At 38.5% G+C, this 72,089-nt stretch overlaps 3 protein-coding genes across 5 annotated transcripts in view; 1 reads left to right on the top strand and 2 right to left on the bottom strand.

The window, feature by feature from the left end:
- Positions 1 to 11,373, bottom strand: part of LOC309484170 (uncharacterized protein) — a 16,725-nt gene extending 5,352 nt beyond the window's left edge. The window contains exons 1-9 of one of the 3 annotated variants that reach the window (XM_082150436.1): positions 11,221 to 11,373; positions 8,595 to 8,646; positions 7,874 to 8,281; positions 7,757 to 7,791; positions 6,680 to 6,775; positions 6,406 to 6,559; positions 6,258 to 6,328; positions 6,031 to 6,164; positions 4,960 to 5,148 (exon numbers count right to left, since the gene is read on the bottom strand). In XM_082150436.1, coding sequence (XP_082006562.1) covers positions 5,145 to 5,148; positions 6,031 to 6,164; positions 6,258 to 6,328; positions 6,406 to 6,559; positions 6,680 to 6,775; positions 7,757 to 7,791; positions 7,874 to 8,281; positions 8,595 to 8,646; positions 11,221 to 11,226 — 960 coding nt within the window. In that variant the 5' untranslated portion in view covers positions 11,227 to 11,373 and the 3' untranslated portion in view covers positions 4,960 to 5,144. Of the gene's footprint in view, positions 1 to 4,959; positions 5,149 to 6,030; positions 6,165 to 6,257; positions 6,329 to 6,405; positions 6,560 to 6,679; positions 6,776 to 7,756; positions 7,792 to 7,873; positions 8,282 to 8,594; positions 8,647 to 11,220 lie in introns of those variants that run through there. The other 2 variants (XM_082150435.1, XM_082150434.1) reach the window with 2 other exon arrangements.
- A 20,815-nt stretch (positions 11,374 to 32,188) lies between these two features.
- LOC309484194 (uncharacterized protein) lies at positions 32,189 to 46,019 on the top strand. Its single transcript, XM_082150470.1, has 8 exons — positions 32,189 to 32,310; positions 32,493 to 32,587; positions 34,346 to 34,421; positions 34,911 to 35,131; positions 39,078 to 39,210; positions 40,611 to 40,725; positions 41,461 to 41,700; positions 44,744 to 46,019. The coding sequence occupies exons 2-8, from the start codon at positions 32,516 to 32,518 to the stop codon at positions 44,799 to 44,801; spliced, it is 915 nt and encodes a 304-aa protein (XP_082006596.1). The 5' UTR covers positions 32,189 to 32,310; positions 32,493 to 32,515; the 3' UTR covers positions 44,802 to 46,019.
- A 3,068-nt stretch (positions 46,020 to 49,087) lies between these two features.
- Positions 49,088 to 61,842, bottom strand: zc3h12aa (zinc finger CCCH-type containing 12Aa). Its single transcript, XM_082150342.1, has 6 exons — positions 61,693 to 61,842; positions 59,692 to 60,125; positions 57,742 to 57,881; positions 55,128 to 55,362; positions 54,925 to 55,031; positions 49,088 to 52,408 (listed from the first exon to the last, which is right to left on the bottom strand). The coding sequence occupies exons 2-6, from the start codon at positions 60,033 to 60,035 to the stop codon at positions 51,522 to 51,524; spliced, it is 1,713 nt and encodes a 570-aa protein (XP_082006468.1). The 5' UTR covers positions 60,036 to 60,125; positions 61,693 to 61,842; the 3' UTR covers positions 49,088 to 51,521.
- Between the last annotated feature and the right edge of the window lie 10,247 nt (positions 61,843 to 72,089).

The following is a 72,089-nucleotide window of genomic DNA, read 5'->3' as shown; positions in this document are numbered from 1 at the left end:
TCACCCTCTGTATTCCAGGGATTTATGAATGAGGTGTTCCGGGAGTACCTCCATCGACTCGTGAAGATCTACATCAATGACATCCTGATCAACTCTCGGAATGAGACTGACCATCATCTCCACGTTACGCAGGTCCTCCAAAAGCTTCGGAAAAACATACTTCAAACTTGAGAAGTGTGAATTTGATCGACCCTCTTTTCAGTTCCTCGGATACGTCATCAATGCAGTCAGAGTGCAGATGGACCAGGAGAGGTTAGAAACTGGTCTATTCCCTGCACAGTAAAAGAACTACAACGCTTCATCGGATTCGCCAACTTCTACAGAAGCTTCATCTCCAACTTCAGCAAAATTGTGTCTCCATTAACCTCCCAAGCCTCTGTTCTGGACAGCAGCAGCTACAACCACCTTCCAATGGCTGAAGGAAGCATTCATCACCACACTTACACTCGTCCACCCTGACACAGAGCATTTGATTGTGGTTGGATGAGTTATAAACATATACCATTGCGACACCCATCGTCTGCTTCTAAAGTTTGACTTTTTGGTGGTTTTGAATTTGATTGTGCGAGTAAAAAAGGGTTTGGATGGGTGGACAAAATTTGGGCTGGTTTGGGGTCAGTTTGGCGGTTTTCAAACATCTACATTTTAAAGTCTAATTGATTAAAAAACTAAACTAAAGTATGCATGTAGTCCATAAAATCAGTCATCATGACATTACTAAACACACCGGTGAGGTCAGCTGGTGTTGGTGTTGATGTCACCGACGAGCACACACTTTAAGCCAATCAGCAATCAGCAGGCAGACGCGATTTAGTGCGATAAGTTGTAGCTGTATGTTCAAGTGATCGCTAATGCGAAAAGGACATACTATACAGTAAGTTGTATCTACAGTAAAGAGTGAGATAGTGAGCAACTCTAAAAACGTACACGTGGTGGGAGATGACTCGATGGTGAATATAACTCTGAGAGGAGAGCACAGTTGAATGACTTGAATTGAAATAGAATATGGACGACTCCTGTCCATGGTCATGTGCACACTGGCCTAACCTTCCCAGACATCTGCAACTTTTACACCGTCCAGAGTGCATGCACTCTACTTGTCCCTGACAGCTGCTGAAAAAGGTTTGAATCAACAATGAATCAGTTTTGACTGCTAAATTCTGTGTTATGTTCTGCAATGTGTACTTCCGAGGGTTAAAGTCATCGGTTCTTTTCTTGATTGCCGTTTTGACATTGTCCAACTGGACATTTTAATCATATTTGTTCATTCTCCTTAATTATTGCCCTGTTTTGATCTGTTTTCCTGGAAAATTCATTCATTTTTTATTTAATTTTATCATCGTTATTTCGTTTTAAGGAGATAAAAATGGTGCTTCTCAACCTTGAATGACATGGTAATAAAATTATATCTCATTATTTTGGCAGTAAAATTTTGGGCGGTTTTTTCTTGGAGTTGGCGGGTCTTTGGTGAGCTTTTGGGCTGGAAATCACCGTCCCAATCTGGCAACACTATGCACCATTACAATACTTATAGGCAACTAGTCATCATATTTTCCGCTCTATGAAACGCGTTAATGCTCAGTAGTACACATATATGGTTCTTTAATGTTTTTGCATTGTACTAAAATGGGTTCATTTTCAATGGACAAATATGCGGCTGAAACAGGTAGCCTAGTGCATCCCAAATTTTTCAACATTAACATTTTAAAATAACATTATAGTCATTATAGCCTTTAGAAAAATGTTTTTTTGAGGAGGTGGGGTAGTGCACTATAGGCCCCTGCGGCGCAACCTAAGCTTTTGTCCTTAATGGCATTTTTTTTACTTACATTACTTTTAATTTTATACTTTAAGTAGTTTTGAAACCAGTACTTTTACACTTTTACTTGAGTAAAAAGCTTGAGTTGATACTTCAACTTCTACAGAAGTCTTTTTAAACCCTAGTATCTATACTTCTACCTGAGTAATGAATGTGAATACTTTTGACACCTCTGATTACCGCAACCTGGAGTACCTACTTGAAGAGCAACTTCTGAATCCTCGTCAGGTTTGGCCATTATTCTTTACAAGATTGAACTATACAGTATTCTACCGACCTGGATCAAAGATTGTGCAGGCAGATGCTCTCTCTCGTTTGCATTCTCCAGACTCTCCGACGGTCCCTCCTGAGAACATCCTTCCTCCACCCATAATCATCATCAGCCCTATCCAATGTTCCCTTGAGGAACAAATCTTCAAGGCCACTCAGTCTGAACTTGCTCCGCTGTAAGTTCCTGAGGGAAAGCTCTATGTGTCATCCTCTCTCTGCCTTTCCGTCATGGATTTAGGTCACTCCTCCTCGGCCTTTGGTCACTCAGGCATTCAACAAACCTTTTCACTCCTCCGCAATCACTTCTGGTGGCCAATTATGTCTCAGGAAGTTCATCAGATGGTACAAGGATGTCCAATTTGTGCCATCTCTATATCTCCCAGATACTTCCTGGAGGGAAAGCTTCTAAACCTGGGAGTAGATTTCATCACTATCAGTCCGGGTCCTTCACATGCATTCTAATGGTAGTAGATCTATTCTCTAAGGCCTGCAACCTTCGAGGTACTTTTCCACCAAGTCTTAAGAAACTACGGCCTACCTGAAGATGTAATTTCCGAACGAGGTCCCCAGTTTATCTCAAGATTGTGGAAGTCATTCTTCAAACTTCTAGGTGTGTCAGTGAGTTTAAGATGATCACCTGGTCAGGTGAGCCATTGGAGGTTCCAGCTGTTGTCTAGTGGTTTAAGGAGAGGGAGAGGGTCTGGGACTCAGCTCACGGTCATCGGCAATGGGCAGTCCGACAGTATAAGAACCAGGCCGACACAAGAAGATCCAAGACACCTGCATATCAACCTTAGCAAAAGGTCTGGCTTTCCACCAGGGACATCCGCCTTTGGCTGCCTTGTAATGTTCCTGTTTGCTCTTTCCTGTGGCGATCTTCAATAGTTGAAGACTAAAATTTCATCTTTTAATATTATTTCATTATTTAATATTATGTATCTGTATTATTATTCTTTATTAATTTTCATAATCAGTTGTATTATCTTATGGAGTTTTAAATGCATGTGTTTGAATGCATACTATAGATAGGATCACATGTCAGACAGGGAGGGGAGCTGGGAGAATGTAACATGTTCCACTGATAATGATACATCAAATGTGTACAGTTGGCATATTCTTTACAAGGAAAGGAATGTTTATCAACTGATGCAATGTACCACAAATGTATACACTGAAGGGAAGTTTCTTAATATGGAAAGTGGATTGTGCCATGTGTAAGCATGACATATATGATAAATATATGATATTTACAAATATGATAAATGACATATACGTTCCATTTTTAAAGCTCAAGCAACATGTTTTTCTTCCGTACAAGGAAGTTTTCAAGTCCCACTGTGGTGTATATACAGTAAAACTTCAAATAATAGCCGAGTCCCAAATAGACGCCTGTCTCTTTTACACACCTGGTGTGGCTACAGGTTTGGATAAATAAAGGCCGGTCTCAAATAGGCCCGGTCGTTTTTTTAGGGTTGTATTTAATCTTCTAAAACCCGTCAGAACATCTGTTTAAGCCAGTTCTATGGAGCAGATTGCGCACGAAAGAGAGCCCTGCGCATCTGGGCGGGAGCTGTTAGTGCAAGCAAGGCAGGCAGAATTAGCGGAGGCCGGAGAGGGAGAAGTGGAGGAGAGCGAAGAAGAGGAGGAATTCGCCAATGAACTTGTAACTAAGTTGAGGATCGCGGGGATGATGATAGTGATGTATAGGGTCCTTTTGTATCACATGCATATTGTGAATATTGCAGTTGTTTTACAGGGTAGCCTTCATTCTTTCTTGTTAATGTGTTTCTGGCAACTAGTTCATAGGCTCGATGGATATTACCGGTAACTTGTATTGTTCAGCCCATGGCTGTCTCATCGTTTCATTTTTTTATGCTGCCAATAATCTAAAGGGGGTCGCACCGTACGAGAAAGCGCAGTGCCGCGTCGTGTCTACGACAACTCGAGGTATCGCATACCGGACTCGCACTTTGTCAGTTTATGGCCAGCAATATAGTTATGTTTAAGGATATTATGGAATTAAGATCATGTCTGTACTATGTTATGATTGTACTGTACAATTAAATACAATCGTTGCTTAGTCTGCAGTCTGAATTCACTTTACCTCAGAGTGTCCGTTAACTGAATGAATTGAGAATATCACCTGAAAATCCGATAACAACAGCAATTTTCATTCAAGCAGCTGATTTCTGTAAATTAATGTAAAACTGAATGTATATTGCAGCACAGGGTGAAGTCAGTATATGCATTAACGACGATTTGAGACAATGTACACTCATAGAGAATAATGTGTTCGAATTTTAAAGGTGTGCGACCCCCTTTAGACATACGGAAATATAGTAGGCTAATTCTTACATTAACTGATCTGTTAAACACAAACACAGATTTGGTAACCTCCTACTGTCATGGTCATCTCAGCACTAAATTAAAGGCCTGTCTCATATAGACGCCTGTCTCAAATACAAGCCGGTGCAGTTCAGCGATTTGGGAAAATAAAAGCCCGGGCTATTATTTGAAGTTTTACGGTAAGCTCAAACTTGCTGTACAATGGCAGAGAAACACGGAAACGCATAGACCTGGCATGAATACAACATCTTCTCAAGTTTCTCTCCTGACATATATGAATAAAGATTTGTCTTGACAAGATAACTGGTGTCCGGTCCCGTGCATCAGATAATAAAGGGGAAAAGGCTTAATTCCAAGTCTACAAATGTGTTGTGCTCGTGATGTGTTGAACTCATCCTCCGTGTCTGTCCCTTTTCCCGTGTAACAGACGTGGCAATAAGTTGAGGTTGAAGCAATAAAATTATTAATTAGAAATAAAGAAAAACTGAAGAAAAAAATGACACTTAAATAGCAAAAAATAAATAAAAATGAAATTACAAAAAATGTCTAAAATTTCAATAAAAACTATTTCAAAATATTAATAAAACAAAAAAAAAGTTTATACCTTAAACTTTAAATCAGTATTAATAAAACATATTATTTTCCCCAAGGACAAAAACATTATTATTACAAGAAAAAAGATTATTATTGATGAAGACCATATAGGGCCCTATCTTGCACCCAGCGCTATTGACTTTGTACACCGACGCATGTATCATTCCTATTTTGCACCCGCGCAAAGCGGACTTTTCCCTCCTCAGACGCACGTCGGTTAACTAAGAAATACACTTGCGCTCCCGGGGGCGGTTCAGCGCAAAGAGGAGGCGTGTTCCGGCGCAAACGTTCCTTCATGCTATTTTGCAGGTTTAGAAAACAATTGCGCCACTAACCAGGAAATTTTTTTTTAAAGTCAGTGGCGCATGTTATTCATATGCTATTTTAAGGACGCATGCTTGGCCATAATCAATGTAGCGTGTGCACAACGCGCACTTTGATTCTCTCATCTACACAGAAGCAGCAGTTTTCATTTTTGCAAATCATACATTATTACGATAGATAGATAGATAGATAGATAGATAGATAGATAGATAGATAGATAGATAGATAGACAGACAATTTATTATAAAAGCATACATCTAACTTACACATTTACCCAAATTATCATACGCCTGTTTAACCGAAGTTAATTTGGGTGGGTTTCTCCATCCCCAATGTCCCTGACGAGAACATCGGTCTCCTTGGCTGTGAAGCGCTCCTGGCGTGCGCCTGGCAAATCCGCCGTTATAATAGGAATCCGCTTTAGAACGAGCGCGCCTGCTCTTAAAGGGAATGTGAGATGTCGCTCTGATTGGTTTATTTCACGTTACGCCCAAACCACACCTATGAATAATGAAGCTACTTCAGACCAACCCCTTTTAGATTTGCGCCGGGCGCAAGAGGCATTTATCCCGCCGGGAAAATAGCAACAGCGCCGGAGATCCGCCCACAAAGTAACTTGCGCTTTGCACTTGACACTTGCGTTTCAGATCGTTAAAATAGGGCCCATAATATTAAACATTAAATTATGAAATAAATATGAAGATAGGTTTTTTACCATGCAGTAATCCAGTCCAACGGGACACAGCATGCTGGTAGTGATGGTTTTGTAACACGCTGACCCTTCACACTTGATATTATGACACTTCTTGCCCTTTTGGAAATAAAGAAATCAAGCAAAAGTCAGAAACTGGCACAAAATGTTTATTTGTGCCCTACAGTGACAAATGGCTATGTGTGTTCTTACATTGTTTGCTTGGGTGGATGAACCCGTGGCCTTTGTGGTTGCTGTAGTGGTAGTGGATGTTGTTGCAGCTACTGAAGGCATGTAATAAAACAGTCAATATTCAAAAGCGACCATATATATGAGATAATAAGACAGAGTTTGAGGTTACCTGTTGTACTGAGGGAACTGGTCAAGGCAAGCAGAGCGTCGTTGAGGCAACTGGTTGTGTTGCAACATTTCCAAGAGCAATTAGTCGAGTTCCCGCAGGACACACCACATGAGGCACTGCACTTGACAGAGTAACTTGTGTTCTGTGTCATTATCTGAAGCACAACAGAGCAAGGTGTAACACTTTAAATCATTACAAGTTCATGAGCACATGATTCGCATTATTTAATTTCCACTGGAGGTTTCCATCTGAAATTACCGCACGGTGGACTGACCTCACAGAAATTAAAGCTGGATGGGCAGGGTTTCATCGTGGCATTCATGAACTGGACGTAACAATCTGTAGTGCAATCAAATACTGGACAGGACATCTTTTAGGGAGGAAAAAAGTTTCAATTCAAGATTTACATTTTAAGCATTTAAGCTGCTATTGAGGTGGGATACGGGACTGGTTAGGTGCTATATGGGTAGGTTTAAGGGTGGGTAAAGGGGAAAGGGATGGTCAATAGTGTAATTGTAGATGTAATTACAGGCAGGTATTTTAAAAAAATAAGTACAATATTAAAACTTGTTTCACAATAATTGCACTGTATCAAATGATGACTTCAAATGTTAATAGTTAAAAAAACTTAAAGTGCCCCTATTATGTTTTTTGGGATATTCCCTTTCAAGTAGTGTGTAATAGAGCAGCTGTTTGTGAATGTAAAAGGTCTGCAAAGTTTCATAGATGGAGTTTTTGTCTCCCAAAAGAAAGAAGTTATTCTGAACTAAAACGAGTCTTCAGTAATCTCACTTCTGCTGAACCCATACTGGTTTGTAACTAATTTGCATAATTCCAGTATATAGTCTTGATTGGCTGAACAGCGTCTCTTAGCCCCGCCCTCAAACACTGTAGTGTATCTGAGACTGGAAGAGTTTGGTTCGTGTTGTTCAGGTCGAGAAGACGCTGTTTTCTGCTGCCAAAGCAAGTCCACTTTGATGAGATTGATACTGTAAATCCCACGCCATCGTTACTGTTCGTATCACTGAGTATCAAGAGCTGAGATTCAGATATGATAATGAGCATTTGGTTTCTGACCAATCACAGCAGACTGACCGGTCTGACCAATCAGAGCAGAACAGCTCTCAGAGAGGTAGGGTTTAGAGAGACTGAATTTTTATCTGACCTTTTCAGACACTGTGAGAAAAAAGAGCTGATGCTTCAGCGGATTTTATGAGAATATTAAAGTAAATGTTTTTTGACCTTGGATGCATGTAATACTGTTGCAGTAGACTCAAAAACAAAAGCCTTTAAAATAGCATAATATGGGCACTTTAATATAAAGTATAACTTAAGCATGTCCAGCACTCACCTCAGAGTAATTTCCTGTTACTGATGACGAATTATCTGAAAATATTGACAAATAAACAAGTTAAACATTGTAACCAAACACGAAAGACAATGTGAGTATGACAGAAAGAAAGAATACCTGTGTTCATATTAGTGCTGCCCATTGTGGAAACAGTATGATCGACAGAAGAAGTGCTCTGTGTGTTGTGTGTAGAGCCTGGTGTGGCCGTAGTTGACATCTGGTCTGTTGAAGTGGAGGAGCTCGAGCTCTCGGGATGCTCTGAATGAGTTACAGATTTTGAAGTTCCACCTGCTGTCGGTACGGTTGTGAAAGACTCTGAAGTTCCACCGGCTGTCGGTACAGTTGTGAAAGACTCTTGTACGGTTGTGAAAGACTCTTGTACGGTTGTGAAAGACTCTTGTACGGTTGTGAAAGACTCTTGTACGGTTGTGACAGACTCTTGTACGGTTGTGACAGACCCGGTTGTAGTTTCTGGCCACACTTTAGAGAGCAGACTCATTTGCAATAATAGAAAAAACAGGAAGCCTGTTGGACAAACAGATGAAGGACAGAAAATATCTGTGACAACTAGCATTTACTGGATTTGCATGTGGTTAAATGTAACTTGTCCAGCCGAGAAATGCATGGGTAAACATGCACACTAGAAGCACGAGCAGAACGAATTTCTAATAAAATTATTAAAGCATTTTTTTTTTTGCAGTTATTGTTTTTTTTTTGTACGATTTAAACAGTTCCACTGGCATGTTAAATAAAACCATTTATTAACCTCAAATCAAATCAAATCACATAACATATCTATTTACATACAATAACATGATGAAATGGTATAACAACAAACCTGTTTTTGAAGACCTCACATTCTTGCTTTTCTCGATGTCTCCCAATGCCATCTGAAGGCATGAAAAGATGTTTGTCATTTAGTTATTATGATGCAAAACAGCAAGAACATTGTTATGTTTATGGTGTTGGTGTTTTTTGAAGATTAAATCAAATTCATTTGACATGTTTAATGACTCCAGCAACCAACGAAAAGCATGGCGAGTATCACTATTAGAAAATTCCCTTTGCCTATAAATAAATCACTGACGGTGATTTGCATCCATGACGTTGGAGATAGATTTCACCGAGAGCTATGCAAACGTGGCCTGTGATGATTGTCGGTGCGGAACATGTTTAACCTCCCATGGCCTCGGCACATAATGTTCTGCTTTGATCTGCAATGGACCATGTCAATCTCTTCTTATACAGTCAAACCAAAAATTATTCAGACACCAGATATCATTTTTGATATTTTTTACTAGAGGGTGCAGGACACTATAGTTAATTTATGTAAGAGAGGAGAGCAAAATACAGTTAACTGTGACATATTCATACCCAAAAATTCTTCATACATTGACTATCAGTAAAATGTATAAAAATTTTGGACCTAAAATGATTCAGACACTTTGACCTGAGCATGTTTTGCTGAAATGTTTTTTCTTTAATTGCTAATGTAATCTTTTTACACCACAGACTGAACAAAATGAAGCATTGCATGGTAATTTTTGCATGGGGATATTTTGGGGATATTTAATTTAATTTGATCAATCAATAAATTCCTCTTGAAACAAACTTTGTTGTATTATTTTAATTTAATACTGTGAAGCTGCTTTGATACAATCTGTATTGTGAAAAGCGCTATACAAATAAACTTGACTTGACTTGACTTGACTAATTTGTTGAGCTAAACTGGTATTATCTATTTGTGTAGTAAAATTTAACAGCTGACAGATATTCAACATAATTCATTTGTGAGACAGTCTAACAAAAGGACGAACAAAACCAGTGAAATATCAACTGATCTGATAACTCTGAGTTCTTGTCATATTTTATTACCATTTTCTAAACTATAGAGAATAAACTGTGATAATGTGAGAAATGTTGAAGGTGTCTGAATACATTTTGGTTTGACTGTAGATGTCATTTGATTAGCCAAAACAGAGGCGCACTGATTCAGTTTCCACAGGCGCACATACAGTATTTGAATTTGAAACAGATAGCATCTCGTGTGTGGTATCTTTTCAATGTTACATCACAGGAATCGCAATCCAGGGTTCAGTGTCTCTGCCAAACACGCGGGTTCACAGTTACAGATGTTCCCTTGCATCAAGGCCGCTTGCCCTCACACAATTAACAACTTGTTTGTTCTGGGCGAATCCCCCGGGTGTAAGTGCAAAGCACGGCTTGTTACTCCGTTCCCCGTGAGACAGTGAACAACCCCTTCAGGAAACTACCCTGGAAACCATGTCTTGTGTGAAAACATTGGTTCCACCAAATTATGACTTTCTCTTTCTATCCCACAGTAGCATGTTTTGGATGACTTTGAACATCTGTCTGCATTTCTCCTCTTCTTTCTCCTCATCTAGTTGTCTATAAACCTGGCATTGTATATTTCCAATATTGTGGGCTCTTTGATGAATTGCTTTTGTTGCTGTTTGTAAGTTGCTTTGGATAAAAGTGTCAGTAACACTTTATTTTAAAGTGACGTAGTTACACGTTACTACATGTACTGACTACAGTAATAACAGGAACTGATGCATAATTACAAGCAACAAACCCTAGACTAAATCTTAACCTTAACTCTATAGTAAGTACATGTAGTTAATTAATATTACTTAGTACTTATGTAAGTATAATGTAACTACGTCACCTTACAATAAAGTGTAACCAGTGTCAGCGAAATGCATAATAAAAAATTCAGATGCACTGAAAACAAATTGCTGTAGGATTCGGCAAGTAACGCACTGAATTAAAGTTGAGATTATGAAGTAAAACGTACTCCAATAATCTTTTATTTACAACTTTGAAAAATATATATATATATATATTTTTTTTACAGTGTGGTTTAACTATATACATACATACATACATACATATATATATATATATATATATATATATATATATTATCCTGTACTTCCCAATGATTTGATATACTTGTAAAGGCAAGGCAAGTTTATTTATATTGTACACTTCATAAACAATGGTAATTCAAAGTGCTTTACATAGAATACATTTAAATAATCAAAATAAATAAAAACAAAAAAGGCAAGAAATCTCAGCCTACATTCACAGCAGCACTTTATTTACCCTCTTCTCCATGTACATACTACATACTTATTATAGTAATTACAATAACTGGGTAATAACTAGGCACTAACCCTGAACAAAAAGTAAACTTAAAATAAAGTGCATCCTATTTCTCAACTTAATCCACACATGTAATATTAATCATCCGTCATATGCAGCATGTTGAGTCTTGATGAATTCTAGACTCATGAAAACACCTGTTTGATAACATGGCAACCTTCAATACGCAACAGCATCTCCAGCCAGAGCAGATCCAACTAAACCTACAGCTGCATCCAAAACTATATTTACACTACAGCAAAATCTGAATATGTATAATAGGAAATAATGCTTACCTTCATGGTACAGTGGGAAAGCACGAATTAGACTGGAGTTGTTAACAGCTGTGGATAAAGTTAAGTGTGCCAATATGATCCTCAACCCCTTCCTCTCTCTCTCTCTCCCGCTCTGTTGCTATGTGCTCCTCCAGCCAGATGACATCAGAGGGAAGGTTTCCTAATTAGTGGAAACTGATGGGATTGGTCTGATGACCGTGTGCTTATACTAGGATGATGGGGTGTGTCATTACTGAAATGATGCATTCAACTTTATATAAAATTATTCGTTATGCACAGCTTTGAATTCAACATCTCGACTGGCAGTTTAACTGTAAATGCACTGTGTCAGATTAATAGTATAGCCTTTTGATAATATTAACGATATTAATTTAACCTATCTAAATAGTAGTGAATATAATACATAACCAGTCAAAATTTGTATTTGTTTCTCAGGATCTTAAAAACACGGTGTAGACAGATATAAAATATGCCTACATAAGAACTCCTTTACAAAACTGACATTTGATTTTAAAGTGTTAAAAAATCGAAATGCAAAAACAGTTCAAATGAAATTTGATTTGAACAGTCAAACACAAAAAAATTAAATCAGCTTTTAACACAACTCAGGTTCACTGAAGTTAATAAGAATAAATTGCATCACTTAAAAAAAAAACCTGTATATAGTAGTTCTTAGTTATCTGGGAGATATGAAAAAAATAGAAGTTACTGATTAGCTAATAGTGAACTACCTCATTCAACTGAGCGCTATTACTAATTTGTTAATCAGAGTTTCTTGTTAGTTAATAGTTACTAGAGTGTTAATAGTGCATTACTCATTTATTCCTGTGTAGTTATTCATTAATGATGGAACGGTATTCCACTAGTTTGACATCATCAATTCGTGACGACAGATTTTGGCCTAGGTTTAGATTTTTTTTGTAGGATGCTCAACATTTGTCTCAGACGGCCAAAATCGTACAGCGTGAACCCGTCTTTAGTTCTAGTTCGTTCATTAGTTGTCTTGGTTTCTAATTAGTCCTCACCTGTTTCCTGTTCGGTTGATTACCTTCCTCATGTATTTAAGCCTTCAGTCTTCCTCAGCTCTGGGTCTTTTGTTGAAGTTGTTTCAAACAAATATGTGGTCCACTCAAGCAAGGAAAACCAATGAAAGTATGGAATACATGTATATTTTAAAGTGTAATAAGTTAATCAAACGGATTGTAACCATCATCCGCAAATCTGAAGAACGACAAAATATACAAACTTTTCACAATACTACTAAAAATTCAATAGCAGTAACTTCCAGCTTCAGCCATGCTACTCACAAATTACCATTCACGGGTCATTTGAATCAATGAAACTGAAATACCCCCCCACCTCATCTGTTGTGTACAATTGCAGTTTACAGCTCTTTGTTCAGTAGTAACATTAACTCACTGCATATTTGAGTCTGGAGATCTGTATTTGGGTCAGGTTGAGAGGAGTGGAAACTGTGGCATGTCACAAAGATGTAAGACGGACTTTGAAGTTGATTTCAGCAGGTGAAATCAAGACTTTCCCAGGACAATTACCCCTTTGTAGTGGCGTGTATCACAAAAATGCAGAGCACTAGCTTGAGACACAGAAGGATTGTGGGTGCTCAGATGACAAACATGGATTTCTAGGATTTTCTAGAACTTAAACATCTTTCAGTACAGTTTAGACACAATCATTTCTCTAATCCATGCTGTACTGTGTTTTTATGGAGGTTGGGAACCGAAATGCAAGTTTTGTTTAGTATCCATGATCAAAAGTGTCTCTGAAAGCACAACTGATGGCAAACGGAAAGGGAGTCAAGTTTTAGCGATAAATGCTGTATGATTTTAGGCCTAGGAAAGCAAGATATCCAAGTTACTAAAACCACTGGTAGTCAAATTCTCTATGCAAAGCTGATGTTCAACTATTAAGTTACAACAACAAGAAACTGAAAGTGTGTCAAGACAAATCTGAATGTTAGTACCATCAAAATGGTTTGAAGATTAGTTTGAATTCTGATGATTAATTAAACCTTAAACATTAAACATCATTAAAACGATTCAAGCAACAGTAAGTGGTGTAATTATGAATGTTTCCTGCAAAAAACTTTTACATTTTTGAACAGTTGAAAAGAATTTTGCTCTCATTCTATTACATTCTGAAAAATAAAAAAATAAAAAAATAAAAAAATAAAAAATTCACCACTGATTCTGAAACCTTGCTCTTGGCCAAACATTAGAAGATATGCAGACTTCTCAGTCTCTTGATGAGGATTGGCATGGTAACAAAAGATAATTTACCAATTCCCTTTTCCTGAAGATACAAGATAACTAGATACCAAGCTTTTGCACCTGCTGTTGCCAGCCAGATGGCTGGGTTAGTGTGAGACTTCATTCTAGAGCTGAAAAGATGTTGAATTAAGGATCTAGACATTTATGTCCTTAAACTCTAGATAGTACAGGCTCATAAGTCCTTACCTCAATCTGCTTGCAATTACATCATTCTCTGTAGAGCACATCTGATTGGTTGCTGTGTATTGGTAGCTAATGGGCTCTCTGCTCAACATTACAATTCGTATTGTTTGATGTAGCAGTTTGCAGCGGGCTTTCATAAACCCTCCACCTTCCCCCGCCTATGCTTGTACAGCACTAGCAGCAGCATGTCTTGCTTGCTTATAGCAGCAATAACAGCAGTAGCAGCAATAACAGAAGCAATAGCAGCAGCAGCAGCAGTAGCAGCAATAGCAGTAGCAGCAGTAGCAGCAATAACAGCAGCAATAACAGCAGTAATAGCAGCAGCAGCAATAACCAACAGCAGCAATAGCAGCAGCAGCAATAACAGCAGAAGCAATAGCAGCAGCAGCAGTAGCAGCAATAGCAGTAGCAGCAGTAGCAGCAGCAGCAGCAGTAGCAGCAATAACAGCCAAATCAATAACAGCAGCAGCAATAGCAGCAGCAATAACAACAGCAGCAGCAGCAAAAACATTAGCAGCAGCAATTACAGTAGTAGCAATAACAGTAGCAGCAGCAGCAGCAGCAATAACAGTAGCATCAATAACAGCAGCAGCAGCAGCAGCAGCAATAACAGCACCAGCAATAACAGTAGCAGCAATAACAGCAGCAGCAATAACAGTAGCAGCAATAACAGCAGCAGTAGCAGCAATAACAGCAGCAGCAACGGTAGCAGCAATAACAGCAGTAATAACAGCCAAATCAATAACAGCAGCAGCAGCAAAAACAAAAACAGTAACAGCAGCAATAACAGTAGCAGCAATAACAGTAGTAGTAGCAGCAGCAGCAGCAGCAGCAGCAATAACAGTAACATCAATAACAGCAGCAGCAGCAATAGCAGCAGCAGCAGCAATAACAGTAGCAGCAATAACAGCAGCAGCAATAACAGCAGAAACAGGAGCAGTAACAGTAGAAGCAGCAATAACAGTAGCAGCAGCAGCAATAACAGCAGAAACAGGAGCAGTAACAGTAGAAGCAGCAATAACAGTAGTAGCAGCAGCAATAACAGCAGAAACAGGAGCAGTAACAGTAGAAGCAGCAATAGCAGCAGCAGCAATAACAGCAGAAACAGGAGCAGTAACAGTAGAAGCAGCAATAGCAGCAGCAATAACAGCATAAACAGGAGCAGTAACAGTAGAAGCAGCAATAACAGTAGCAGCAGCAGCAGCAATAACAGCAGAAACAGGAGCAGTAACAGTAGAAGCAGCAATAGCAGCAGCAATAACAGCAGAAACAGGAGCAATAACAGTAGAAGCAGCAATAACAGTAGCAGCAGCAGCAATAACAGCAGAAACAGGAGCAGTAACAGTAGAAGCAGCAATAGCAGCAGCAATAACAACAGAAACAGGAGCAGTAACAGTAGAAGCAGCAGCAGCAGCAGCAGCAGCAATAACAGCAGAAACAGGAGCAATAACAGTAGTAGCAGCAGCAGCAGCAGCAGCAGCAATAACAGCAGAAACAGGAGCAGTAACAGTAGAAGCAGCAATAACAGTAGCAGCAGCAGCAGCAGCAGCAGCAGCAATAACAGCAGAAACAGGAGCAGTAACAGTAGCAGCAACAATAACAGTAGCAGCAGCAGCAGCAGAAATAACAGCAGAAACAGGAGCAGTAACAGTATAAGCAGCAATAGCAGCAGCAATAACAGCAGAAACAGGAGCAGTAACAGTAGAAGCAGCAATAACAGTAGCAGCAGCAGCAGCAGCAGCAATAACAGCAGAAACAGGAGCAGTAACAGTAGCAGCAACAATAACAGTAGTAGCAGCAGCAGCAATAACAGCAGAAACAGGAGCAGTAACAGTAGAAGCAGCAATAACAGTAGCAGCAGCAATAACAGCAGAAGCAGCAGCAATAACAGTAGCAGCAGCAATAACAGCAGAAGCAGCAGCAATAACAGTAGCAGCAGCAATAACAGCAGAAACAGGAGCAGTAACAGTAGAAGCAGCAATAACAGTAGCAGCAATAACAGCAGCAGATCTATTCCGCCAAGACCAAACACATTGACATTGTCATTCTCATCACCATGCCAAAATCTCCAAGAGTTGTCATAACAGAAGTGTACTTCTACCAAGAGTTTATCATGTTTCCCGTTATGGCGATCCAAATTTGTTTCACTACATTAAAATATTCTTATTATTTAACCCTTTCCTGGCTGGTTTATGACATCTTTAAGAAAATGAATGTGAAATAATGCAAATTATGACTTTTGGAATGGGACTATACAATATATTGTATTTTTATGTCATTACAGATTTCTTCAAGGCATTACAGAATTTTTATATATTTAGGCTGAAAAACTAATACATAGTGCCAGTCACAAAAATAAATTAAGCATAGCGTCAGTTCTGGCAGGTCACGTCAGTCGATCTCGCATCAGCTGACACTCGGCTGATCCACGTCAACATATAGGATAACGACGCCTCTCACCGTATACATATATATATAAGCTACTTCAGTATTATCAGCAGCTATCACGTTACTCTGGAGCTAATTACCCTCCTCCATCCCCAGCTCCACCTCTTGTCAGTCAGGATTTGGCATTCTGTTTCCCCTTGAATCAGAATAAATTCTCGAATTATGTTGTACTTTAAAATCTTGAATTAATGATATCTGCAATACATTCATGTTGGTTCTGTTCTGTTTACCCTAACACCGTGTCAAAGGTATCTTTTTCATGTTAATCAGAGTTTTTGTCCTAACCAGGCTCGACGGCGACACGTGGCGATTCTATTTTAGAAACAGTTTCTATTGTTCTGCAATGTCGCGCTGGAACAACAAACACAAAGTGTGGCAATGATAATCTCAGGTACTGTTTATGTGCTTTATTTAATCAAAGAGTATAGAAGCCCAAGAGGCGAAACTCTGTTGTGTTATGGGTAACAGTCTGTAGATGGCGCTGCGGAGGCGCGTCCGCCATTATGGACTGAAAGCTGCTGAAATCGTTAGCGCCAGTCAATGGCAAAATCAATGCCTCTTCTCTCACAAAAAGAAAAAAATACAAAAAAACGTCTCATACACAAATGCACACACAATAGATGGTGGTGTCTGATTAATTACTGAGATCTTGGCACCACTTCCATTTTAGTACTGTTTATAGTTCATGTGTGCACTTGCTAGTTTGCACATCTTTTTTGTAGCCTACCTTTCCGCCTGTAATAGGACATTCATAGATTGTTTTTATTCTTGCCATTGAAACGTTCACTGTGTGCACTTTCACTGAAGATGTTGAAAAAACAAGTTGTTAATATTTTTGTGATATTCTATGTAAAAGATTAACTGTCTTTAGAAATGTTCATTTATAATTTTATTTATTTATTTATTTATTTATTTTTCCAAATCATATGGTGATGTTCACTAATTTCAAAATCAACATTTGAATAAATATCTTATTACTGTGTGTCTGCATATATATTATTTCATGAATTTCTGTTATTCATATAACAAGGAAAATGCATAATAGAACATAAATATTCAGTCCCTCCAGAAAAACGCGATTATGCGATCGCATGATTCCATGCATAATCAGCCAAAGTCCGCATATTTATGCGGGGGGCGCATTTTTTTAAATACGCCGCACTTTTGCCGCATAAATTGCAGATTTCCGCGTGCAAAATATGCGGGCTTGCATGATTTCATAATCCCCGCATTTTCGTTGCAAAAAGTCACATATATATCTTAGCAGAAAGTTGACAAATGTTGGGTTTACTTCACACAAGCGCAGCCATTTCCCCTGTTGCCATGGGAACGTTGTGAAGTGACGTAATTACGCGACATCATTGAAAAGCGTAAAGGAGTAAGTTAAGCAGATGTTGAAAATGGAGTGTTGATGCTGGTTCGGGAGTGATGCCCTGACAAAACATGTTTATATTGCACTTGATTGTTATCTGATTTGCACGTCATGCACTTTTATTTATTATTATCAAATGTTGGCAAATTAAAATTGTTTGTAGAAGTTGTTTTCTGTAACTTTCTTAAAAATGAGTGAACATGGAGCAGTTTTTCCGTGAGCGGGACTGGAAAACCCGGAGTGGATCATGAGCGGAGTGATAAAAGAACGCTTAGAGTGGAGAGAGGAACATGCTTTTGCTCCACTCCAGGCTTTGATCGCATCCCCCTAAGCAGGGTGAATAGCCTACACCTCGTCTTTCCCATTCAAACTAAAATGAAGAATTTATTACACTATTAATGTAATTGGTGTTGGGCAATCACTTTTTTTTCTCTTTTTCATCAAACTGCAGTTTTTGCAAGTTCCCGCAATTTTTGCAAGTTCCCGCAATTTTTGCAAGTTCCCGCAATTTCATCGCATAAAATTGCATAAATATCCCGCATATTCCATCGCATTTTTTAAGAAATCTTGCCGCATAATCAAGGATTTTTGCCCGCAACAATCACAAAAAAACTCCGCGTTTTTCTGGAGGGACTGAATATTGATAGATTAAAGGTTTGCAGTAATTTTATAATTGTATCTTTGCAAACCGTAAGTGGTAGGCTAATGAAGCCGAGTCGGTGGGGGACATACCTTTACGAAAAAGTACTATAGGAATCTTATAGTATTTTGGGACAAAATATTATAGTAATCTTATAGGAATACGAGCCGCTATAGTATTTCTATAGTAGTCTTATGGTCCTTCTATAGTAATATTTTGTCCCAAAATACTATTTTCCTAAGGGTAATTAGGCCATGCATAACCAACACATAAACGTAACATTTTCTGTCATTTAACGTCGGTCATCCTCATTAATGTATTTTAAATTGTTTTCATATTTAGATATGACGGCCAGAAAAAAACAAGTTATGTTAAGTTTTTGTTATGTTAAGTTGGTTCAGTGCCATTGACTCCCATTATTTTTCGGCGTTTTCCTTCAGTTTTCAGTCCATAATGGCGGCCGCGCCGTCACGTCATGGGGGCAACTGTTGCTATGGAGCGTTCTATTGAGTTTCGCCTCTTGGGCTTCTATACTCTTTGATTTAATGTTAAAAGCATGTAACGTGTCTTTGAATATCATTTAGTGCTCCAGCTTTGTAGCTGTAAAAGCAAGATAATTCACCTCAGATCTTGAAATTAAACAAATGGAAACAAGAACGTTCAAACTGTGAACAAACAAGTGTATTCTTTAACAAAGATTGTTTTAGTAACTCAGTAACCTAGTTTATGTATTTGAATAATGTTTAAATGGTGTAATATTTGTGAATTTGATTATGTAGCTACTTATCAATTTTCTTGCGATTGCCGTCAAGATTACTCTACTCTCTGGTGCTGTGCACTCGCCGCGAGACTCCGCCCACAGGCTGTTCTGATTGGCTGTGGGTTTTGATTGATTTTGACACATCTCGCAGTCGCGTCGTGTCTAGTGTGGACAGACAAATTATTTGTCGCTGGAATCTTATCGCATCGCGTCTGGTTAGGACACGGTGTAAGGGGGGTTATTGCTGCTCTTATCCATGCCAATTGTATTTGACGATAGTGGTCCTGACAGAAGTATTCTTCTATAAAATCTCTGGTTAAACTTTTTTTCGATGGTCCACTTTAGACATTCTACTAACTACAAGTAACTTAACAATAGAGTATTAGAGTATTAGTAGACTGATAGGCAGTGACGTGTGGTGATGTCTTAAAGAGGCTAGGCACTGAGTTATGAAAGCCAGATTACCTGATTTATTGTTTAGGCTAATATTATGTAATAACAGTAAACGTTACGCACAAGCACGGCATATCAAGAAATGTACAAATCAGGTACTCTCACAATTCAATATTAAGCCTAAAATAGTTTTTGACTCACCAATCGGTAGATTATTTGTACATAAAATCCATCCGCCGCTCTTTCCTCGTGAAGACGTCGATCACAGCTTTGTAAAACTCGTCTTTACGGGCCTTCAGTTTGCAAAGTCTCTGATTTTGAATTAAAATCGAGCTTGGATTTTTTTTTTTTTATCTGTGATCACGGCCGGTGCTGTCATTTTGACTTTGAGTTTGGCGGGGATTATGTAGGCTAGCTGTGGTGTAACGTTAATGACGTTAGCTGCGCAAATGTCCAGTAATATCTCGATTTTAACTGGTCCACGTCTGATATGTAACGGAGATGTTTACGGGCATAGCACATTTACGCCCAAAGGCACAGCAGATTTGTGCTTTTTGCCGTATGTTGAAGAATACAGGATCGAAGTGCGCATGCGCAACATGGGTTTTTCGCTTGTCTGCAATGAATGGACAGTAAAAGCACTGCTTATTCTACCATTTGTTTTTTTTTATTTGATTATGCGTAACCACTACATTTGTCATCATAACGTCTAAACAATTGGAAACACACATTTAACAAGAATAAACAGTAAAAATACAAATACAAGTTTATTATTTAATAAACGTTTTTATTTTAGAATTTTGGCAGGGTAGGCAGTGCCTAGTTTGTCTACCCAGACCGCACGTCACTGCTGATAGGTTAGGGTTTAGGTTAGTAGAATAACTTGACAAGTAGTCGCAAAGTTACTTATTGTTAGTAGAATGTCTAAAGTGGACCATTGAAATGAAGGGTTTCCAGATCTTTTTTGTAAAGACTTTCTGGGAGAATGTAGACATTACTTTGTCGTAGATTAGTTGATCGTAGGCATCCTAAATCAAATGAAGTGTATTAATTTATTACTTTCTCCTTGACCATGACAACATAAGTAAATTATGGCACAGCTACCCAACTCTCTATGTCATTTAGACTTAGAACTTGACCCAATTGTTCAAAAAATAGCAAAGACTATTAAACATCAACATTTTAAAAGCCATTCTAATAGGATTCCTCAGAAATAACTGTATTAAAACTTTAAAGATCAACATAAAAATAAAATAAAAATATATATATTTGAAATGACCTGAAATAATCCCTTCATTTGTCGTGAGCAAATAAAGTATGTTTCTGTCATTTGTAAAATTTTGCTCTCAAATATGTGGCTTTGCATTTCCATTCAGCAGGCAAGGGGATACGTTTGCATCGCAACTCTCATTTTCATAATTACTGCACTGCACTTCAAGACAAATGCTTGTCGTTAAACTGAAGTCAAATTACATGGTCATATCTAAGACACAGGCAAATAACTTTCCATTCAACTTCATTCGTTACAATGCTCATTAAATAAATAAATAAATAATATAAATGTATAATCACAATTAACAATAGTTAAATTTTCATACACTTTTATCCAAAGCGACTTACATTGGATTCAAGGTTCATAAGTTTATCTGTCCGAGCTGCAGGAATATAATTACTAATAAATGTAATAATAATAAATATATTATTAACTTAAGGATATAACATCCAGTATGAACTAAAAAATACCCAAAGGTTTCCTGTTAAATATTTTTAGATGAGGTAAAAATAGACCCTCAAGGTACCAGTATTTCTGAATACATTAATATAATTTTATTTATAATATAAATAATCTTTTAAGTACCTTGTAGTAGTGTCCAAAAGTGATGATGTCTGGAGCGGATGTTAGTTTTTAATGACCCTACAAGTTTGATTAAACCATCGAAATATGAGGAAACTATTATATATATTTTTTTTTATATTTTAAATATGAGGCAAAAACGAAACACTAAACTTGTTTAAGGTTTTTATCTGACAAAATGAATGGGCAAACTACAGCTACAGGTTTTATTTTACTATGCAAAAACAAAACAAACAAACAAACAAAAAAATGCATAGAAAAACAAAAAGCTGACAGGAAAAAGCAAACATTGACAACAACACAGTCAGTTATTCATTTAGTTGGTTCTCTCTTGCTTTTGCGTGTGTTAATAATTTCTTTGTTTGACAGCAAAAATGATGTCGCACAATTTGTCATGTTTCATTGCGTTATTATCAGAAATAAAATAATTGACTCCAAGCAGAACTATGCAATATGACTTCAAAATTGTTAACACATTTATAATAATATTTAAATAAAGAGGGAAGATATCAATTTTACTAGGCCACTTTGGGCCACCACAGAACATGTAAATGGTAATTATCCAGATTAATGTGACATATTTGCCATGACAGGATGACAGCAAACTCTTTAAAGTGCTTTAAATGAAATGAATGAAAGTGCTCAGTCATATATAACAATGCAGGTAATTCATAACTGAAGTGAATGAGAGGACATGACCTGAAAAATGCCTCATTAAGACGCCTGCGTCTGAATTTAAAAGCCTGTATGGCTCTTGTGTCTCTGTGGACAGGTGTTCGGAGAGTGAACTAATGAAACCCCTGAGAGTCACTTCACAGCCAACAGCACATGAATATGTGACACGTCATGAATGAACATCCATCCATTCACCAGACCAACTGAAAAGGTGCATTTCTGAAGAACAGCCTAAATGGAAACTGTGCCTGTGAAGCTGCAAAATTACAAAAAAAGCACCATAAAAATAATACAAATTACAAGTGCACAAGTCTCATGTACTATACTGTTCTGACAGACTAAAAATGTAAGTGATATGTGTTTTTTATAATCTTAGACACAGTCCACTTTCATTTTCATTTTATGGAAAAGAGTGGCCAAGATATTCTTCAAAATTGTCATTGGTGATTTCAGATATGAAATGTAATAACAGTATTGGAGAATTTGATGCTTGCCCATTCAAAGAGAGATAAGAGCTGTACTTATACTTAAGCAGTCGGGTGAAATGACTTGCCTTAAAGGGACTTTGTTGAGTAAATGATGCACGAATGTTCGTTTACACTTTATTCCGATAGTTCAGACATTCTACTAACTACGAAACTAAGTAACTTTGCAACTTCATGTCAACTAACTCTCCTCAGAGTATTAGTAGACTGTTAGTTTAGGGATAGGTGTTAGTTGTATAAGTTAGCATGCAGTTTATAGTCAGTAGAACTAAAGTGGAGCATTGAAATGAAGTGTTAGCGTATGTTAATTTTTAAGGTGAACTTTCACTTTAAGATGTATAAACATTCCCCAGAGTCACTGTTAAAGAGGTATCATTACACTGTTGTTTACACCAGGCCTAGATTTTCCACCCATCCCTCTTCTGACAATCCAAAAATACACAGTCGACTACTATTTACACAGAACAATCAGTCGGAGTGATTTTAAGATCCAATTTCTTTTAAAAGCTCTAGATCAACATCAGAATTCACAATGAATGGAAAATGAGCCTTTCATTGCGACATGCAACAAGAACATGTTCAAACAGAAGTCAAATCTCGCTTTACATGTCATTATGGACAAACACATGTGTCTGGAGGGATTGATGAATTCTTCCTAAACAAACTCGCCTCAATGTGGATGTAAATATATTTGCAACAATGAAATGCTGAATGTAAGGCTCATCGAGTCACTGTAATGACAGGACCAGTCCTCTTATAGGAGAATATGAATATGCTGTACTGCATTTTCATGTTCCCATCATTTGTCTTATTCAATACAATATTAATCTTAAACTGTATGTAGGCTCTTCCTTTCCTTTTTAGGTATAACTTTAGAATAATGGTCCATCATTTATAGGTAACTACAGAAAGTAATGAGTAATTCTACACTTCACTAATTTTACTAATATTAACTAATATGGAAACAAGATGAACTAATACCAAAGTTGGGACTGAGATATTTCTTTGTTAGGTAATCAATAATTACTGAATGAAATTAGCCTCTTTAAGAACTACAGCAAATTATAAAGAATTACCAAACACAACATTAACGTATCTGAGCAATGTTCCTTTTGACTCTAAACATGGTCATAAAGTGCATCGCTAATTACTCAAATCTTTAATAACTATTGTGATCTGGACCATAATTTAAAGTCATAAAAAATTTCACATTACTGTAAAATAATGGCTAAAGTTGTAACTAGGGCTGTCACTTTTGTGAAAAAATCCTGTTTGATTTTTGAGACATAAGTGTTCATTGAGACGATTGTAAAATCGATTTTCCATGTCTAAAGACGTTTCCATTTACAGTTTTTTTTCGATTGCTAAACGACAGTGAGCACAACTGTGGAGCTACATGTGCAAAACTCTAACTACAGTCTGCACTACCAACAGTCACCTGAGCTAAACAGTTCACATCACCTGCAAAACTCACTCCAAGCAACACAACTCTTAACACATGGCTCAAAACAGGCTCAGTGCAGCCAAACACTATGCACAACCCTCACTGAGATAACACACACTGTCACTCAGAACACATTGAGAGGAAAAACACTAGCATCAAACACCAATACAGAAAATACAAACTTTTCATCTTTACAGTTTGAACAATTTCAGTGACTTCATACAAAGTAATATTTTCTTCAAAGAAAAGAGTGACATTCTTTCACATGATTTATTTAAATTTTTAGAACATAACAATTCTTTAAGGTAAATGAAAATTAGCAGTTTGCTTCAATAGTCTGTAGTAATTTACAGAATTACAGTAATGAGAAAAAAAAGGTAGAAACCAAAAGTACATACTGTAATTCGAACAAATAATTGAGGGGCTAATCCTGCCTCTCTCTAGCATCAGGCCACAATCAGCAGTGTTTGAAAGGCACAAGGCTGAAATCTATTCTGTTTTGAATGTGTGGTTCACAGTTTTGACAGCAGTGTGTTAGCATTTGAACAAAGTGCTGTAAATCCACAGTGTTGTGCAGGTTGTGGTTAAAGTCATGGGATAAGTGTGTAGAGTTTTGAAAACTGTGTTCAAGCAATGAAAAACGAACTAGAGTTTGGTCCACATGAACTGCTGCTGTGCATACTGTAGTTAGAGTTTTGCACATGTGACTCCAGTTGTGCCCACTGTCATTTAGCAATCGAAAAAAACTGTAAAACGCCAAATATGGGCAAATCCACAGACAACTAACAGGCATTAGGACAAACGTAAAGAGGGCGCTTGAGACGCGCACAAGTCAGCAATATTCCTGATGATTTATTGCCGTGAAGTTTTGTGCACAATGACAAACAGGTGTGCAACATTCTCGAAAAACAATAAGCAGAGTGGACTGCCATAACATCAATGAAAAACATTACTGCAGTCTTAAACATGGCTGTGTTTACGATTAGTAATGTCAAACAAATTTCGCCTACGTAGGCGATTGTAGACCGTAGCCCGAATCTGTATCTGTATGCATGAGACTGTCTGCATACCGGCAGAATTCACAGTTTTGTAGTAAAAAGAGAGACATTATGCATAAGTATAATTTGCTGTTATGTGTGTTTGTCAGAGCCTGCAGTTGCTGTGTGACGCGCGTTCGCTGTGGGCGAATCGTGACGCGCTGGGACGCGCTCCGAGAAAAGACCGTTTCAATCGATTCCCTATTTTCGTTTTCGAAACTAGCGTTGGTTGGTCCGATCGATTGTGCAATCGATTTTCGAACATAAAGTGACAGCCCTAGTTGTAACGGTCACCAGCTGGAGTGTCCTTGAAAGCCACCAGAGGACACTCCACAACAGACTATTGTCATTCCTTCACAAACTACATCTCTCTGCATGGACTTATTAGCACTCATTGTTTTCACCAGTGTCTCATCTTCTTCTTTGCTCACCCTATATAAGCCTGGTTCTTTCTGTCATTCCCTGCAAATTCTTGTTTACTGTCACACTGTAATTCCAAGCATTCTCCTGGTTTTCGATCTTCTGTCCGGTTTTCTTGGTTTCCTCTGTTTTTGCCTGTGCCCCTTTGACCCTGTTATTGTTTGGACTGATTACCCGGTGTTTATGACCTTTGCCTGTTTTCGACTACGATTGTGGATTACCCTTTCAATAAAACTGCATTTGGATCCTCAACCTTCTGGTCTCAGAGCAGTTCGTGACAGAAGACTTCGCCAATATGGATCCAGCAGTACGTCTCATCTGCCTTCGTCAAGGAACTCGCTCGCTCGAGGACCACATTCAGACGTCCTAGGTATTGCCAATTTCACTAAACTCCCAGACTATGCTCTCATTGACTTCTTTTGTTATGGACTCAACAACCCGTTAAAATCCACTTTTTGTTCGCGATGGTCCTCGAGGATCACTGAGAGAGTTCCTAGATTATGGCCTTCATTTGATTGGTTCCTCCTTCACTGTTGGGAAGTTTGAGGAGGACGTTTCCCTTAGACATTTTTTGGGAGGGGGCAGAATGCACCAAGCTCTGGTGGCCACGGAGCTTAGCTCACCAAGTTCACCACCATGTCCAGTGAAGATGCTTGCGGAACGTGAGCTTCTTCACGTCACTCCTGCCGAGCCTGAGCTTCTTCACGTCACGCCTGCCGAGCCTGAGCGTCTTCACGTCACGCCTGCCGAGCGTGAGCGTCTTCACGTCATGCCTGCGGAGCCTGAGCTGCTTCACGTCATGCCTGCCGAGCCTGAGCTTCTTCACCTCATCCCTGCTGAGTCTGAGCTTCTTCACGTCATGCCTGCCCAACCCAAGCTTTTTCCCGTAAAGGCCGCCCTTTCCAGAGTCCTCAAACAAGATGGCTGCCGTGCCTGAGTCAGCTCCGGATGATACAGCGCTGATCATCATGGCCACGGCTATTTTGTGTGTATGGGCAGCACACACATCAAATCCCTCCTGTGAATGGATTTGCAATTCCAAGCATTCTCTGTCCGTTTTCTTGGTTTCCTCTGTTTTTGCCTGTGCCCCTTTGACCCTGTTATTGTTTGGACCCTGTGTTTATGACCTTTGCCTGTTTTCAACTACGATTGTGGATTACCCTTTCAATAAAACTGCATTTGGATCCTCAACCTTCTTGTCTCAGAGCAGTTTGTGGCAATAGTTCTTGAAAGTGACTAGGTAACACTTGACATATTAGTAATTAATTGATAATTCTTTATAATTTGTCATAGCATGTTACAGTTTTTTTCGATTGCTAAACGACAGTGGGCACAACTGGAGTCACATGTGCAAAACTCTAACTACAGTCTGCACAGCAGCAGTTCATGTGGACCAAACTCTAGTTCGTTTTTCATTGCTTGAACACAGTTTTCAAAACTCTACACACTTATCCCATGACTTTAACCACAACCTGCACAACACTGTGGATTTACAGCACTTTGTTCAAATGCTAACACACTGATGTCAAAACTGTGAACCACACATTCAAAACAGAATAGATTTCAGCCTTGTGCCTTTCAAACACTGCTGAGTGCAATTTCAGCTGAAAGGCTACCATACACAAAATAAATATATTTGAAATATATTTTTGGAATATATGCAAATATTCGAAATTGGCCCAATAAATATATTTTAGTTAAATATATGTAAATATATGTAAATATATTTCACACTTACTGTAACATCATATACTTTTGTTACATTTCATAATATATTTCAAAATGATAAATATAAGTGACCAACAATTTGGAATATATGCCACATATATTTTCGACACTTTACGTAAGATATATTTCAATTTTTTTTTTTTTTGTGGAGGTGAAAAGTGTTTGGTCACCACCCACATGACCAAATGTCTCTTTTGGAAGCCATGCATGCCGGATGTGAGGACACGAGTCCAGAGGACTGCCAGGGATGGATAAGGCACTCCAGAAGGTTCTTCCCCAGGTGCATGGCAAGAGAGAACATTAGATGTGATGTTGATGAAAACCTGTGGCCTGATGCTAGAGAGAGGCAGGATTAGCCCCTCAATTATTTGTTTGAATTACAGTATGTACTTTTAGTTTCTACCTTTTTTTTCTCATTACTGTAATTCCGTAAATTACTACAGACTATTGAAGCAAACTGCTAATTTTCATTTACCTTAAATAATTATGTTCTAAAAATTTAAATAAATCATGTGAAAGAATGTCACTCTTTTCTTTGAAGAAAATATTACTTTGTATGAAGTCACTGAAATTGTTCAAACTGTAAAGATGAAATGTTTGTATTTTCTGTATTGGTGTTTGATGCTAGTGTTTTTCCTCTCAGTGTGTTCTGAGTGACAGTGTGTGTTATCTCAGTGAGGGTTGTGCATAGTGTTGGCTGCACTGAGCCTGTTTTGAGCCATGTGTTAATGGCTCAAATTAACACAGTTGTGTAAAGTTGTGTTGCTTGGAGTGAGTTTTGCAGGTGATGTGAACTGTTTAGCTCAGGTGACTGTTGGTAGTGCAGACTGTAGTTAGAGTTATGCACATGTAGCTCCAGTTGTGCTCAATGTCGTTTAGCAATCGAAAAAAACTGTAATAGTTCTTAATGAGGCTTCAGTAATTAATCTAGTACTATAAAAAATGTTCCTGCATTACTTCCTGAATATTAAATATTAATGACGGACCATTATTCTAAAGTGTTACCAACTTTAATAACATTAGTTTGGCCTTGTAATAATCATAAACTCTCAAATGTATTGTAAACTTGGCTTTATATGCATATGTCTGATATGCTGAAATCTGTTCAGCTAATTCTTTGTCTTCAATCTATTTACATATACAACTATGAACTAAATTAAGAATCGCAAGCTTTAACTGACATTTTCAATTCAAAAGGTTCAGATTACTGTCGGTGGGTATAAAGTTAGCATCTTATGTTTTACCTGGCACTTTTTCCATTTTAAAATGACCATTCTGATGCTCTTTTGCAGGAATAACTTTCTCTGATCGGCCATCTCAAAGTTTTTGATACGTTACATTAGGAAGGGACATAATTGTGGAGAAAGCAGTAGCACAAACTTTAAATGTATTTGATGAATTCTGTGCTGTTTTGTGATATAGTTTGTCTCACTCTAAAAAAAGAAAAGAAGTAAATCTGATAATACCAAAATATGCTTATTTCCACTGTTTCTTGCCATTGTTTAGATAAAGTTATAACCAGTAAAGTTTAATATGTCTGAGCTTGACCAATATATATTTCTGAAAGTATGCTATATGCTGTAATATAAATATTTCCTTAAATTATCTCTTGTTATTACAAAAAGGTCCTGCTTAACTGAAACAATGTGTCGATAAGGTTTCACAGAATATATTTGATTCCATATATCCATGATCATTTCACAATTTCAGTGTATTTGTTTATTAACAGTAACTGTGGCACAGAATGCATTTTAGAAGATTATTGGATATCCTGTAGACATTTGAACTATTATTTCTAGTTTAAAATCAGGAATGTGAAATGAATACTTCTGCCATCTAGTGGCAGGACTAAAGCACTTAGTGGCCCCAAAAACTTAAAAAAGTCTGTATGTCACTGCATTGGATGCCAATCAAAACGAAGAAGTCTTTTAGTTTTGAAGTGATAAACCAATATATATATAGTGTTGAAAATTAAGACGAAAAGTATTGTCACTTTGTGGATGTCAAACATTAATGGAACGTGTTCATAGTTGATGTGATTGAGGAGAACCTCATTCTTCCACCGAGAAAGAACCCCTCTTGATTTATTAGCCACTGTATATCAATGGAAATATGGACACAATATGAAGTTAACACTTTACAGTAAGGCTCCATTTGTTAACATTAAGTAACTAACAAGAACAAAGATTAATAAAAACTGTAACAAATGTATTGCTCATTGTTAGGTAATATTAGTTAAAGCATCAACTAACATTAACTAATGGGACCTTATTGCAAATGTTACTGATATAAATAATATATTTCATATTCACGTTCCTTCTGCGTTTCATAAAGTAAACTTTACTAACCTACACTGTCAGGATTCAGATAGGGGAGACCCAGACGCAGAATGAGCAGGGGAGGGATATTTATTAACAGAAGACAGTACAAGATAGGTTGAGGCAGGAACAGTCCAAACCGAAGGGTCGACGGGAAACAATGACAGCTGGAACCAACTCCAGAGCACAACAGGTCGAAGAACTGCTGGGAGGGAGGAAAATAATCCAGGGGAGTAGTTCGGGGCTGACCAGGAAGGTGCCGGCCTTGGAAACACGTAATGAGCAGATAACACAGATGACGGGATTGGAGGGGTAGGGACAAAATTAGAGGTTTTCCTGGGAACACAGGCTTGCTCCAATGGTCTAGGCTTGAAAACAGCCTTGGTGTCAGAAACAGTCTTGGCGATAAATTCTTGATTGGGGAAGGACTTGGGGATGAACTCAGGGGCCATGACCGAACTGGAAGGAAGGGTACGTGCTAGGGAAATGGGTTCAGGAGATTTGTGAACAGTCCTAGACACTGGCTCAGAAACATCCTCCATGGCTGCAGGGACAGACACTGGACTTGGGGTGCCCTCGGGGGGTTGCACTGGCGGGCTCTGGGACAGCTTCCTCAGGGACAGCCTCATGGGCTGGAGCGGATGATTGACTTTGGTCAGGAGCTGGAGCCATCACTGGACTCTGGTCAGGGGCTGGAACCACTTAATTCAGGACCTCCTGGACCAATGGGCTAGGCGCCTCTATAAGAAGGGCATTTGACTTGCCAACACTGTGGAGCTGACTCGACTGGCTCTGACCCGGCCTGAGCTGACTCGACTGGCTCTGGAACCGGCCTGAGCTGACGCTACTGACTCTGGACCGGCAGGAGCTGACTCGACTGGCTCTGGACCGGCCGGAGCTGACACGACTGGCTCTGGACCAGCAGGAGCTGACTTGACTGGCTCTGACCCGGCCTGAGCTGACTCGACTGGCTCTGGAACCGGCCTGAGCTGACTCTACTGACTCTGGACCGGCAGGAGCTGACTCGACTGGCTCTGGACCAGCCGGAGCTGACACGACTGGCTCTGGACCAGCAGGAGCTGACTCGACTGGCTCTGGACTGGCCGGAGCTGACACGACTGGCTTTGGACCGGCCGGAGCTGACTCGACTGACTCTGGACCGGCCGGAGCTGACTCGACTGACTCTGGACCGACAGGAGCTGACACAACTGGCTTTTGAACTTGACTCGACGAGGAAGAGAGAGCGGGTTGGACGCTGCAAAAGGATTCAGGCCGTGTTAGTGCTGCCCAATACCTGTGAAGGTGTAGATAGTTGGAAAACCCCAAGACCACCAAGGCTCTCACCCCCTTTATCTCCCACTGTGGTCTTCCAAGCAAAGGTTACAGATGTCTTTGAGAGCTGCATCCTGATAGTCTAGGCCCTAATCCATAGTCCAGAATATCTGGGCGAAGGCCCTCACATCAAGCCTACGCTGACCCGACCGTCCGGCTTAGTGGGTGGAAGTATCTTAAAGCTCATTCTGCTGGGTCCAGTCTTGGCTGGTTCAGTCTGTCAGGATTCAGATAGGGGAGACCCAGACATCGAATGCACCCCTTGTGTCCTGCCCTGCTAGATCATGTTTTCCTTGCCAAGTCTTGCCTTGTCCAGTTGCTGTCTTGTTTTCCCCCATGGGGTTGTTTTTTTGTTGTTGCTTTTTTTTGCTTTTGATTCCTCGCTTCATTCCTTACCCACAACCCTGACATGCACTGAGGCCTGTAGGGATTTTTGTCCTTTAATAGACACGGCAGATTCTTGAAAATAAATTCCACAGCGCTAAAACAATCATAATGAAAAGATCTTCACAAATAGGCTTGCCATAGTGAATCAGTGTAAGACAAAAACATTGATGACAGAAGGATTGATAATGTATTGATTCAGTAGTTAAATGTTGTTCATTTTGAACAACAAAAACGTTACACAGCTTTAGAATCTGTTTTATTACTAAATTCTAATACATTTTCAAATAATCATCTTGTTGTAACTACATAAATGATAAACAACTCATTAATCCATGGTTTTCCCCCAGACTGTGAATGCCATATAAGCATCAGTTTGCTTCATAGTGTTTATGTGACATTGATAACACCTGTAAAGTCATGGCCTAGTGGTTAGTGAGTTGAACTGGTAACCCGAAGGTTGCTGGTTCAATTCCAGAACCGGTGGGAAATGACTGAGGTGCCCTTGAGCAAGGCACCTAACCCCTAATCGCTCCCCGGGCGCCACACAAAGGCTGCCCGCTGCTCTGGGTGTGTGCATCCACGTTTGCAGTGTGTGTGTGTTAACTACTCACTACTCTGCTCCTAATGTGTGTGCATTACCTTGGATGGGTTAAATGCAGAGGTCAAATTCCAAGTATGGGTTACCATACTTGGCCGTCACGTGTCACTTTCACTTTCACTTTCACTTTCACTTTCACTTAAACTAATCTTTTAACATCACTATAGTACGTTTGCATTTTAGAATTGCCTGCTGTTTATAGTGATTGAATCACCAGTGATAGTGTCCAAGACTTGCATTTTTTTTTTTTTTTTTTTTTTTAAGGGGTGATCTAAATATTCATGTTTTGAAACAGATGAAATATATACAGGCCTGTGCTGCAGTTCTATGGATGTTTTGCCCTCCATGGCACTGGATATTTCAGGATTTTAAAGTTTATTTCAGTCAAGCAGAAGCATCTTGTTAGATTGGGGCTTGTTTTAGAGGAATCTGAGGGTTTCGCTCCCTGATCATTACCACTGCAATACACAGATATATGGACTTGGGAAAAATAGGATCAGGAACCAAAATTAGTATGATGGGACGCAAGAGGAGCACGTAACCCTGCCACTAATCAGATTACACAGGATTATGTCTCTAGGCTCGATGCGTCTGCTGAAGTCTTGGTCTGTGAACATGCCATCGGATGACCAACTGAAGAGAAACAAACCAACACACACTTTTATATCCACTGAAGTTCAACAGGAATCTTTATTCAGACACTGAATCATTCAACTGTTGTATCAAGGTATTTACCTCCTTCAATGTTTTTACAGAAGTAAATAGCAGAATAGATTCCTCTTTCACTCAAAGTCACAGCGGTTGGCAGTCATTAAACGGTTGCCGTTCATGAGTCTTAAAACCTGAGTCAGAATTTAAGGACGTAATATACAGAATTATGCTTGAATTAATTCCATGTGTGTATTGCAGGCACTATGTGAAATCTCCATAAAATGGCTACGTGTGTGTGGTCAGCAGTCGCCTGGACTCTCAAGGGCCTGTTGTGCACATGGAGATTTTTCTGGGTGATTGTGTTCTCTTCAGTTAAAGAAGACCTATTATGCCCTTCTTCAAAGTCTTGATGTTGTTTCTGGGCTCTATTAGAACAGGTTTTCCTGCTTGAATGTTGATTATTTTCCTCATATTCTCCATTGTTGCAGATCCTCTCTTCCCAGTCTCTCAGTAACGCTCTGTTTAGTTCCTGTATCTATGAAGCCCCTCCTTCTGAAAAGCACACTGTGCTCTGATTGGTCGGCTGGATCAGTGTGTTGTGATTGGTCGAGTGGTCCGAGTGTGTTTGGGAAATGTCCCGCCACTTACCATAACCGCCAGTTTCAACACACTAACTTAAGCCGCGTTTCCACCGCAGGAACTTTCCCCAGGAACTAGGAACTTTGGGCTGGTACTCGATGTGTTTACACCGCAGGAACCAGGGTCTAAATGAAGTTCCGGGTAAATATTTCCCCCTCCGATAGTCCCTGCTCATGAGGTAGTACTTTTTCAAAGTTCAGGAACTTTCAGGGGTGGGACTTGTGCGCTGCACAAGCTGATTGGTTGTGTTCACGCCGCATTTTGGTTGGATGACACCACGCAGCATTTATTTATTTTTAACCTCCCTTTTTAAAAAATATATTGCGGTTCGTGTCGTGGCTTCATGCAGTAAGAGTTGTCTGTCTGCAAGTATGGAATTTAATAAAAAAAACTGGTGGACTGGCGACGAGTTTCAGGCTTTATTAAGGGTATTTGTGGAAGAGGAAACTTTCTGCGCGTTCGTCCCAGCCATCTCGCGGTCAATGTCCGCAAAGCTGATAACATACAAATGTTATATCTAACGTTAGCATTACGAGCTACTGAACACGCTTTATCAGTGCTCGTCTCTTTTCTGCCACAGCTTTTATTATTAAGTCATTATGTTTACACATTGTCATCTATTGCAAGGCACTCCAAACAGATTGAAATAGCGCTTTGAGGTTAGTAACAAACAACTATTTACAAGACTATTCACTATTTATGATTGATAGACGGGCTTCAGGCTTTTTTTAAGCGTATTTGCGAAAGAGGACATTTTTGCGCGTTCGTCCCAGGCATCTCACAATAACTGATAACATACGTTGTCTAATTTTATACGCATACGAGCTTTCTGAACACGCTTTAGTATCAGTGCTCGTCTATTTTTGTTTTGTTAATTACCTCGTTAGTAAACCAATACATAACTGCAGCACAGTTTGAAACTCCTCCATACTTATTATAAATGTGGCGCTCAAAACTGATTACTGTCCGTCGCAGACTGGGAGGAGCAGTTGCGCGCAGTACCTTCCCGGTACTTTAGACCGCGGTGTAAACGCAGAAAGCAACCGGTCTGGGGCAAAAAAAGTTCCTGGGAAAAAAGTTCCTGGGACAAATTGTTCCGGGTAATTTCGGTGGAAACGCGGCTTTACTCAACCAGGCCCCGCCCCTTTATTCTGCATTTGAATTATTTAAATGAGGAATATTGTGACGTGTTTGTTCCCAGAAGAAAACTCAAGACTACAATTGAAGTGTTTCAGAAACAGTGAGAATAACTAAAAAATATTGGAGATATATATAAGAGAAAATAAAATATATCCGCTGGAGGAACTTTGTAGAGCTTTTTCATGCTCAAACAGCAACATTACACACTAAAGAAAACATGGAAAAAGGCATTATAGGTCCTCTTTAATGTTAATGTAAATACATTGTATAATTTGAGCTTATTCCAGTTATTACTGGTAAATTGAATCAAATGTTATTTGTTTGTACTGTAGGTCAGCCCATATTGTGCTCTAAAATCTGCCCCATGGACGGAACATGCAGCTGATACTGACCATAAACTGACCACAGGTAAATCCAAACATCAAGGATAGAGCAGTCTTGATCAATTTTTTATATGCAAAATCTACTGATTGTTTTACAATTGTAAGGTAAATGTTTTAACTCTACCAATACATCATAACATGTGGATAAGATATCTGTAAATGCAAGACACATGTTATGTGCATACCTGTCCAATAGATGGCAGGCTAGTTTTGTATGAAAAATCACATTGCAGAACTCATCTCTTACAAAACCTCTATGGCCTTTCTTTCTTCTGTGGAACATTATATTGTGAAGACTGTTTTTGTCCATCCAAAACAACACTGACATTCATTGTATATTGAGGCATAAAAAATAAAAAAAAAGAAATACAGATTTTTGTGTTCCACAAGGAAACCATAGAGGTTTCATACAAGTGAGGAAAAAAAAAATGTTCCCCCATTTTTTTAGGTGAACTATCCTATTAAGAGTCTGATTTGCATTTGTCAAAATATTAAGCCTTTCATAAATCTGTAGTTGTCCAAGGTGTCAAGCATCTCGCAGGGACAGATGTAAATACAGCCTCTGAGAAGAAGGCCAGAGCAGAAAACTGTGTTCAGAGTGAACGCCTGCTCAAGAGACTGTTAAAGGCTGAAGGGGAGATCCAGGAGCTGAAGATAGAGATTGCAAATCAGAGAGCATCATGGGAGATGCGGTTTGTGGAGCTGCGAAGGAGACAATGTGATCTGAGAGACCAGGTATGTGTGTCTAATAATATTTCACAAATGAATCTAACTCACAAATCCATCATATAACGAACCACCTGTGACACCTGATTGCTGCTTTGATCGCCTGGCCCTTCGTTTAAATGCAAAATGTTGTATGCACACTTTTTTTGATAATGAGTATAACTGCTTCATTAGGTAATTGATGGGGTTGGCAACTAGAACTAGCAATGCTCAAAGGTTGCAGTAAATACTCTCCTCCTATAAATGTTGTGTCTAAGAGGCAAACTTCTACAAATGCACAGGTCCCACGTTATATTAGGTGTCTTTAAATGTAACATTTAAATGAATAATTTGATACAATCCACTTATTGTGTACATGCATGGTTTTACATTGTACTTATATTTAAAAACGACCCACATGTAATTACATCTGTAATTATTTTCTATAATTGCATCTTTAATTACTCTGTTAACCTTTCCTTACCCATTAACTCACGCTTAACCCTACCATACCAGCAGACATGGCCCTAACCGAGCACTGTACTTATTTTTGACGTAACTACATAGTATTTAAAAACACCTCAAATGAAGTGTGAGCAATATACATGCAATAAGGTCAGCCACAAAAATAACTGTGTCCCGACCTTTTCAGCGAAATGTTTTCACTGTGTCTTTAATAAATCCTGACAGAAGTTTTTTAACGGCAAAAGAGAGTTTGTGCTGATAGTACAGTAAGCTGTTAGTAAATCTGGCCCTTAATGTCTAAAGTCATTTTGCTTCTCAAGCAAATCTTGATTTAATAATGTTTCAAATTTCAGGAAAACAAGACAAAAACACTATAAGGAAAACTTTTTGGGATTGTTTGGCAATATGACCAAAGTCTTATTTCACGATATGAGAAATTTTATTTTATAATGATATACTGCAATATAGTTATTTGTGTTATTTAATTTAATTTTTATTATTAAAAATAATAAAAAAGAAGCAAATTACAAACAATATGACAAATACAATATAACAAAAAATATGAATTAAACAAATTAGGTTTTTCAGGTACATCTAGTCATAGTTGGGGGCGTGGCGAGGGTGGAGTTGGCGTGGGGGAAAACACTGTGAACATCGTGTGTATTTGAATGACAAAAATGTGGTATTGCGAGTCATTGACGCCTGCCGACCGGCAACGGTACATTGTAAAATTAACTGCTATAGGTTATGATTGCCCTTATTTAATTAAAAACTGTGTCAATGACCCAACCAAATGGCCGGAGGTGTCGTTTCCAGACATATTTTGTGATCTGGTTGAATCTCCAAGACATCGCGGCAGCTGTAGCGGTAACATTAGCCTATAACTCAATCAAATTATGTTGCATACTATAACTCCATAAAACCTTGTCACTTACCAATTGTACGTATGCTTCACTCCAAACTATTAATCCTTTTGTAAAACGGTGATCAGTAGTACGAAGTTGCCGAGGGACTGTGCTGACAGTTATCCCTAAAGTCCTCTAGTTACTCACAGACTGCAGTCTACTCCATAGGTTCACAGCTCGCGTCATGAGCCTTCAGCTGATAACGCTAATGTGAATGAGACATCCCTTATGAAAAACAACTATAGGAATCTTGTAGTATTTTGGGACAAATATTATAGTAATCCTATAGGAATACTATAGTATTTTGGGACATACTATAGAAGTACTATAGAGGTATTACAGAACATCACATAAGTATTATACACTACTATAGAAATCTAATAGGATTACTATAGTTCTTTTTCATAAGGGATGTAGACAAAACTAGCCCACCACTGCCTATACGAGTTTAACACCCACTACTATATCACACAGGGATCTACTCACACAGTAATCTCAAAAAAGAAAGCTCAAAAGCCATTTTGTCCTCCTTTCCGGTTCTGTGTGTTTATTAGGAAGGATGTAGAACTTCAATTCATAATTTGTTTGTTCACATCACGTGACGGGGTGTTCCCGGGGGCGTTCCCAGACCAACCGTCTGTATGGGTTTATTTAACATGTTAGTACAGAAATGTAATAATCAAATGTAAAAATAAAATATTGCATAGTCATCACTGTATGAATTAAATTTGTTTCTTATTAAAGCGAAACAAGTTATTCAGAGCAGTGAGTGATTTTCTCTTTTGATTGATTCATATTAATGACACAGAGCAGCAGGTTTATTAGGCTGCTGTCACTTTAAGACCGAATGCACAGATCTATTATACTGATTAGGGCTGTCACTTTTGTGAAAAAATCCTGTTCGATTTTTGAGACATAAGTGTTCATTGAATCGATTGTAAAATCGATTTTTCATGTCTAAAGACGTTTCCATTTTCAACATCAAATATAGGCAAATCCACGGACAACTAACAGGCATTAGGACGAACGTAAAGAGGGCGCTTGAGACGCACAAGTCAGCAATATTCCCATAGACAGTATATAAACATTCCTGATGATTTATTGGCGTGAAGTTTCATGCACAGTGACAAACAGGTGTGCAACATTCTCGAAAAACAATAAGCAGAGTGGACTGCCATAACATCAATGAAAAACATTACAGCAGGCTTCAACATGGCTGTGTTTACGATTAGAAATGTCAAACAATTTCGCCTACGTAGGCGACTCTAGCCCGAATCTGTATCTGTATGCATGAGACTGTCTGAATACTGGCAGAATTCACAGTTTTGTAGTAAAAAGAGACACATTATGTGTGTGTGTCAGAGCCTGCAGTTGCTGTGTGACGCGCGTTCGCTGTGGGCGTATCGTGACGAGCTGGACGCGCTCCGAGAGAAGGCCGTTAAAATCGATTCCCTATTTTCATTTTCGAAACTTGTGTTGGTTGGTCCGATCGATTGTGCAATCGATTTTCGAACGTAAAGTGACAGCCCTAATACTGATACACATCCAGTTTACACCCAACTGTTTACTTTCACTTGAGCCATAACCATAACTGGCTGTGTTTACATGAATACTCCACACAATGGGCATTTTGACATAATTGTGTGTGTATTCGACCATTCAAGCGCAATAAGACGTGAAAGAGAACTGAATTAGCAATCACATGCGGAGAGACTCTGCTTTCTTGTCATGTATGATACATGTTGTAATGTAATGGAGTGAACGCTGTGAGGCGCTATTACCGGAGCTGTGAGGCGCTGTGAGGCGCTGTGAGGCGCTATATCATTATATCATAGGCAGACACGAGTAAAAGCCAGTTCAGTTCAACCACATGCGGTCTCCTGTCATCAATACATTACACACGTGTTTACGATGTGTCAGTCAGCGCGTGCACCGCATTGAGCTCTTTTTCACTGCTTAGTAAAACTTTTTAACATCGAGCACGTCCCAAATTCGCGATCGACTGAGAGAGGCATGCAGAGTCAGCATGAGCACCACACCGAAGTCCTTTTCAGGACAGATTGCACTTATAACTCTTTTATAACATCAAGCACATCCCGCTCTTTATATTCTCGTTCATGCATTTCATCACTCTAAAGTGTCAAAAGAGCTATATATTTACATACCGTGATATACACTATATTGCAAAATCTCAGACATTTTATACCGCGGTACTACCCCTATAATTGTTTGTTTGTTTTTTGCAGTGTGTGAACAGACAAGGTTTCTGTATCACTCTTGGAAAATGGGGTTCAGTGGGATTCTATATATGGAACTCTAGGGTTCTTGATTCAATTCTAAAGAACCCTTTATGCCAAAATGGTTTATAGAAATATCTTCATGTTTTATGAGCTATTTCAAATTTTCTAGTGATAAAGTATGTTAATAACAAGCTATTTAATTGTATCAAAATAAAATAAAAATATTAAAGCTCAATTATTTTGGACTATATCCATAAAATGCCATGATGGGAACCCCTAAAAGGTTGTATTTACAGTATATGAAGCGCCTGACGGAAGCCGAACCTTTTTAACTTGCATTTCAACTGTGTGATGTGATCTTTTCAGTTGAGTGCTGAGATTCTGGTGAGGTCTGGATTGCTGTACAGAGACACCGATTCAGATGATACAAACGAGGTCTTTGTAGAGTCTGGGTTTGAGAACGGACTGGATTCTGAGGAGAAGGAACATGAATGTTCTAGTAAGAGTTTCATATTCCTTTGGTGGACTGGATGTCAAAACTGCCCTGGTGTTACACCGTGTCCTAACCAGACGCGATGGGATATACGATTCCAGTGACAAGCATTTTAGTCTCTCCACCCCAGATCATGTGACACGACTACCAGACGCCAATCAGAAGAGCGTGTGGGCGGACCCTCTCTGCAAGCGCACAGCATATTAATATTACACCACTTTAACATTAATAAAATTACTTACCGAGTGACAGAAGCAATCTTTGTCGAACTTGTTTGCTCACATTGAGTGAGCTTGAAGGTTCTTGTTTCCTTTAATTTAATATAAAGTTTACATATTATGCCCCTTTTCACAAGATGTAATATAAGTCTATGGTGTCCCCAGAATGTGTCTGTGAAATATCAGCTCAAAATTCCCCTCAGATCATTTATTATAGCTTGTCAAATTTGCCCCTTTTTGGGTGTGAGTAAAAACGTGCCGTTTTTGAGCGTGTCCCTTTAAATGCAAATGAGTTGTTGCTCCGCCCCCATTCAGAAGAGGGTGGAGCCTTTACTCCGGCAATAACAAAACAGGCCAATCTCACTCATCCAAAATCTCAGAGATAACAGTAGCGAGTGCAGCCTTACGGAGAGACTCAGGAAGAGTTTCACTTTTAGACGTTTCTGAATGTTAGTGGAAACATTTATGTAGTTGATGTGGAGTTACATTGATCTCATCGACTTGCATGTACCGTCATGTTTAACTTTTACACACGTTGACACAGTTCTCTGAGGTCTTTATAAGACAGCTGAGACATGTTTTGGTCAATAGTGTTCAGTGCTCGTCACTGCTCAACGACAGAACAGTTTCATGCTTTGCTGGATCTTTTGCCATTGCGTTAAAACTGGTCACTGTTGTCACTTGCAAAACCAAATGTCGGCTGGTGGGTGTAAACGTGCAGATTAAGGGCCGGTAATATTATAATAAGATCCTCTTCATACGTCAGAAGGGGAGGGAAATCTGATCGGCTTATTTTTTTGACATGCTTGCAGAGAAAGGCTCACCAGAACAAAGTTACTGGGTTTCACTTTTCACGTTTTCTGGGTTGGTAGAAGATTATAGCACTTAAACACTGTAAGTCAGATTTTCATGATATGTCCCCTTTAACATCTGAAGTGAATAATTCATTGTTGCTGTCAGTATGGCTATAACTGTCACACAAAATGATATTCAAAATCACATTAGATGCCTTTAACATTAAATAAAGCACAATGTTGTTATTTCAGCCGGCTGGTAAGGACAAAAACTCTGATTAACATGGAAAAGGCACATTTTATTGTGTCACTGGGTCATGTCTGGTTAGCACACGGTGTAAGGAAAATGGAAATGAATGGAAAAAATTGGACCATCTCTTCCAACTTTCCATAGGTGGTCTCAGTCTCAGACAGATTCACCAGCAGAAGGGACCTGACATGGGATTGCTTAGTCATGGTGTTACCGGCCCATCAGACTCCAGAGCCACTTCTGCCATGTCTAACATCAGGTCTCGTTTATAATGTTTTAAAGGTGTACTGTGTAATTTTTAGTGGCATCTAGTGGTGAGGTTGCGAATTGTAGCCAACAGAAGTTACGGTGGTGACAGGAAGTGATGTCGTCATCTGAGACAGTAGAGAGTAGCCAGTTAAGAAATTAGGTTTCTTTACAAAGAAAAATTAAGAAATTATGTTAATAATTATTCAGTAAAATAATAATTATTCAGTAAAATAATATGTTATTGCGAATAATATTGTTATTTGTTCATCATTGTGTCAGTGTTTTATTCGCTGACTTTAGATAGCTTCTTTGCATGAAGAACAACATAGTGACGTAACGTGTTTGTCCATTTAGGGCCACTGTAGAAACATGGCGGCGCAAAATGGCTATTTTAATGTAAGGGGACCCGCAATGTATGTAGATAGAAATGACAAATTCTAAGGTAATAAAACATAATGGTTCATTATGTAAGGTCTTTATACACCACTGAAAACATAGTTATGTACTGTATATGATATTGCATTTCTGTCAACAGATCCTCCTAAATATTACACAATGCACCTTTAAGCTTGACATATTCTTCCCCGTCAATGTCACAATCAAGTGTTCCAGAGAACTGTGTAATAAACTGACTCTGGAATGCAGTGATTGGCCAATCAGAATTAAGAATTCCTGTATAACAATCACTGATGCATTTAAAGAGTTCTATTTGTGTAAGTGTTAAATGTTTTGACCCGTTCTTCAGTGTAAGGTCTTGGAGGAGTGGAGGTGGACCTCATCGAGTGTTTGTTCCCCACTCTCCCCTGGATCTGAAAATCGGGCACAGGGTCCGAATCATGTTACCCTCGGGACGGATCAGCACCGGTACCTTACGCTACCTGGGCAACATGAGGAACTCTCCCGACTACCATCTCGGCGTAGAACTGGAGTCGGCGGATAACGGACAGCATGACGGCACATGTGGAGGGCACTGCTACTTTGACTGGTATGAGACTGGTTCTGGCCTTCAGCCATTTGGATGATGGGAAACTTGGTTTTATATTGATGAAAAGACTAGCTAATTCTGCGTTCATGCTGTAATTATCATAAGTGACATTCCATTCAAAGATGTTCACGTCTTCGGAATTATGTGTTTCTATAAGGCAACAATATCAACAAGTTCTCAGGAAATTCTGAGTTTGCAAGTCGTAATTATGAGTTCTACGAGGACACGAATCTCATTATTACGGTAATTAGAACATGGCGACAAGACAATTTATAGATTATCATTTAAATATCTTTAAATTATGTAATGTGCTTTGAGTACCCAGAAAAGCGCTATATAAATGTAATTAATTAATTCATATGAATTAATTCAATATTTAAAGTTTCAATGAGGAGACTCAGAAATTAATGAATGAATTTGACCATATTGAATACATTTACTTTTTAAACAGTGCTATTTTAGTATTATTAAAATACTTTTATAGGTTTTTCATAATATTTTGAATTAGTTTTTAATTTTTGTATTTACCATTTTAAACTTTTTTTTATTTATAATTCTGTTATTTCTTTTTTTTTTCTTTTTCTTTTTTATTAGTTAAAATATGTTTTATTTCAGTTTTAGTTATTTTAGTACATCAAGTTAAACTAAATAAAAATGTGAAATGTTGCTCTGGCAATTAGAGGAATATTTTATTTTATTTCAGTTAACATTTATTTTATTTAAAGTTGCACAAATTATTGTTTTTATGGCTTTAGTTTTAGTAGTCAACTATAATAACCTTCTTTTAAAACCACAGTTCTCAATATTTTTCGGCCAACATTCATTACTTATATCCCTCACCACTGCATCAAATTAAATGTAAACTTTGGTCTTCCCTGAATATTAATGTTGATTATTTTTCTGTTTGTCATTATTATTATTATTATTATTATACCACTATAAAAAAGAATGTCACTGAATGCCAAATAGCAAATTTGATTTGACTGGACAGTTGGAATATCATTACATCATTAGTTTCACAGGGAGCAAAAAAGCCATGTGAATATTTATGACTAAACACTGAAACTGTTTGGTAGCTTATCACAAACTGTAGTCAATAAGCAAACAGGAAGTTCTCTTATTATTCCAGGAAAAAAAAAAGATGAAGGGATTGTTTAGTGATGTCAGTATTGATATCCTGTCTGGATGTCATTGTGAAAGCTAACAGAAACAAACACTGAATTAAAGACTCAGGTTTTACACCCTGTCTACACCAGACGACTCACGTCTAAAGCAAACAGAACCCGTTCTCATCAGTGACGCTGTCTTTTCTAGCGGAGACAGTCAACAGATGTTCAGTTCAATTTCTGATGTAATCCGTGTGATTGTGACAACAGTTTTGGAAAGTTCGCCTTTGATGCGTCCAGCCAGTGTTACAATGTTGCAGACCATTCTCTTCTGCAAGTACAAGTTTCATCTCCTCTCGCCGAGAATCTTCGGTGTAAACTCAACCCACAAGAACACCTCTGTTCTCTGATTACCCCCGTTGAGAAATACTGTTTAAAGGGGTTTTTCACGTGGCTGGCGTATTTTTAGGGGTTCAAGCATGAAATGCTGAAACCCTATTGTAATTGTAAGGATTTGTAAAACTGATCGTGCAGGCCAAACCGTAAGGCCTAGAGACTTGAAACCTGGCCAGATGGTAGGCCTCAATTTGGGGAGAACCTATCAGAGTATGACCCAGATTGGCCCATAGGTGGCGCTACAGCAACCAAAAGTACAAGATCGCTCATAACTCTTAGACCGTTTGTCCTAGACTCAAGTGTCTTACACCACTGTGATCCCTGTGGACAAAATGTGTATCTCCAATTTTTCAAAGAAAATTTTCTGCTATGTCGAATTTTGTCCAAAACCTACTTTTTCAAAATAGTCCCTGGTTTTCGCCCGACCGGAACCAAACCAGTTTTGACAACAACTTTTGCATTTTGGTGGCTGTAACAGGGTCATTTAGAAAAGGGGCGTGGCAAAATACACTCAAAAGCCTATAAATCCTAAAGGAAAACTCAGAACTTCACAAAAATTGGTGAGCATATGTGACATAACATCATTAACAAGCATGCACAATTTTATGGAGATCGGACCATAGGTGGCGTTATAACTGTTAAAAAGCTTTAAAACCATATATTTCCTATGGTACATTGCCTGTATTGGCTGTAAATGGTCTTTTCCATCTATTATGTCAGTGGTTACATGCTTGCTAAATAAAACTTAATAACTTTTGATGCTTTTTTGCTTAAAGACCTTAACTGCTTGAACCCCGATAAATGCTGCTTGCAGCTTTAATTTCAATTGTTTTCAATGGGAGCGCAGCGTTTTTAAAACGCCATGAGTGTATGAGTTGCTCATTATCATTTAAAGAGACATGCACCGAAACGGGTCGCTGTGAACAGAGCTGTTTTTGAGGAGGTAAAAGGGTGTTGTTTTACACAACCATTGAGGAATTTTAACCAAAGTATGTTACAAACTTTACATGAAGACCCTAAAGAATCATCCCAACTTGTGGAAAATCCACCATCCTGGATCCCTCAACAAAAACTCAATAGGATCTCTCCATTGGCTTTTGGATTATTGCCGAATACAAGCTCTGTGACTAACAAAAGTTTGTGATACTCGCAAGTTTTGTTCGTCATGGTAATCTTCATTAATGAAAACAAGCGCAAACACAATTGACAGAAGTCAAAAGCTGAAAATGAACTACACCACAGTCACATGACTTCCATGTCACCATCATTACACTTCACGAGTTGCTCATTATAATTTAAAGAGACATGCACCGAAACGGGTCGCTGTGAACAGAGCTGTTTTTGAGGAGGTAAAAGGGTGTTGTTTTACACAACCATTGAGGAATTTTAACCAAAGGATGTTACAAACTTTACATGAAGACCCTAAAGAATCATCCCAACTTGTGGAAAATGGGCATCCGATGACCCCTTTAAAAAAATATATGTCTTCATTGCTGTTCCTTTCTTCTGATATTTCTTTTTCATTTCCTCTTTCTCTTCAGTGACCCTGGACATGGAGCATTTGTAGCATTCAGTAAATTGTTGATGGCTTGGGAGTAAATCAGGGACACTTGAGTGAAGAACTGCAGTCGCACAACAGTTCGCCGTACGGATCCACTGCAGAGATGAGATATTTTTGTAAGTTAGCACCATCCTGGATCCCTCGACAAAAACTCAATAGGATCTCTCCATTGGCTTTTGGATTATTGCCAAATATAAGCTCTGTGACTAACAAAAGTTTGTGATACTCGCAAGTTTTGTTCATCATGATAATCTTCATTAATGAAAACAAGCGCAAACACAATTGGCAGAAGTCAAAAGCTGAAAATGAACTACACCACAGTCACATGACTTCCATGTCACCATCATTACACTTCAACAGTCAGTCTTTATTTAAAAACATTTTCCCTGAATGTTTGAGTCAGAGCACGATTATAAACACAAAGAGGTTGTGAAAGTAGATGAGTTTCTGACGTTCGATGACAATACAATACAATATTTATTTATAAAGCACATTTAAAAACAACCAAGGCTGACCAAAGTGCTATACAGAACAGAATCAAAGATATAAATAAAACTACCAATAAAGAAACACACAACAACACTTGTTAACAACCGCCTTTTACAAGACAAGTAACAGCTTCAAAAATTACATTACATATTTTTACATTACATATTACATACAGATTTATTTTACGTCAAAGAATAAAACATTAAAATATCTTGAGGACGATGGAACAGGAAGCGTTAAAATGCAAACTCATTTGTGGGTTTTGGCTCACAGAAATATGTCATCCCTGCAGCACTCTATTCACGTGTGTGTAGTCTAACCAGTACAGTAACTTCTTATTAACAAACTAATGACCTTATTGAACTTCTATTAGTGTCATCAAGTGAAATAGCAAATTTCAAGTGAAATTTTCCCGAACCCTCTCAAAAACAGTCCCAGCCCACAATTGTGCAGTTGGATGCACAGAACAATGTTTTCGGCAAATCAATCTATAAGTAACTACCTGTTTTTGCTCATTTAGCTTTAATTGGAGACGACACACTTGCAGAGCAAAATCTTTTGGGAAAGAACAGGACTTCAGATGTTTTATGGGTTACTCTGAGACCTGTTACCAGAATCTGCCATCCCGATCTCATGACGGGGTGATTTCTTATGAATTTATACGATACGAAAATGTATGGATTTTATAAGAAAAATGAACTCTTCGGTGCTCTTCGTGTGTCGGTCAAAAATGACAAAATTCAATAAAATTAATTTACTATATTTTAGTTTGATAATGTTTTTTATTTAATATTTTGTATTTTTAGGGGATTTTAGGGTACTAAATTATATTTACGCGGTATTTATAAACCATTTATTCACTTTTTGAGCATAGACCTGAAAAATAAATATCCATCCTAATTTTACGTGTATTGTTATGAAAAATGCACAAAAAATACTATTTGATTTTTTTATATGAAATATATATTTTCAAAATCACGTTTTACTCTAAAACTGCAAGAGAAGCAAAGCCATTTATTGGCTTTACAAAGAACAAAGTTGTGTTACAAATTTGAGGTTGATATCTCAACTTAAAAATAAGCTTTCAGTCAGATTGTGTTTGGCTGCAGTACCAAACGCATCCACTAGATGAAATTCGTCTCTCCCATTCATTTCCAATGCGCTCATTTTTTACCATGATTAGAACAAGTGTGACTATTTTTTTTCAGGACCATTTAACCTTTTCAAATCATGTCCATGATTTTTTTTTTTTTTTTTTTTTTTACATAGCAAGTGCCAAAACCTTGTTTCGTACCATTCCGACGAAGTAAAAAATTCTAAACAACAAAACGTAAACATTTTCATTAAAAAAGAACCGAGGAGCACCAGAGGGGGTCCACCCCTAATCGTCAGCGGGGCGTAAGCAGGTCGAACAAAAATTTGCCACCAATTCTGCAGAATTCTGTGATTTATTTATTTTTTGAACATCAGCACATTCTCAACAGTAGCTTAAGAAAAAGATCAAATCAGCAAAAATATTTACATACAAGGAGAAGACACGTGTACAAGTGTGATGAACGATGAACAAATTCTGTGGAATTTTGCAGCCACGTATTCCAGACAGGTCTACTTATTGCCAATATCCGCTAATGCAAATCAAAGAAACACCCTATTGAACCGGGACAAAGTTGACTTTTAAACAGCCATATGAGGCAAATATCAGCCACCTCTCATTTGCATTCTACTATTTTAGGTTTAGGTTCAAAATACCCTGTATTTACTGTACATTACAAGAGGCCAGCTATGATGAGTTCCCTGTATGTCGAATGATGTGTTCTGATGTTTCATTGCTTTGGACCTTCATGTAAACTGAGAATATGTTAAAAGGTTTAATTTTGTATTTTACCCTAGATAAACTATAATGCTCATGTTATCAAATGTTTGTTAAAGATGCAATAATGTGACACACATCTAATGCAAAAGTGTTTGCTTTGGCTTTTGCCTTTTTTGGTTATTTTAGTCACCTAACTTCCTCTTACTAAGAAAGGAAATAACATTCCTATGGATTGAGATAAAGTAATAAACAATGATCACATGGTTTACAAGGAGCTGTTTTGCATATTTATAATGCACTTTTTGTTGCTTGTGAACTTCCTTCTTCCTTGTAGAGGCCGATGAATATAGTCAGAAAGGGTGGGAAGGAAGGAGACCAAAAGACAAATTTTACATTGAATGATATTATACACATGGATTCACCATTCAAATCAAACATATTGTTTTGCTCTACATCATTTTTGTATATATTTACATGTGAAAATGTCATTATTGATAAGCTTTTGGCAGTAAAAGCAAATTAGCAAAAGTTTTGCCCCACATACTGTATATGCAGGTGGATCGTTTAACATCGACAGAAATAAACAATTATTTGAAATCGGTATAAAAAAGCAATGAAGTATAACAAAACTTTCTGTTGAATTTAAAGGTGTGTCTATAGTAATGGGCTAAAATTAGAGCTCAAGTACATACTTCAGATGGCATAAACTTTGCCATCAATCACAATTGAAATCAAAACAGAAACTATTTGACACAAATGTTTAATTTCGTGACAACATCATGGTTCTCCAGCATGTCAAGACATAGTCAACATGAAATACTCATGTCTGTGGTATTGTGGATATCTAAGACTGTTCAAACATATTTCAATAATTGTTCTTAAATTGTTGTGCTTGCAAGCTTTTTTAGAGCTAACACCTATTTGTATATACATGTTTTTAAAACTTAATATGTAAGATTGCATATAAAAGCTCAAGTTATAGTGAAAAAAAGTGAACACGTGAACAACATTATATTGACTATTATTACTAAACTATTTATGGCACCACTGGTTGAATGCAGAGGACTTCTGAAATGACAAAGGCAAAGGCAAAGTCCGCTCTATTTCTGTCTTTCTTTCTTTCTTTTTTTTGACTAATAAAATTACTGTGATTTTCACCCACCTATTTTGAAAAAACCCTGGATGGAAACGGCGAGATGCGCATAAAGTCTAAAAATGTAAGCGCTCAATTGAGGCGAATATTTTTTATCCAGTAAGAAGACATGTTTGAAACACATTTACCGAATAAATCCCTCGTCCCCATGTGTCTTTCCCTCAGCGGAGGCTGTGATTGGATAACTGGACTAAGCAGCGGACCAACGGCATCGCAGCATCTCAGATGTTGGTTTGGTGTTTCTGAAACGCCGGAGTAAGTGTGTGATCAAAATGATTTGGTTTAATTCCCTCCAGAAGCGTCTCACACGATTGTGTTCCCAAACACCAGCATCCGAACGCTAGAGAACATTACAGTGTTTACTGTGTTTCGTCTGACGCTCTGAGACAAACTCATTTATGATGGAGAAGAAAAGAGCCACATTGAAACAACTTCCATTTATATTATATATTATATATAAATGGATACAGCATTTTAATTTGTGATGATGAGATGATGTGCACCAAAAAAGCCAAATACACATTTATCATTTTATTTTGATGAATGTTTATAGATATTTTCAACCAATTTCTTAGGAAGTGATGATTTTGTTCTCTTGAACACATGGGATGGAAACGCTGCTTTATTCACAAATGTTTTTATGTGATATTCCAATTTTGCACATAAGTTAAGTTCACAATTGTGGATGGAAACAGCTACTGTCTCAAAGATTTTCTCACACATATTTTTTTCGTTACTCCTTTCTCTATTTTTTTATTATTGGTCAGTGTAATTATTGATCATTTCACCTTTAAGTATAGCACTTTAATTTGTGAGATCAATGAGATGTGCACAAAAAAAAAAAAAGAAAAAAAAAAAAGAGCCAAATACACATTTATCATTTTATTTTAATGAATGTTGAAGGGACAAGGAGCAAAGTACATCTTTATTCATTGCATTTGCCAATGCAACTCTGAGAACTTAATTCCTGTTCACATTAATGATTATAAGGCACTGGCAGGTAATAAACATGTTGCACGTTGCTACTTGGACACCTTGAACTAAACGTGACAAGCTGTTACAGCTGAGTATGATATTTTTAGAACTGAAACATTAAACAGAATGACAACAACATAATGCACACAAGCTCATGTTAATGGAACATCTTTGCAAACAGATGCTAAAATTAGACTGTCTCCTCTGAAGAGAAAACATGAAACTGGACAAACTCATGCTCACTGACAGTTAAAATAGATACTAGCCAATCAAAGACACAAGTGTGATACAAAATTACACAAAAAAACGATATACTAATTTGAAAATAGTGGATAAAACATCAGTATAATTATTTAACATCTTTTGACACGCATATAAACGTAAATCATGACTAATTAGTGCAAAGAATTCACTATTCTCTTGTTTGAGAGCAGACGTTTGAATATTGAGATAACTAAAGTCAATTTTGCATAGCAGGAAATATGTGAGATGTCCTTTGTACATTCAAATTGTCAAAATCCACAAGCTCAACATTACATAACTGAACCAGATTGATAAGAAACATGTCACTTTAAAGCACAATGAAATATGATGTCCAGTACTGTGGCAAGATTCAGAAAATGCAATGTGTCAGAGTCAAATTGTAGTGCTTGGCATGAGTACTATTATAAAAACGTATCAGGGGATTCCCATCCCAAACAACTGAAACAAAGAAGTACAATAAAAAGTCTGCAGACAAGGAATCACATCTATTACTATTTAAAGTGATTCTGTGGTGGAGTATAATTGAATGAACAATTAGCATCAGACTTAAGAACAAAATTACTCTGAACATTGAAAACAGGGCTGGCCCTTAATGACTGTAATTACATACAACTACATTTACAGAATGCTCAAATTACATTTCAGCTTCTGTCCAAACCAAATCTGTAGCCTTTGAGACAAGGTACAGTTTGCTACACGTTAGGAGCAACAATTGATGCAATGTGCATCAACCTCTTTAAAAACAACTAGACACACATTTGACTTTGTAGTCATACGTAGTTTACCACATGTACTATGTGATAAGTCATTTAGGTTTCTGAGACTTTAAAGAGCCCCAGTCTGAAACCTCCAAAAAAACTGAAAAGATGGAAACACCAGAGTTACACTCTCAGAAAAAAAATGGGCAAAAACGGTACAACAGCTTGTCACTGGGTGAAAAAATAGTACCTTATCTACCCCCAAATGGTGCATATTAGTATGTTAGGGTAATGACATAGGGTAGTACCCTTAAAGTAACACATTGAACCTTTTAGGGGTAACATGGTACACTGTTGTCCCTTTAAGGCAGAGGTCTTCAACCCTGCTCCTGGGGACCAACTCTCCTGCAGAGTTTAGTTTCAACCCTAATCAAACACACCTGAAACAGCTAATCAAGCTCTTCAGGATCACTTGAAAATACACAGGCAGGTGTGCTGAAGCAGGCTGGAAATTAGCCTTGAAGCCCCCATGTGCAGGGTTGAAGACATGTGAAGGTCAAGTATGGTAACCCCATAGACACACACACCTGGAGCAGTGGGCAGCCTTTTTTGCAATGGCGCCCAGAAAACGATTTGGGGTTATTGCCTTACTCAAAGGTACCCGAGTAATTTCCTGCAAGTATTGAGAATCAAACCCACAACCTTTGGGTTACCAGTCTGACTCTCTAACCATTAGGCCATGACTGCACCCTAGGCCTCTGCTTTAAGGGTATTGCCCCAGAGACAAGCTGTTGTACCCATAAAGGTAAAATTTTGGGGCATTTTTTTCTGAAAGTAAGACCTACTTATGGGCAGGGTGTTCTTTATTTTTGCCATTTAGCCTTTAATGAGATAGGACAGTATAGAACATGGGTTTCCAATCCTGCTCATGGAGGGCCACTGAGCTAGGGGTAACGTGGTATACAGTTGTCCCCTTTTAAGGCAGAGGTCTTAAACCCTACTCCTGGGGACCCGCTGTCCTGCAGAGTTTAGCTACAACTCCAATTAAACAGACCTGAACCAGCTAATCATGGTCTTACTGGGCATTCTAGAAACATTCAGGTAGGTGTGTTGTGGCAATTTGGAGCTAAACTCTGCAGGACAGTGGCCCTCCAGGACCGAATTTGGACACCCCTGGTACAGAGAACTGACAGCAAGTGGGAGAGAAAGGGGGACAGGATCGGGAAAGGAAAGACAGTCTGGACTCAAACTCGGGTTGCCGAAGATCCCATGCACTTCCCATGCAGTTATCGGCTCTGACATGATTCTTTCTTTAGAGAGACTATTAATGCATTGCCTTTTTCGTGGTCCCAAAGTTTCAAAGAAATCAGAAGTCTCCCCTGGACTTGAGTTTGAGAATCTCTGCAGCCAGCTGTTGTGCGTCTTTCAGCTGAGGACACATTTCCATAACTTTGTTTACGTGATGTGGGTTAAAAATTGCATAAAGCCTCTTCCGGACTTCCTCTCTTTCTTCCTGGAAAGCGCTGGACTGCGGCATGGCTGAATGCTGCTGGCTTCCGTAGCCATCGGGAGACCTGTGCGAGCTAGGGCAGGGTAAAGGTTCGGGTAAACTGTTCGCCTGTGGTAAGTAGAGAGGGTAAGACCAGCCCCCATAAGCAGGAAGACTGTAACTCTGGACAGGGTTGGGAAGAGGTAGGGAGCTGTAGGCACTATAGTTGGGATGAAAGTTGGAGTAAGGGCTCATGTTGTCGTAGTAGCGCTGGCTGCCTGCAGGTGTGGTAGGGATACCAGACAACGGCGGATGACCCGATCTCATCCTATGCAAGTCATCAATGCTCTGGGATGGCTCTGAAAAGCCAGAGTCGGAACTGAAAATGGACGAAGGGTTTGTTGGGAAAGGTGCTTGCAGACTGGTTCTGTCAACAAGAGGACTGCGCTGTCCCACTGGGGCCCTATTTAAAGGATTTTTCATGGACAAAATATCATCCCAGTAATTGAGCATGACACCCCTGCTGTCAGAGCTCTCGGGCTCCAATTTGAGCTTCTGTTCAAGTTCTTGCTCCAAGGAGGGAGAGCTGGACCCAAACCCGGGGTCATTTCTTGGGCACATGCCTCTCCCAGTCATTCTGCTGTCCTCTTTAGATCCAGACAGTCTGGCATTCTCTCGAAGCTCGTCGGCTAGAGAGCGCTGTGACTGGTTAGTGCGTTCTGGGTGGTAGAACTTACACTTGATCCCATATGTGCACTTTTTTCCTGAAGAGTAAAAAGACAAAAGTGTTGTAAGGTCTATTTCAGGGTTCTTCAAATCCAACCCTTGATCAATTGACAGCCCTAGTATTTGACCTAACCCTATTAGAGGTCTTCAGTCCAGCTCCTGGAGACCCAACGCCAGACAGAGTTTAGCTCTACTCCTAATCAAAGACCACCCGAGCATGCTAATCAGGGTCTTGACAGCTACTAGAAAATTACAGATTGGCGAGTTTGATCAGGATTTGAGCTAAACTCTGCAGAGCAGTGATTTGAGGAACCCTGGTTCTTCCATTCATTCACTTCGAATGTTGAAATAAGCCGCGTTTCCACCGCAGGAACTTTCCCCAGGAACTAGGGACTTTGGGCTGGTTCTCGGTGTGTTTACACCACAGGAACCAGGGTCTAAATTAAGTTTTCTGTTTCCGACAGTCTCTGTTTGTGAGGTAGTACTTTATCAAAGTTCAGGAACTTTCAGGGGTGGGACTTGGGCGCTGAACATGCTGATTGGTTGAGTTCATGCCGCATTTTGATTGGTTGACTACACGCAGCATTTTATTTCAACCACCATTTTTTTTATCCGTTGCGGTGCGTGCAGTAACAGTTGTTTGCTATTCGAATTAACAATGGAGTTTAAAAAATACGACAGATGGACCGACGACAAGGTTCAGGCTTCATTAAGCTTAAATTCAGAGGATGAAATCCAGCGGGAACTGTAAAGTAGCAAGCAGTCTATGTCACCAGACTAATTTGCCTAATTTTCAAGGTACTTTAGACCACGGTGGAAACGCAGTTTCCAGTTTGACCTGACAGCAACAGGTCTGGGGGAAAAAAAGTTCCCGGGACAAATTGTTCCAGGTAATTTCGGTGGAAACGCGACTATAGAGGCCAGAATTCTTCAATCTTGCTCCTGGAGATAGATTGAGCAAAGCTCAATTCCAACCTGCTCCAACACACCTGCCTGTGGTTTTCAAGCAATACGGAGGTGTGTTTGATTAAAGTTGGAGCTAAACTCTGCAGGACAGTAGGTCTCCAGGAGCTGGACTGAAGACCTCTGATATAGGGTTAGGTCAAATACTAGGGCTGTCAATTGATTTAAAATGTAGTGACTTAATGAATTACATAAAACGCAGATATTTTAATGGCACCTATTATGCTTTTTTTAATTTTAGCTTTTATCCTTTCATGAAGTATAGCTGTTTGTGCATGTAAAGGATCTGCAAATTTACAAACCACAAAGTCCACACTAAAGGAGGTTAATCTATCCAAGAAAAAACACGAGCCTGAAATGCCTTGTTTGTAATCCTGCCATTATTTATGCGACTTTGCTACGCCATCATGTTACACATTTGCAGAATTTCCACCTACTAGCTGCTTTGGCCCACCCTCAATAAACTATTGGGTGAGTGATTTCACTATGTCGAGGAGCAAAAACATTCAGAGCAGACTGGGCTTTTCAAAAAGGTGGGTAATATTAAAGATTACAATTAACAAAAGAGCCCAAATTATTAAATTTAGTTTTATTTATAGTTATTTTTAGATATAATCACACTTAAAAAAAAGAAAAAAAGAATAAGAAAAACTGTAAATTGTAAACATAAGGCAGGTTTTGAATTAACTTCTAAATCTAATTATAAAGTTAATTTTCTACCCCAATAAAATTTTTGAAATATAATCATTTACATAGTGGCTGTCTTAACCTGTTAGTAATGTCTTGATTATTTAATGCATGTTTAAATAGATTTATCATGAAAACAAGTTAAGTAAATATAATGAATAGGCTAATATAGTGCATATACGAAATGTTCATTTCTCTAGTGAACTAACCTGCTGTCGACACTAAATGCCTGAGGTAAATGAAATGCAAACGTGAGATATCAATAAAACAGCCTGAGAATAATATATTTCTGCAGTAGAAACACTGGTTGAGAGATGTAAACATATCGATCGATCGTCTCTTCCACTTCTGCGCTTTTTACTGTTAGCAAACAGTGTTGCATTACTGCACACGTCCCCTTCTGGATTGGAGTGTGGATCGCCTGTGACTGACTGTATTCGTTGTGCGATCGCATGGACCGAACCGTGACGTCCCGTACTGTTCGGGACGAATACATGTACCCCTACACTCCTAATATCGGTATAAGAAAAGCCTTCCGACAGGAAAAATTTAATACTAGCACTGAATACTATAGACTTTGAATAGTTGTTTTAGAAGTCAATATATTGTTTGTTTTGTTTCCATATCACTGAACAGATTTCACCTTCAAGATTATCACTGGCCTACAGAGTGTTACATTCGGCTTCAATGTGTGTGATGGCAGGAAAATCCCTTATTATGAAATATGTGATGAGTCATTGGGCATGATTGATGACATCCATTTATTATTGGGCAATATTTTTAGAATTAATTGCACACAACTGACACATTAACTTGACAGCCCAATAAATATATTTCAATCAGTGGTTTGTGGTTAAAAATTGAATAACAGGATTCTTAGTGATAAACAGTGATAAATATTTACCATATGGACAAAGTTGGCGCTTGTGGTCAAGCAACAATGTTTTTTTCCGAAGAAAATTATCCAAGTTGGGTCCGTGACGGCCGAGTGGGTCATCAGGTGGCATGAACCTGTGAAAGATGGAGTTATGATGGTTAGACTAATGGATAGGAATGAGAGGATAAGTTACCAAAAGCATTAGAAGAAATATTGATGTAATAACATACTTGTCATTTACAAAGGAGTACATAAGCAATCTCTCCTCAATGCAACGCTTCCACTCAGGACGTTCACTTTGCAGGTCACGATACGTGTCGTTGGACACTATAATGCCATCCAGGTCATGAGCTAACTTGATAATAAAGCGATCGTCATAGCAGACCACACGCTTTCCTCCAATCCTTCGTGAAGGTGTAAACACGAGAAACTTCTTCCTTTCCAGCTCTTCCAAAATATACTGATCTGAAAATATAGAAATAAAGAAATTTCATTGTCTTTGTGGACAATTTTTAGGAATGGCTTAGGGCTGGAGGCTGTATTTATCATTGCCATGTAGGGTTGGGTATTGTTTGAATTTTAATCCCGATTCAGCTGATCGATTCCGATTCTTATCGATTCCTAATTTGGATTCCAATATGGTAAAAAAAAAAAAATATAAAAATAAAAAAAACTCAGATGATATTGACATTTAGTCTTATTGCAAAACATTTCATTGTAGCTGAATATCATGAACAAAAATCTACAGGCTAAAGAACACTTACACAAGAAACGTTTGCCTGTTGTTTAAAAATAGCATAGAAAAACAACTAGCCTAACTTAAATAAATGTCAAGCATTATTAAAGACAAGTAAACACACAAAAAATTGTAATCGCAACAAATAGATACAACTGAACAAAGATATTTACGATTTTCAAGTATTGAGGTAGAAACTTTAATCAAATGTACAATAATACTGCTCTTTATAAATAAAATATACATTACAAATATAGTTACAAATTTTATTCAGTCAAGAATGAGTGAATTTTCTCTTTGTCTTTTGTTGTTTGATTAGTATTATTATAGAGACGGCAGCAGGACTATTAGGCTGCTAAAATTTTTGCCCAATATAAGTTACACATGCCTGCAGCACAGAAAACAGCGTGCCAGACGTCTCTCACTTGAAAAGTCATATTGCCATGGGACATTATTTACCAGCACCCATCAAATCGAATGTACAACTTAAACACTTAAAAGTTAAATAACTTTAGTTTTTGCGGTTTTTTAAGACGCTGTGTCACGATCTTGAGACTTAAGTCCTGTTTTATTGTTACGTTGCATTTTCATCTGTGTACTTGTGTACAATGTGCACTAACTGAATTGATGACATAAATGCTCAACAATACTGATTCTCTACATTACAGATACAAAACAAATGGTTATTTCCCTACATTAGCATTTAATATCCACCACAAGTGACCATATCAAATGCTGCTTTGGGGAAGTTATAAACCATAAGATCCCATATAACACAGGCTATAATTTGTGAAACAGGAAAGAGGCACGCAGCTCTAAACTGGATTAAAGATTCACAGTCAAACTGTGGGTAATAGGGAAAGCTCTTGAACTTCCTTGTGGGGAATTCCCAAGTGAGACCTGCAGGAAACTTAACTCTTCCTTATTATTCTACTTTTGTTATTACTGTTCTCTTGCCTGAACTGACTTGAGGAATCTGAGCAGGGGCGTTCACAACAGAAGAGAGATAGTCCAGGGACATAAACAAGTAGATTATCATCAACTACAACAACACGCCAGGGCTGTTGAACTAAACATGAATGTTCCTAAAGTCCTAAAACAAAGGTCATATTGTTGTACTAGTACCAAGATGTACAGAGGGACAAACAAACTAATGAACAGAAAATTGTTACATTTTTACAAAACGCTGCAATAGTTGAAAATACAACCAGCTGAGATTTTTTTGTGATGTAAAAACTTAACAGCAGACTTTAATGTAGTAAAAGTAAATTAATGTATGCTTCAGCATTTTAAACAGCACTTCTACGCAGGGATGAGTCTTTTGTATTATCATTATTATTTACATGAACTGTCTGAACAAACCAATACATTTTGTTTGATTATTGCTTCAATACCTCTGTATTTTTCTTCTTACTTTTTCAGCAAAAATATAACAAAACTTAGTGAGGTTTACGCTTAAAACATGGGAAAAAAAAGAAGAATTGCCAGTGGATAGTATAAATAAACTTAATTCAAGCAACTTAATTGAAGTCATATGGTCTAAAAGTACATTTTCTCCCCAAAGGATGTCGAGACACACACACACTGCTCAAAAGTTTGGGGTCAGTAAGATATTTTTTAATGTTTTTGAAATAAATCTTTTCTTCTCACCAAGGCTTATCAAAACTACACAAAACAATAATATTGTGAAATATTACTCCAATGTATAACTGCTGTTTTCTGCTGTAAAGTGCAATTTATTCCTGTGATCAAAGCTGCATTTTCAGCATCATTACAGTCTTCAGTGTCACATGATTTGATGCTCAAGAAACATTTATAATTATTATCAATGTTGAAAACAGTCATATTTTTGTGTAAACCGATGAATAGAAAGTTCAAAAGATCATCAATTATTTGTAATATAAATCTTTTGTTACATTATAAATTTCTTGGCTATCACTTTTGATCAGTTCGATGCGTCCTTTAGGACTATAAGTGTGTATTTCTTTAGGAAAAAAACTCCCTGACCCCAAACCTTTAGTCTGCAGTTAGATAGACTGGTTTCTCGGAAAAGCGAAAACTCCCGTGATGACTAATTTTTACCAAAGGTGCTGAGGGAGTGTCTCTACCTGAAATAGGTACATCAGGCCTGGGCTGCTCTTTTCTCCAGGAAGGCACAAACACAGTGATATTTCTGTGTCCTCGGTCAAGGAAGTAGTGGACTGCCAGCTCAATCCCTCGGCATGAAAACACTTCCTTGTTCCCATGACTGAGAGAGAGAGAGAGAGAGAGAGAGAGAGAGAGAGAGAGAGAGAGAGAGAGAGAGAGAGAGAGAGAGAGAGAGAGAGAGAGAGAGAGAGAGAGAGAGAGAGAGAGAGAGAGAGAGAGAATTAGTCTGGCATATGGCACAAATCATTAAATATGCATGTCAAAAACTGCTGGTCTGTGCAGACGTTAAGTTCCCTCTGGGGTTTAGTAACGTACTGCTGCCTTTTCAGCATCTTGCACCATGAATGTCACGTTTCTAAGATGCCATATCAGATTAAAAAATCCTGTGTACTGTGTGTGTGTGTGTGCGTGTGTGTGTGTGTATATATATATATATATATATATATAAAAATATATTAATTATTATTTATTTTTTTAAATGTTTCAATCGTGACAGCTCGAATAGTTTTAGCATGTTATTAAAAATGAAAATGTTAATGTATTTGGTCTTGATGGATTAGATCTGCTACATTTCTGCTGTTGATTATTGTTGTGATTATATGCTGCTGCTGCATAAATAGACAGATAAATCCCAGATCTATGCAGGTGGAGCTGGGGAGGAGGAGGAGGAGCTCATTCAGAGGAACACTGCAGGACTAGCTTACAGCAAACACTGAACCAGACTATTTAAATATTGAGCAAGAATCTCATTGGCTGCAGGATCAGCAGAGGCCAATCAGCTTGTGCCATGATGTAATGATATGATTGCTTGTGGATTGCATGTAAAGGACCTATCAGCCTGCGTCAAATTGAGTATCATGATTTAACTTATATCAGATTTAAATTCAGAAGACTCAATGAACCTAAAATGAATTTCAGCTCTGGAAATTAGAATAGCTTAAGGCAAAAATGCAAGTAGAAGCAAGCTAAAACACAAGCTGATTTGCATAACCACGAAAACAGAAAACTACAAGACAACTGGAAGGCACACTGCAGTTGCTGAAAGATGCCTGTCAGAGATGTTTGATAAAGAAAAACCGAGATGGATATGATGACAGAATTGTTTGCTTTGACTGGGAAGCTACATCTAACAATACATACAAAACTGCAATTTTCATTACGTCATGATGTTATAACAAATATCAATGCATAAGCAGCCTTTCACATACAGTAATTGTTAAGTGTTGCAATTGACTATTAAATCTATTTAATTCAAGGAAAAAAAATGTCTTCCATAGAATTCCCGTCTGTGACCTTTGCAGAAAGCGTGACCAGAAATGTCGCTGGGTGAGTATACCGAGCTTACTGGAAGTGAAAAGGTTAAATATTATTTGCATAATGGAGAACAGAAAGGCATGGACAAAGAGGAAGTAAACATTTTTCAGAAGAAGCAGGTTTCAGGTTAATGCCCTAAGGCAACGTGAGCAATTCAGTATGGGAAGTGGTGACTAATATTACAATCAACAAACTACTTACTACTTTTGATCTGATTTATTAAACAATTATAAATAATGAGCAATCAACAATGTTGCATGTGCATTTATGCAATTATTTGGATGCGATATTCCCTTTTTAAAATGCTTTTTAAACAGTTACAGCGATCTGAGGTGGAGCGACATTTAAAAAAAATTGTAATAAAAGTAAAAGCCTTGCATAGTTTGGGAAAAGTTAATTCACAACCGCAGAGCACATTTATCCTGAACTTCCCTTTGTAACCGCAACTTGTTGATACTTGTTAAACTGGCAAAGACTAAGAGAATTCTCTTCCTACAGAAAGTCTATTGAAATAAATAAATACATAAATAAAACTGGCTCCATTAGATCATTCTCTTCCTACGGAAAGACTATTGAAAGCAGAAGCGATTCCTCACCTCATGGCCACGTTACTGCCATCAATGACTATAGGCTTCAGGTCACTTTCGGGTTCATTGTTGTCCTCCAGCGTTGATCCCGGTCCCTTGGATGAGCTTCCTCCCCATTGGGACAAACCATCATCACTGTCGGAGCTGGAGGAGGGCACAGCCTTCGCCCCGGACCGCACCAGTTCTCCCAGTACAGCGTTGGTGTCCGTCCCCAGTCCCAGCTTCCTCAGCGCGGCCTTCACCTCTCCTGGAGAGTAACCCAGCTTACGGAAGAAGTCCACCTTCATCTGCAGGTCGTGTGTGTCTCGGCTCAGGCTCGCGGGTGGATGATGGAAACACCTCGGCTGCTGCATGCTGGCGTATGATGGGTGTGTGTTTCAGTGGAAGAGATCCTGTGTCGTCCATATGCTGCAAACACATGTTGCTCTTGCTTCTGAATCAGGCTGAAACATCAACAAATAAATGGTCTTTAAAATGCATGCTATGAATTGTAATTAAACATGTTATAGTTACATAAATTATCTTATATTTGTATTTATTATTGATGACTTGAAAGAATGAATGAATGGAGAATATCTAGTATAGGCCTATATATCATCAATAATAAAATGGATTTTTTTTAAATCACAATGGTCCAGTGCATGCAAAATACACATATTAAATATAAACATATAATAATTACATAAATGACTTTTACAGTTGATACAAAAGTTGATTGAACTTAATTTTGTGCAGCACTGACTTGCTATTTTGCTCATTTTATTTTTTATATACATTCACTATACATATAGTGTCTTTGTTGATATGGCTTGGACAGCCTGACGTGTTTACAGTGTAATATATTCATTGCTGAATCTGTCTCTAAGAGAGAGTGAGACAGATTGAGAGTTAATAGTGTTATTATTATAATTATTATTAATTGCAGTACTCAGATACTTGTTACTTGTTAATAAATAAAATAAAATTAACTGAGGATCTTGAAAGTGTTTTCAAACTTTCCTTTTGTTTCAAAGAACTGCATAATTATATATATATATATATATATATATATATATATATATATATATATATATATATATATATATATATGCCTACACTAGATATTCTCCATAAATTCATTTATCCATTCTTTCAAGTCATCAATAATTAAAATATAAATAAAGATAGAATGGATTTTTTAAAATCACAATAGTCCAGTGCATGCAAAATACACACGCTGTAAAAAAAAAAAATATAATCGATAAGGAATGACAACATATGTTTTTACATTAACTCATAACTTTGATTAAGTTGAGCAAATTAAGCAAACATAATCAAACTTTGTGTACGTTATATGAATCACATTTTTAAGTCAGTTTAATGTCATTAAGTCATGACTCATACAGCTTAGTTGATTGTACTTACAAATTTAAAGCAGCATTGACTTGCTATTTTGCTAACTTTTATTTTAAATATACATTTATTGTCTTTCTTGTTATGGCTTGGACAGCCTGACGTGTGTACAGTGGAATACATATTTTGTAGAAAATGCCTTTGAAATCCATTCCCAGACTGTCTGAGGGGCTCAGGCAAAATCAGTTTATTGTCTTACTCTTTATCAATAATGCTCGACTAATTAGCATTCGATTTCACTAACTGGAGCAAAATAAAATTTTAGGCATTTGATGCAGTGATAATGTAGTAGGGGTGAACTTTCTACGCACAAGCAGTGATAACCTGTCAATCTGATTAAATAAGAGACAATATATAGTGCATTTAACAACAGTAAATTATACATTTAACAAACAATACTAAACTCTACAATACTTGTCAACCGCGCGCGCTGGCCTTCTCCGGACTGTCCGGTAAAAACACCGGCTGAATTTTTGTTAAATGAAATACTAGAGGAAATTTAGTGTTAACATAAGAATAATTAATCGTTGCTGTCATGTAAACAGATGACAGAGTTTACCTCTGTTTGTCTCAACTGTCAATAAACACCATTGATAAAATAGAGTAACCCAGACCTACCATATTCTCCAAACGACGAGTCCAGTGATCGATAACGCGCGTCTGTGAGGATTATGAAGAACTGATCTGGGGTTTAATGACGTGTTTTAATGTAACACCTTTATTCCTCTACTTCCTACTTCCTGATTCAGGTGTGACTCGACCTGTTCTCCTCCCCGAGAGAGAGAGAGAGAGAGAGAGAGAGAGAGAGAGAGAGGAGAGAGAGAGAGAGAGAGAGAGAGGAGAGAGAGAATTAGTCTGGCAAATTACTACCTTTACATGAATTAGTTTACTTTTATATTTATATTTTCTAAGCTTACTTTATTTTCTGTTAGATTTTTTATTCTGTATTTCATCTTCATCTCCTGTATTTCTGTTTTCACTCCCTGTTGTCCTGTTGTTTGGTGATTGATCTTTTTCCTTGATCAGGCTTTGGTTAAACTGTAAATGTGGATAATCAGTCATTGCTGAATCTGCCTCTAAGAGAGAGTGAGACAGATTGAGAGTTTATAGTGTATGTTTATAATTACCATTAATTACAATACTAATTCTCAGATACTTGTTACTTTATTATTGTATTTTTGCCATCATTTAAATCATTTAAAGCAACACACACACACACACACACACACACACACACACACACACACACACACACACACACACACACACACACAGACACACACACACACACACACACACACACACACACACAGGGTGGTAAACAATCAACAAATTAAATTAACTGAGGATCTTAAAATAAGTTTTTTTTTACAACTTTCCTTTTGCATTTTTTTGCATAACATTTACATTTATGTGTGTGAAACCTGTCCAAACGAAATATGATCATATGGGAGGTGTTTTCATAAACATACCTTATATCATATTTTATGATCATCATGTCATAATACTTTTTTAAAGCACCTGTGGGTTATATTACACTTATGAGAGAGAGAGAGAGAGAGAGAGAGAGAGAGAGAGAGAGAGAGAGAGAGAGAGAGAGAGAGAGATGAGAGAGAGAGAGAGAGAGAGAGAGAGAGAGAGAGAGAGAGAGAGAGAGAGAGAGAGAGAAGTATCAAATGCATTTAAGAGATTACTTTATTGGGTGATTTCCCTCATTCCCTCAAGACAAGGAAACAATATTACTGTCATCATCTGTGGTTTCCTCCTTTGTCTGTGAAAGCGTATTATAGTGATTATTTGTATTTGTATGTACAGTTTGTAATTGACAGATACCAAACAAAAATGTTTCCAAAGCCAATAAACATGTAATGTTTATTATTTTAAGTAAAAAAAAAGAAATACATTATTTGCTTTTTTTAACACTAGACCATGGGAAAACTTTGAATCATACCCTCATACGGACTGAATATCATGTACATGATGAGTCATATTTACAAAAACAATTTATCATAACTTCCTGGGTTATATTTCAGGAGCATCAATATATCATACTACAAAGGTCATTATAAAACCTTGGACTTCACTGCACATAAGAGTGTTAATAAAACGTACAATAGAATTAGTTTTGGGTGCTATGACCAAAAATCTGTTTCACAGTATTTTTTTAAGTTTTGGAGGTTTCACCGTATATGACAGTAGGCTATTTGTTTCTTAGCATGATTTGGTCTTTATATAAGCTTATTTTACTGCCAGAAGTACATAAAAATGACTTCCATGACTCAAGCGACTTCAGTTACATTGTTATACCAGTAGGTGGCGGCAAGTGACTGTCTGAAAAGTGAACGCATTTCGATCGCCTCCTGGTGGTGGCTGGCTGCAGTACAGGTCATGAACCTGCCCTCTCCATGTAATCCAATGGGACATACTAAAAAATACATTTTTTCCAAAGTTTTTAGGTAGTTCCAATCACGCAGACGTATGTTCAAGTGTCCGTTTTTCCACTATACGTTTGGTTTTAGTTAGTTTGATGCTATGACGTTCATATGGGAATGCAATGTGTGCCATTTCACCAGATTTGTAATGTAAATTATCTATAAACCTACGCCAACACAGGATCAATACGTTTCTTTATATGCAAACTGTTCATTTATCACGACTTCAAAATAAAAGTTTAAACCCTCATGAGTGTGCGTGTTTTGATGTCCACATGTTATTGTTCAAGAAATGACAGTGGCTGTAACATTTCTATCGTAAATAAGTAGCCAAATATTAAAGGGTTGATCTTCCGTCTGCCATTAACGAAATGGAAAGAGCAAATGTACAGGAATTTTGCCGGTTTCTCACAAATGTGTCGCTCAAATACACACAAGAGAAATATATAAACTACTGCTGCGTTTAATAACGGCATTTAACATGCACCGTTTCACATGTAACGCATCGTGTCACACATTAAGCTTGTGCGTGCAGAGAACTCAAAATGGCGATTGAACGGTTAATGCAACAGATACACTGTTAACTATTTGACTAAAACATAAAAATAACAAGCAACTCACATTGCCAGCGTTATGGTCAAAACAAATATCTTGCATGTATTTTTTATGCTTGAACCAGTTATTATGGCTCAGCCTAACTGTGCAAAGGACGCCAGTCTGTCTGTAGTCCACATTAAAAGTTAGCTAGCCAGTCAAAACTACATAGTCCACACAAAACTACGGGTTCACAATACAACTACAATTAGCGGATTTCCGGTTTCACAAATGTGCGTTTTTATAGTTTACGGAGCCCCGTACATGACATGCAAGTAAATTTTTGTTAAACATTTTATTTTGCCTTAATTTTTCCACTGTGAAGGAAGTGGAGACACGCTGTCTATCCTTTTTTTACAGTATATGGTCGTGTCTTCATGAGCGAGTCATTCAATGTGACCCTTTAGAAACCTGTTTTATGGGGAATAAATCATAAATCTCTGAAACCTGTCAACACATGCAATTTATTTGGACTCTGATGTCTCAGCAATGTGACAACCCAGACAGCAACATAGTGTCGGCCCAGGGGCCTCATTTATAAACGTGGCACATATAAAATCACAACTTATGCGTCGGAAGTGGCGTACGCACATTTTCAGCCCCGTTTTGTGCGTACGCCACTTCCGACGCATAAGTTGTGATTTATAAAAACAAACTTGACGGGAAAATGTGCGCACCTGCACGCAAACTCTGACCCATGCCTACGAAGGTTTTGGAGATGGAGCAGTTTGGCGACACCGATGGTGAGCTGGAGTTAAGTGTCTTTTTGGTCACTTTAACAGAAAATCTAAAGAAAATTAAACATATACAGAAAGATAATACAAATATAATTTCACTCACCAAGCCTGTCACTTGAAGCAAATATCCATCCCTTAAATGTCCGCGCCAGCGAGCGCGTTGGGCCGTTTAGTGAAACTGACGCAAATAACAGTTTAAATAAATAAAATAATGATTTAAACTATGTTTTACTTCTGATATAAACATTTAGATTAAATATGCCATTCAAATTAATGGAGTTAAACACTTAAACATGAAATCATTACTGAGAAGTTACAACATTTTTTATATTCAAATTCAATCAATAGAAATATTGTTGTGGATGCGATGTTTTTGAACACTTCCTGTGGCGTGCTGTGTTTTAATGTTTTAACCACAGAGAGAATTGCTTATCATGATAATACCAGATTGTCTGAGAAAATAGTTTCGTACAAATAATGCCAAAGGCCTATCTGTTTCCATTAAAAATATAAATCAATTAAAAATACAATTCGGCCAGAGGAAAAGATTGAGAAAACTTTCTCTGAAATGTATTTTACACTATTTGATTTATGTATTCAAAAACAAGGCAAGGATAGGCAACTACTTGATTTTTATTAATGTAATGTGTCTTGTACCGTTAAACGTTATCACGTGGATGAATAATAATATGCAAATGATATGCAGATGAGGATCTGCATAGTAAAACTAGGCGTTGTAAGCTCCATATGGTTATTTCGGGGTGGAGACGCATGTGCGCACAATCTTCCGCTGACTGGGATTTATAAAGTGTATTCTGCGCAGGTTCTGGCGTACGAACGGTTTTATAAGTCTGAATATTTTTTTGCGTACGCCATTTTTGCCTTTCGGCCGCACGTACACTTTTAGTAAGGTTCCCACGCACAGTTTTATAAATGAGACCCCAGATCCGGCCCACATCTGGGGCCTCATGTACAAAGACTTGCGTTGAATTCATACTAAAACATTGCGTACGGACAAAGCTGTAAATGTGCGTACGCACAAAAAACCCCAGATGTATGAATCTCTGCGTACGAAGGATCCCACGCATATTCTCTTTGTACATCCCAGTTAACGTAAAATTGAGCGCACATGCACGAGCACAACGCCCCACCCAGTCTCCTCCCTTAATTACATTAATTTAAATATGGTAATGAGTCCACTTTGGCAAAATAAAGCAGTAAGAAAATGGGGGCAAGAAACGAAACTTTACAGAGAGTGAATTGGAGGTGCTACTATCGGAGGTAGAAACGAAAAAAAAAATTTATTTGGAATTTTGTCCTCCGGAATTTAATTACGGCGTTTAAACTGTTATCATAACACTGAACAACTAAACAATGTGTTTCCTAATAGAACTCTATCGGGGGTACAGTAGATATGTGTCTCAACTATCCCCCGCTGGACACCTCGCACATTTCTCTAGATTTTGCAATTACCTTGCATGACACAATACCATGAAATACAGAATAACGTTTGTGGTGATACCAGTTACGTTTAACAGTCACATAAGGATAATAAGCTATATTCATTGTGGAGAGTGCATGGTGAAGTGAACGTCATATCTTAGAGAAAAAAAAAAACGTTCCCCGATATCTTCGGATCGGAGATGCGTCCGTTGTTCAAATTTCCCACGATCAAAGAGGACACAAATACGCACGTGCACAGCAAAAATCACAACTTGTGCTTGCTGCGAACGCAAGTTATTTAAGGTGTCTCAACTGTACACATGTCTCAACTGTACACAGTCTACCCTAAATGACCTTAAAAAGAAATGGTCTGATATAAAGGTGGACATTACACCAAAGCTGCCATTGCCATAGACTAAGGGTTGTATCAATTTGCATCATGCTTTTATATGTTCTTACTTAATTGCAAAATTGATAGAATATTCCCATAAGGCTCGACAATATATGTCAATTATTTTATAAATTGCAAATTAATAGCAATGCTTCCCACAGGTGGTGGTGCGGTAGACTTGTAGAACAATTCGTTGTGTAATGTTTGCAACTTCACTTCATTGCCTGTAAGAGTCGCCAACGGACAAAAACAATGAGAAATGTACGTACGCATTCTCGCGTTAATTTCACTGTTAGTACATACGACCGTAAGCGTGAAAGCTGGCGTACGCAACGTTTTTGTGCGTACGCAAGATTGATACATGAGGCCCCTGGTACACGCACGTGTCTGGGAATGGGGATTAATAGTGTTGTTGTACTCATGACCATTGTGGGTAACGCATTACAAGTATCTTGAGTTATGTAATCAGATTACTTTTTTCAAGTAACTAGTAAAGTAACGCATTACTTTTAAATTTACAACAAAATATCTGAGTTACTTTTTTAAATAAGTAACACAAGTTTCTTTGTTTTTCCATTTATTGACTGACAGCTCTCCTGTCCTCATGTTAACATAATCGTAAGTTCACAGGGTTTGTGTGTGCTGTGTAAACATGATGGTTATTGTAATTCTAGAATAAATATGAGCAGCCATTTAGGTCATCCAAGATGGCGCCGCGGATGGCTGCCTCGGTGTTGAGCTCTCCAGTTGTTACACTGTTTTTGTTAGTTTGTCCTGTTTTATGTTTGTCATACGCTATCAGTTATACCAGGGACGAACTGCTGAACATTCGGCAGTGCACACCAACTGACCACCAACCAGTTTTTGATTCTTCTGGCGTTTTGCGGAACATTGTCGTCGGTTGCGCCGCTGCACTGTGGAAACAGTATAAGACGCGCAGGCGTGGGAAGCGAGCCGGCACACTCGTTAAGCTCAGGCAGCGCGGATTCAGAACGGCGCTGCCTAGCATCCATCTGGCGAATGTCCGCTCTCTCCCTAACAAAATGGACGAACTACTTCTGCTCTCACGCAAAAACAAGGACTTTACCAACTCTGCTGCTCTTTGTTTCACGGAAACCTGGCTGAACGAAGCCATTCCGGACAGCGCGTTACATCTACCGGACTTTCAGCTGTTCAGAGCAGATCGCGATATGGAGTCAACGGGTAAAACGCGCGGTGGTGGGACATGCTTTTACATCAACAGAAGGTGGTGTACTGATGTAACTGTGTTAAGGAAGATGTGCTGTCCTGATGTGGAAGTGCTTTTCCTTAACTGTAAGCCGTTCTACTCGCCGCGGGAGTTTTCCTCGCTCGTTCTCATCAGTGTTTACATTCCACCGCAAGCACACGTGAGTACGGCGCTGCAACAGCTGGCTGATCTGATCACAGAAACAGAACAACAACACCCGGACTCTGTTCTTATCATTCTCGGAGACTTTAATCAGGCAAAACTCACACGTGAGCTGCCTAAATTCAAACAGCACATTACATGCCCCACCAGAGACAATAATATTTTGGACCATTGCTACACCACAACAAAGGATGCATATCGCTCCGTCGCCAGAGCAGCTCTAGGACTTTCCGATCACTGCCTGGTTCATCTTCTACCAACTTACAGGCAAAAACTTAAAACTGCTAAGCCAGTAATAAGGACTGTAAAGAGATGGACCAACGACACAGAGCAGGTCTTACAAGCCTGTTTTGAATGCACTGACTGGAGTGTTTTTGAAGCTGCTGCCAGCGATCTGGACGAGCTCACAGAGACTGTAACATCATACATCAGTTTCTGTGAGGATTTATGCATCCCTACCAGGACTTACTTATCATTCAACAATGATAAACCATGGTTCACACCAAAACTCAGACAGCTTCGTCAGGTCAAAGAAGATGCCTACAGGAGTGGGGATAGGATCTTGTATAATCAGGCCAGGAACACATTGACAAAGGAGATTGAAGTGGCTAAGAAGAGCTATGCCAAAAAGCTGGAAAACCAGTTTTCCTCCAACGACCCTGCATCAGTGTGGAAAGGCCTGAAAGACATTACCAACTACAAGACACCATCCCCCAGCATCGACAGCAACAAGCATCTTGCGAACGAGCTGAATGTCTTTTACTGTAGATTTGAGACCCCCGATCAGACACCCCATACCCGCCCTGACCATCTCTCTACACAGCCATCAACACCTCCAGCCATCCCCCTCCCCTCCCTCCCTGCACTTCAGATCAGTGAGGATAATGTGCGTCAGATCTTCAGGAAACAGAAGAGAAGGAAAGCACCAGGCCCAGACGGTGTTTCACCAGCCTGTCTGAAAACCTGCGCTGACCAGCTGGCCTCTATCTTCTCACTGATCTTCAACAGATCACTGGAGCAGTGCAAAGTCCCTTTCTGCTTTAAACGCTCCACCATCATCCCAATCCCGAAGAAACCAAAGATCACAGGACTCAATGACTACAGACCTGTTGCCTTAACATCTGTGGCCATGAAGTCATTCGAAAGACTGGTGTTAGCATATCTGAAGGACATCACTGGACCCTTGCTGGACCCCCTGCAGTTTGCCTACAGAGCAAACCGGTCTGTGGATGATGTGGTCAATATGGGACTGCATTACACCCTACAACATCTGGACAAACCAGGGACCTATGCAAGGATTCTGTTCGTGGACTTTAGTTCTGCCTTCAACACCATCGTCCCATCACTGCTCCAGACCAAACTGACCCAGCTCTCTGTCCCTAGCTCCGTCTGTCAATGGATCACCAGCTTTCTGACAGACAGACAACAGCTAGTCAGAATGGGCAAAATCACGTCCGACAGCCGCACCATCAGCACCGGTGCTCCACAGGGATGTGTTCTCTCACCACTGCTCTTCTCCCTGTACACAAATGACTGCACCTCTAAAGACACCTCTGTCAAGCTCCTGAAGTTTGCAGACGACACTACTGTTATCGGACTCATCCGGAACGGTGACGAGTCTGCGTACAGACAGGAGGTGGAGCAGCTGGCTCTTTGGTGCAGTTATAACAACCTGGAGCTGAACACGCTCAAAACAGTGGAGATGATCGTGGACTTCAGGAGAAACCCCCCTGCACTCCCTTCACTCACCATCATGGACAGCACTGTGACTGCAGTAGAGTCATTCAGGTTCCTGGGCACCACCATCTCTCAGGATCTGAAGTGGGACACTCACATAGACTCTATTGTGAAGAAAGCCCAACAGAGACTGTACTTCCTGCGTCAGCTGAGGAAATTCAACCTGCCACAGGAGCTGCTCGTACAGTTCTACTCAGCTGTCATCCAGTCCATCCTCTGCACTTCCATCACCGTCTGGTTCGGCTCTGCTACCAAAACCGACCTCCGTAGACTACAGCGGATAGTTCGGACTGCTGAGCGAATCACTGGCACTACCCTTCCCACACTCAAAGTACTGCACTCATCCAGAGTGAGTAAAAGGGCTCGCAAAATCACTCTGGACCCGTCACACCCAGCACACTTTCTGTTTGAACTGTTACCGTCTGGTCGACGCTACAGAGCACCGAGCACAAAAACAACCAGACACAGGAAAAGTTTCTTTCCCCAGGCCATCTACCTCATGAACACTTAATGTTCCCCTACTGTGGAACAAACATGTGCAATACTTCCCTCAGACATTTCATTATAGCACCTTATAACTTTATATATATTTATAATTTATAATCTTTTTATTTTATTTTTTCTATTTTTTTATTTTATTTTTTATTTATACCTGTTACTTGTCACTTGTCTTGTCACTTTGTATTGTATGTGTACTGGAAGCTACTGTCACCAAGACAAATTCCTCGTATGCGCAAGCATACTTGGCAATAAAGCTCTTTCTTTCTTTCTGATTTACTCAACTCACTTGCAAAAAAACCCCCAACAGATTTAGTATTACTCAAAATTAATAAAAACAGTGAAATACAATCTCAGAATATTACACAAACCTGCAATAATTAAATATATTAAATTACACAAATATATTTTATGTATTTAATCACTTTATTAACCAATGCCTTTGCTGCTGACCTTCAGTGATCCACTTCAACCGTAACAATAAACAAAAATGACTTTAGATAAGCAAAACATTTGTGTTTCATTTCTTATTGCTGAAATAAGTGTTCTATTCTTCAATCCTGAATGGCTTAACAACTGAAAGTTTTTTTTATTTTTTTTATTGCGCCCTCTACTGTACAGGTGTGAATTTGCATTTCTTTCAGCCTGAGGCTTAAAGGGATAGTTCACTTTGAAATTAATTTTTGGTATGTTTTAGCTTACCTCAAAGGCATCCAAGATGTAGGTGTCTTTTTTTTCGGAGTAGTTTCAATTTTGATATTTTTAGGTCAAACCGTTCTTGTCTGTCAGTCATATAATGCAGGTCTATGGTCACTGTCTCAAAACACCATGCACAAAGTCCAAATTAAACAATTCCCCATCGTCCAAATTAAACAATTCCCCATCGTAAGTACACATTGATGGCTTAAGACACGAAACGAGCGGTTTGTGTGAGAAAACGAACAGTATTTATATAGTTTTTGTCCTCTTGTAAACACACACACCCAAATGATCAGAGGACGCGGGTGCTTCGGTCTGCGCAAGCGCCGGAAAGCGCCGGAAAAGGTCAGAGGGCGCGGGCGCTTCGATCTGCGCAAGCGCCGGAAATTATCTCTCGTGAATCCACACTGTCTATTACTATTATTATTATTATTAGGCTAGTAGTAGTAGTAGTATCATTGACTGCACCCTTATGAGTAGTACACATAGTTTCACATTGGTTTGACTAGCAGCTGCTTAGTATAGGCTACACATATCTTCTCTTCTTATAACATATCTTATAACTCTCTCATGTAAAACCATTCTTACCAAATATATGGTGCAGAAATACATTTTATTGCTCATTTCATGTAATGCCAGCTTTACAAATACAAAGGACACATACAAAGACGTTGTTCACATACCTCCGTTGGATGAGAAAACACCATAGGCACAGCTGATGATGTCAGTACTATGCGATCCTCTCCTTGGTTTATAAAATCATCAGGGGAAAAATGATCGCTGCAGACCCTCCTCAACTTTAGTACGTTTATGGGTGTGTTGATATCCAGCCGAAGAGCGATCAACCATAACTTCAAGAGGGAAGGATTATAAATTGGGAATTCGTGAAAACTCACCACTCCCGGATGAGTTTGCGCGAGCATACGAAATTGTTTTCTTTTACGTCGGTTTAAACATCCTGGATAAGCGCAAATTAAAACCATTTCGATTAGCCGTCTTACCTACAATCTCTGTTCTGTGTAAACAATGAGTGACGTACACGCGCGAGAGATTATTTCCGGCGCTTGCGCAGATCGAAGCGCCCGCGCCCTCTG

The sequence above is a fragment of the Leuciscus leuciscus genome, assembly GCF_965113295.1.
Source record: "Leuciscus leuciscus genome assembly, chromosome: 20".
Taxonomy (NCBI): domain Eukaryota; kingdom Metazoa; phylum Chordata; class Actinopteri; order Cypriniformes; family Leuciscidae; genus Leuciscus; species Leuciscus leuciscus.
This window is presented reverse-complemented; position numbering and strand designations above follow the sequence as displayed.

What these genes read in the sequence shown, in the direction of transcription:
- LOC309484194 (XM_082150470.1), top strand. Translation starts at nt 32,516, where the DNA reads ATGGCTACGTGTGTGTGGTCAGCAGTCGCCTGGACTCTCAAGGGCCTG. An exon ending in GAAGGAACATGAATGTTCTA is followed by an intron (nt 39,211 to 40,610) that starts GTAAGAGTTTCA and finishes AACTTTCCATAG; the next exon opens with GTGGTCTCAGTCTCAGACAG. An exon ending in GGGCACTGCTACTTTGACTG is followed by an intron (nt 41,701 to 44,743) that starts GTATGAGACTGG and finishes CTTTCTCTTCAG; the next exon opens with TGACCCTGGACATGGAGCAT.
- zc3h12aa (XM_082150342.1), bottom strand. Translation starts at nt 60,035, where the DNA reads ATGCAGCAGCCGAGGTGTTTCCATCATCCACCCGCGAGCCTGAGCCGA. An exon ending in GGCAGTAACGTGGCCATGAG is followed by an intron (nt 57,882 to 59,691) that starts GTGAGGAATCGC and finishes TCTCTCTCTCAG; the next exon opens with TCATGGGAACAAGGAAGTGT. An exon ending in TACTCCTTTGTAAATGACAA is followed by an intron (nt 55,032 to 55,127) that starts GTATGTTATTAC and finishes CATCTTTCACAG; the next exon opens with GTTCATGCCACCTGATGACC.